The 72089-nt window shown below is 42.3% G+C and overlaps 2 protein-coding genes across 2 annotated transcripts in view; one reads left to right on the top strand and one right to left on the bottom strand.

Annotated features, from left to right (window-relative positions):
* Positions 1–17196: 17196 nt before the first annotated feature.
* On the top strand, positions 17197–50763 carry LOC308173783 (E3 ubiquitin-protein ligase NEURL1-like; the record flags this gene model as incomplete). The annotated part of the gene is made up of 6 exons (XM_080548836.1): positions 17197–17230; positions 26268–26515; positions 27004–27325; positions 42592–43356; positions 50006–50200; positions 50522–50763. The coding sequence occupies 6 exons, from the start codon at positions 17197–17199 to the stop codon at positions 50761–50763; spliced, it is 1806 nt and encodes a 601-aa protein (XP_080404962.1).
* Positions 50764–61541: 10778 nt separating this feature from the next.
* The window catches only part of LOC308173769 (SH3 and PX domain-containing protein 2A-like), a gene marked incomplete at both ends in the record, with an annotated part of 58111 nt that continues 47563 nt past the window's right edge, over positions 61542–72089 (bottom strand). The window contains 7 exons of the mRNA XM_080548820.1: positions 61542–63545; positions 63910–64029; positions 64445–64494; positions 65041–65402; positions 65692–65809; positions 68451–68534; positions 70877–70990. Coding sequence (XP_080404946.1) covers positions 61542–63545; positions 63910–64029; positions 64445–64494; positions 65041–65402; positions 65692–65809; positions 68451–68534; positions 70877–70990 — 2852 coding nt within the window. The remainder of the gene's footprint in view (positions 63546–63909; positions 64030–64444; positions 64495–65040; positions 65403–65691; positions 65810–68450; positions 68535–70876; positions 70991–72089) is intronic.

Genomic DNA, 72089 nt, shown 5'->3' with positions numbered 1-72089 from the left:
TGCGTTTGACTGGATCAAAGCACCGGCGTTTCTTCATCAGCTCAGCACTGAAGTCAGGATAGATGGAGATGCGCGATCCGTTGTGTTCCAGTTTATTCTTCTCCCTGGCAAGGCGTAGGATTTTCACCTTGTCCTGGAAGTTCAGCATCTTGACCAGGATTGCCCTGGGTTTGTCACTGCCGCTCTGACGAACAGTGGGCGAACGGTGTGCCCTCTCAATGATCGGCGGAGTGGAGAAATTCTCTTGATCCAGGAGTTGCGGGATCAATCGGGACATGAAACCGATCATATCCCCACTTTCGGCGGACTCCTGGACTCCAATGAAACGGAGATTGGAGCGTCGGCTCCGGTTCTCCAGGTCGTCGACCTTGTCTATCAGGTAGGAGTTTACTTTCTCGAGTTGTTGAATCCGAGTAACTGCATCTATAACATTTTCCTCATTGGCCCCGACGCGCTGCTCCAACAGTTCAACTTGCTCTCCCAAAGTTGTCAGGGAGTTCTCTATCTTGACAAGACTACTTTGAATGGGGTCAACTTTTGAATCAAAGTGCGCCAGCATGGCCGTCTTAGACTGTTGAATGGCGTCCCACAAAGTTTGTAGTGAGATCTTAGCATTATCCATTGTAGCAGAGGCAACAAACTCAACTAGGCAACCAAATCAAATAGGCGGCAAACTAAAAAATAGACTTAAGTCATAAATGAACGGATCAAAATAAAGGAGCTACTATATTCGCAGTAGGCAGACTTGAGCTCGAGACGCGTTCACTCACGATGCGGCCATCTTGTCCCGTTGCCCCAGTGCAGGTCCCTGTGCTCGAAGCGCAGCTCCTGTTCGGCCACGGCCATGGCAGCGGTCACCTGGTGGAGGATAGCCAGAGCCACATACAGATTGACAGCTTCCCAGGGGCAACACTCCAACACGCAGAATTCCTAATAGAAGAGGCAACAGTCAACACAGATGTGGAGACAGTCATCCTGTCCTTCGGGATCAACAACAGAAATCAAACTGAAAAAACTGCAGTGAAGGCCTTGACAGCAGCACGGAAAAAGGCAGAGGAGAAATTCAGAAAAGCACAAATCTACGTTGCAGAAATCAACTTTCCCCAAAACCTGAGCAGGAAAGAAAAGATACTGTTGGAAGCGCTGAATAACCACATCGTGTCACGAGGCAACCACATCCCGAAAATACCGGACGAGGACTTCGAGACCGGGAAAACTAACAACGAGCACCACCCAAACATCCATTGGACGCCGCTGACAGCAGGTAATATCCTAAAAACACTGGCTGACATATTTAAACTAGGTAACCCCACAAGACCAATCGGGATAGAGGGGTATAAGAACACTATTAATCTATCAAACACATTCCAACCAACGGAAGCCCAACTAAGCCTCGAGGTCTATCCTTTATTCCAACCCTAGACATCTATAAACAACAGAGCAACAAAATTAATATAGACATGAAAGACTACCATAGGAGATTAAAACTAGCGGCCCACTTCGGGGAGGACAGGGATGAACCAAAACCAACATTTACACCAAAATCTCACTGGGAACCACCGATTGCAAAGGTCGCACCAGAAATAAAAAGAATTATTAGGGAAGATCAAACCATCCTGAATAATCTCCCCAGACAGAGCAAGGAAAAAAACAACTTAACAGGAGAACAGGTATTAGCACTCAGGCAACTAACCAAAAACAACGACTTAGTGATAAAACCGGCAGATAAAGGAAGCTCCATAGTATTAATGGACATACATCAATACTTAATTGAGGCAGAAAGACAACTTAATAATCAAGAACACTATCAAATACTAACCCACCCTATTTACCTACAAACAGCAGTAGAAATCAAAGAAATAGTAAATAGACTAGAAGAAAAACGGTACATTAACACCAAACAGAGCAGATACCTTATCGGAGAGGACACGCCCAGGGCTAGAATATTTTACCTATTACCAAAAATACACAAACCACCCGATACGTGGACAGTCCCCTACGAAATACCAGCAGGACGCCCAATAGTGTCGGACGTCAACAGCGAATCACATAGGTCAGCGGAATACATAGAATCCGCTCTCAGTAAAACACAATAGTTACATTAAGGACACTTATGATTTTGTGGAAAAAATCAAAGCCATGATAATCCCTGAGAACACAATATTATTCACTATTGACGTAGACAGTCTGTACACCAACATAGAAACAGGGGCAGGACTTAGAGCAGTTAAAAAATGTTTTAACAAATATCCAGATGCAGATAGACCGGAGAGAGAGAAATATTGGAATTACTACACATTAACCTGACCAAAAATGACTTTGAATTCAACAACAGGTATTACCTACAGACAAAAGGAACAGCCATGGGGAAAACGTTTGCACCGGCCTATGCCAACATCTACATGGCAGAATGGGAGGAAACAGTACTGGCAAAGTGCCAGTTTAAACCTCTACATTATGTAAGATATTTAGACGATATCTGGGGTACATGGACACACAGCTTAGAACAATTCCAATACTTCATAAACATTCTCAACACACACCACACTTCCATCACAGTAAAATACACGACACATAATGAAACAATAGACTTTCTGGACACCACAACATACAAAGGCACAGACTTTAAAACACAGAAGACACTAGACATTAAAGTATTCTTTAAAGATACAGACACACACGCACTGTTACATAAGAAGAATTTTTCACCCAAAACACACATTCAAGGGAATAGTTAAATCTCAATTACTAAGGTTCCACAGAATATGCACACAAAAAGAGGAATTTGAGATAGCAACAAAAACACTCTTTCATTCTCTCAGAAACAGAGGATACGGCAGATCCTGTTTAAGACAAATACGCAAAACCTTCTTAGACAGAAAAGAGAGGGACACCAGGCCAACCATTCCTCTGATAACCTAGTACTCAACACTGAGCCAGATAGCCAATGCCAAAATTAAACACAACTTTGAGACAAGGAAGGAGGGCACCTTAGATAATTATAAAATAATCTCAGCATATCGGAGGAACAAAAACCTACAGGACTACTGAGTGCACAGCAAACTTAAAAATACAGGGGGAAATAAGCCCAAACGACCAGAATACTTTAAGCCAAGAACCATGATCAAAAATAGGAGAACGAAACAATGGTTCCCAATTAAACAACAGATTCTAAACAAAACAACAAACTGTGTTTATCTAATCACCTGTAAAACATGTGGAATCCAATACAAAGGGGAAACCAGGAACTCCATTCAGACTAGAATTGCACAACACCAGTATAACATCAGGAACAACAAAGAGAAAAACACATGGGTCGTCAAACACTTCACACTACATGGCCTAGAGGCACTGGAAGTCACAGGCCTACAACACAATCAATACTGGACTACCAAACAAAGGAGATGGCAGGAAGGCCAATGGATCACTAAACTGACCACTCATTACCCACTAGGGCTCAATGAAAGGAACACGAATAGGGGCCAATTAGCCAGTAACGTTTAAAAAAAAAAACATTAACCCTACCCCCCTAACCCTAACCCAACACTAATCTCCTTCCTTTCCTTGTCTCTCCTCTCCTCTCCTCCCCGGTCCCCTCCTGACCCAACCTTTACTCTTCTCCCTAACCCTAACCCTAACCCTAAATGTGGCCTAACTTATTAATGCAAGTGCAATTCAAAATGGAATAATCCCGAGAGAAGCCCCGACAGGCGCACATAACAGAGAACGAGCTACCCCAATGTCACGTCGGAATTCGACGTTTTGCAGAATGAGTGTTTCTGGTTTCGCCAACCAATCAGGTAATAATGCATTTATTTTATAAGGCGCCTTTCATGGCACTCAAGGTCGCCGTACAACAACAAATCTAAAAACAGCCACAAAATTCAAAACACAAAATACATAGAAATATACAGTATAAAACATAGCCAGCAGCAGAGCAGCACGGGAAAAGTAAATCAACACGGGTATGCCTGCGTAAACAGGTGGGTTTTGAGGTGGGTTTTGAATGAGATGATAGAATCAATGTAGCGGTATTGTCCTGCCTTCCCTTACCATCCTAGGTTTCGCAAATTCGCGGACGGGTATGGGCCTGTTGCAGCGTGTCCTCCTCTCCAAGCCTGGGGATAGTTGGTCGCACGAATTGGTGAGAATGGCTCTCGGGAACCGGTAGCGGCTCGTTAGCCATTCATCGTCGTGGGCAAAAAAGTCCGCCCGGTCCCTAAACACTCTCCCTACGAAACACATGGTTTGCCAAGTCCTCCAATAAAGCAAGCACAGCCATGGTTGAGTGTCAATATTGTTTGCTTACTGTAGTAGAGTGTATATATAGGAAAGTCTTTAATGTGCAACACCTGAGGAATCACAATTAATTTATCACGCCTTTATCACTTTATCACGCCTCAATTTAGAGTGATTACACCATACAATAGCCTAATGATGGCATATAAAGGAAGACTGAAATACAATTATAAACATCAGTTCCCTTTAAATATTGAATTTAACTCATTTTCTCGGCTGGTAACAACATCGTTAATTTTATTACGAGCAAACTTTGCATGAATTACAGTAGGCAACGTGTTCCAGTGCGGCTCACATGGCTGTAATAACTCTGCATAACCAGTAGGTAATGTGCGTACGCAAGGTCAATACTCGACGTAGAGCTACGATCATTTCCACGGTCAAATTGACTCACGTTGAAATTGTATAAATCACTACGTTGACGTGGTTTTCTACGTACGACACGGGTAAGATCAAAATTGATCTGAGTACTTTCTATAAATGAGGCCCCTGTTCTTTTACCAACTGCTAAGACAACAATAAATTAAGCTAGTTACTTTAGCTAGCTAAAGATATTGGCCCCCAAATCATTTTACAACTTAAAATGGTTAAATATTGAGGATTTAAAATCCCCACTGCCGGCCGGTGCGAAATGCATTCTTTGATGCAGTATGCATACTCCAGTGTAAACGGTCGGCTGGTATTGGCATACGTATTATGAATTTAGTAGGCAGTATGCAGTATACTCATTGAGTATACTAGTATGCCATTTCGAACACAGCCCCAGTTCCAGTCTTTTAGGGTACAAGTCGCTTCTTGCTACCTGTCCTATCTGGCAGCTTGGGCAGAAACGTCCAGGGTTCAGAGGTGTCAAAAGTATTCACATTCATTACTCAAGTAGAAGTATAGATACTATGGTTTAAAAAGACTTCTGTAGAAGTTGAAGTATCAACTCAAGCTTTTTACTCAAGTAAAAGTATAAAAGTACTGGTTTCAAAACTACTTAAAGTATAAAAGTAAAAGTAATGTAAGGGGGAAAAAATGCCATTAAGGACAAAAGCTTAGGCCACGCCACAGGGGCCTATAGTGCACTACCCCACCTCCCCCCCAAAAAACATTTTTCTAAAGGCCATAATGACTTATGTTCTTATTAAAATGTTAATGTTGAAAAATTTGGGATGCACTTATTTCAGACGCATTTATGCCCATTGAAAATGAACACATTTTAGTACAATGCAAATACATTAAAGAACCATATATGTGTACTACTGAGCATTAACATGTGAACACGGAAGATATGATGACTAGTTGCCTAAGTATTGTAATGGTGCAAAAAGTCAAACGTCAAAAGTCAAAAGTCAATAGCCTTTATTGGAACTGTGAGGGCAAAACCATACCAACCATAACAAAGTAGTGATTCAATATTTCCTGAAAAAACACACACATACACACAATCTACATCAGCATCAGAGTTACCAATAAGCTTTGTTCAGCCGCAAAAGCAGCAGGTTCTCAAAGTTCTTTGAGCCAATGCATGCTCTTTTTGGCCTGAAGATCAGCCCTGCGACACTAAACAGTCTTTCACAGGCTGCTGAGGCAGGGAGTCCCGTATTAAGTTTGAGTGATAGCTGGCACACAGCTGGGAAGGTCTTCAGTACCTCTACTGTGTCTCCTGGGCACCCCAGGTACGCATCCAACTGCTGGGACGTTTCAAGAGGGCCGGTCTTCTTCAAGGAGGAAAAGAAGTCCTCTTCCTCAGACGATTGGGAGCCCTCACTGAAGTGTTTCTCGTCCTGACAGTCCAAGTGGCTTCTGATATAGTGAAGGCCTGTGGAATAAAAAACAAAAATCATGACAATTTAGACTATATGGCAGTATTGTAACTGTGTATTGGATAGTGTTGTGTGTGTGTGTCATTAAATGTAATTTCAAACAAATTTCACTGTCTTCATAGAAATTACACATATTAAGCGGAAGTGAGACACTTACCAAGTTTGAGGATATTTTCGTCACTTGTCCAACAGGTCTTAAATTTGGGAACTAGAATGGCTGCGGCTATCAGTTCTGGATCTGCAAGCATCTCTCCGAAGCGTTTCTCAAGGCCTGAAAGAAGTGCAGCAATCAAAGGCTCACAGAACTTGGAGGCGACTTGAAGGTGCTGTAGCTTGGTCCTTAGCAGAGTTATGGTGGGGACCAACCATCCCATCTGCACACTGGTTTCTCCCTGAAGAACATCCAGTGCCTTTGCAACTGGGCTCATTGTCTTCGCATATTCTGCAAGAAATGCAAGTTCCACTGGAGTAAACCTGTACAAAGAAGAAGAGAAAAACACAACATGGAACATTACGTCTACTTGATGTAGCACCTTCAACTGGAGGAACTGATCATTAAAAAGGAAAAATATTGTCATCTGAGACTTTTAGAAATGAAGTTGTGTTGCTACAAATCACATTCATAGTAAATATGGGGACTGCATATTGGCATAGTGCATACGTGTTCTACAGTATTCCAAGTATAAAACTGTGACTTAATCTATTGTTAATCACTTCATTAACTGTAAGGCAGAAAAACAAGCACTTACTTGGGTGTATCTAGTTCACTGCAGACAGCTGCAAGGGCTCCCTCGCCTTGTTCTCGTGTTATTCTCACTATTCTTTCTACGGCTGAGAAGAGTGAATTCCACCTTGTAGCAACAGGCCTTACGAGTTGGAGTTTGCAGTGGTCTTCAATTACTTCAGATGCGGTGGTTGATCTTGAACTTTTATTCCACAGGCTAGAGCATTTGGCAAATGTGGACCTTGACACGCGCTTGTACAGTGGGTTGACCTCTGCTTTTGAAGCATCAACTGTGGACACTAAATTGAGGAGGTGGCAGGCGCAGCGATGGTGCTTGGGTAGCTGGTATTCTAAGTAGTCATCTTCTTCCAACAGGGCTCCGGCATCAACAAATTCAACACCCTCAAGGCTTTCCTCTTCTTCATCGTTATCATCATTTTGGCCACAATCATCCTCTTCTCCATCACCCTCTCCTACAGGTTCAGCATTGTTGTTCTCGTCAGTCTGCCCATAAACTCTGAAGGCTTTCAGGAAGTTTGATCCGTTGTCAGTTGTAGTGCGAACAATCTTCTCTCTGACATTGAATTCTGTGTGAATATCATTTAGGGCACCAGCCAGGGCAGAAAAGGTATGTGACCCTTTAAGTTGCTTGCATGCCAGGGCAGCACAGGATCTCTGCATGGTCTGGGGGTTAAACCAGTGCGCAGTGACACCAATGAAACCGCGACGGTGTGCCGTCCAGCAGTCTGTTGTTGTTGCTATGAACTCAATTTCACTAAGGGCAGCTTTCAGTTTTCTTTTCATTTCAACAGAGGCCTTTGTGACTTTGTTAACAACAGTATTACGCGTCATGACATTTGTATTTGGCTGAAGATGTTGCACTTAAGCTCAATGAAGCCCTGTTGCTGAACAATGTGTGGTGGGTGCAAGCCTTGGACAATGAATTTGAGGACTACTTCATCCACACTTGCCTGGGACACTCTTCGAGCCTCCCACAGCTTGGTTTGTTTGGAGGGTGGGGTCAAAGAACCTTCAGTGGATGACTTCCTTTTGAGGGCTGTTGAAGAAAGTTGCGTGTACCTCTCTAGACGAGTGGGGTGTTTCTTCTGTGGAGAAAATGAATGCACAGGCACAGATTGAGATTCATATTATTTCTCTCAAACCACAAGCTGAGACTATCTAGGACTTCCGCTGTATTAAATGTCACACTGGAAGTTCATGAATGGAGGTCAGACTACAAGTTAGGGAGCAGTTTCACTGGTCTATGCAATTATGTTGAGCAGACCAGAATATTGCCACTTAAAGCTGTTTTAGGACCACAAGCAGCTGCTGGCATGACTGAAAAGTAACATTATTGTTAATGGCACACACCGCGCACATTTCTTCTCCCGTGGGAACATAATTAACTCTTTACAGCAACAAACACGGTAAAACTCCGACCTCAACACATGAAGGATTACAAATGAAACATTGAATCATAGCCTACTGCTAGCAAGCAAACCATGGCATGTTCTTAGCCATAGCAAACATTGCAAATTTACCATTAGTACGTTACTAGGTTACTACAAAATGTCGACTGATAATAACAAACTTTCAGCTTACCTCAATATGCTTTTTCAAATTAGACGGTGAGTTTTTGAAGGCCATTAGCTCGTGGTACTTGGGTGCGCAGAGCTTGCAGCGCATTCGAAAGGAGTTGTTTTTGCATCCAACCATTTCAAAAAATTCTTCCAGGTACGGCCAGGGATGGAGAAGGGTTGGCTGATCTTCCTGGCTATCAACCTGGTTGATGCTGGTGCTTGGTTGGGACATTTCGCTGTTATTTTGAGTCTCTGGCACGGTCACGGACATCTTTGGCTACATACATCTGCTTTCCTTGCTGGAGTGTGATTTGTGTCATGTGCAGCAGATGGAATGCATCTCGTACAAACCAATAGGGTGTCGGAATGGTATAATGTTTATACTTCTTGTCACAGCTCCGCCCCTGGCTCATCAGACGTCGATCAGTGAACGATTAAGACTTCATTGTCTAGCCTAACCCTATAATAGGGTTAGGCTAGGGTATCGGATAACGTCAAGAGTAGCAGGAACGAGCATATGAACCAACCATTAAATGGCTACGATCTGGCGATGACTGGAAGCAGGAGCAGAGCTTAAGTAGGAGCCAGTCGCGGTCTTATGCGTCCACACCTGGCACCACTGATTGATGGCTGATGAGCCAGGGGCGCTCTTAATCGTCCACTGATCGACGTCTGATGATCCAGGGGCACTCTTAATCGTTCACTGATCGACGTCTGATGAGCCAGGGGCGGAGCTGTGACACTTCTCATCCAACCACAATCAAATTCACTCTATCCGGATGGCGCGACTTATCTGGATAGTTTTTTTTTGTGTGTGTTTTTTTTAACGATGAAAAGCTGTAATGAAAACAAGCTGAAATGCAATAGGAGTAACGAGGCTATTTTTAAAATGTAAGGAGTAGAAAGTACAGATAATTGCGTGAAAATGTAAGGAGTAGAAGTAAAAAGTCGGCTGAAAAATAATTACTCCAGTAAAGTATAGATACCCAAAATGTCTACTTAAGTAAGGTAACAAAGTATTTGTACTTCGTTACTTGACACCTCTGCCAGGGTTTAATGGTACACTGTGGATAGTCATTTGTGCACTCTCACATGCACTTACTCCAACTCTCAACATATCTCTTCTAAAGTGATCTGATTGGCTTAGAGCACATCACTCAAACAAAACAGACCGATTCCACAGTATTTCACTAAAAATAAAATTAAACAAGAAAATGACAAAAATGCATAGGCTACTTTAACATTCAAGTTTAAAGTAAATTTGACTTCATTTCCCTATTGTATTTAATTCACTTCCTCCTCAGCTGAATGGTTGTAGCTGCTGTATGCAGGAGGTTGTGTTGGTACCATCTGGCTTGTTGCATCAGATGGATGGACTACAGTACTGTAGATTGAGTGGTAGGGAACATCTGTAGGGAACATAATTGCACTGAATGTTATCTCTGACCACGTTTCTGGCAGTCACATGCTTGGACAGGTTCTCTTAAGAAAATCGACCAAATTCGTCATCAATTTCAAACTGTTGTTCCTCCTATTTTTATCCTAATTTTGTACAACTTAACGATATGAATTGCAGCAGCAGAATGAACACACACTGCATGCTGAAACTGAATTCTCTCAAGAAGATGTGGAAAAAGCCACACCTTTGTAACAAATAGGGTTTGATGTGATCTTTGGAAATATACACATTGAAGGGAAACAGACACAAATATCACTAATATCTGTCATGAATTGTATTAGATTCTCAACTAATATTGCGGCAGGGAATCGAGTAAATTTGAAATGGGCACTCAATCAAAACATTTGTTTAAGATATAACTCAGAGAGAGTCTTCTTCTTTGAGAGAGAATGTTTATATTCATGCTGCTTTTAATGACACTTTGTTCCATTTAAATCACAGACAAAGGTTCAAGGACTATGGGAATATGGGAATTATGGGAACATTTCAAAGGAATATGGATTTCATACAAAGCCATATGGTACACAGACTGCTATGTAAGTGCCGGCAAAGTATCCAATGAACTTGAAGTGTAATATGTAGCCCTTGAATTGCTTTGACTCTCTCATAAAATGAACACAAACGAATATAATGTCTCAGGGCAGACTGTTAACTGTATGTTTCCTCGTTATCACTTTGACACTGCCTAATCTCAAAGATGCAGACATTTAGACGCTAGACCAAGACGTTAAATCTATGGACTATATTTCAGTGCCGTCTTAGCAGTGGTGCTTAAGGGGTGTGTCTGAAATATTATTGCTACATTCAAAGTCTTTTTTTTTCAGAGTACATGATGGCACTTGACCTGCTTGTTGTCATAAACACGGCTCTATTTACTCCACCCACGTGAGCGCAGACGAGACAGCACTACAGTGCAGCAGTATTTTCAGCACAGCACAAATTGCCAATATGAATGCATTTGAACTCCTGTTTTGTGCCGGCTGAAATGTATTTTATTTGTGCATGATTTGAGTGTGATAATAATAATAATAATAATAAAATACATGAAAACAAAAATAAACTTTTTATGGCCACAGTTCTATCGTTATTCCCTGCATCTTATATATCTGTGAATCTCAGTAATTGTCCAGATACACACACTTGATTCACTGGTTAAAACCAGCACACTTCGGTCTCCAGGGGGGTATTCCATCAAAGTCGCTAAAGGAAAAATCCAGGCTTATTTTGAGTCTCGCCTGGATTGTCCTTTTAACGACGTTAATGGAATACCCCCCAGGACTAAATTGTAGACTTCTGCTGTGGTATAGTTCCAATTTGACAGAAGTTTTAACCGAAAAGTCATTCTTGTTTTTTCTGACTTGGGCTTCGATCTTAATTGTTAGGGTAGGGTAATTGTTGAGTGTCTCTCTGCTATTTACATTTTCAAACTTGTTCATCCAAGTGACAGGCATATTTGTGTTTGTGTTGTGATGAGCTGCTATACTGTATGTCGTTAAAGTGTACAGCAGACCCAAACATTGAAGTGCATAGCTTCCCAAGTGCTGACAGACACTTTGTGAAACCTCATGAAACCTTAGGTGGCTGTGGTGCCGAACCCCGGCTGGCCACATGTCGAAGTGTCCTTGGGCAAAACACTGAACCCCAAATTGCTCCCGATGACCAGGCCGGCGCCTTCCATGGTAGCTTGCCACTATTGGTGTGTGAATGGGTGAATGAGAGGCCATTGTGAAGCGCTTTGGAATAAGACGCTATATAAGTCAGTCCATTACCTCATGGCTGGACATATTGTTAGTGCCCTAACCTAACCCCAGAGTCCTCACTCTTTCACAGTGTCATTAGTGACTCAAGCCTTCAGAGCAAAACGAAAAAATCTAAACCATATGCTGCTTGTGTTACAGTACAGAACCTCCTAGCTCCTAATGAGAGCCATGTCGGAAAACAATGTTTTATGACAGAGACATTTACAAAAGTCACAGAACATCTGTCTACAGAGCATAATACTGTAGCAACTTATGAAAACAGTGTACACCCATGCAAGGTAGTCACCAGTGCGGTGTGTTCCAAGTGTTACTGCTCCGATTGAAAGGGATGTGTTGATATGATCACACATTTTCGCTCCAGCCATGCTAAGGAAGAACATACCAAACATTCTTAGAAAAAACCTCCCCTGCTTGTCACCTGAACCACTTTGTAGTGCCATGTAGACTATAGTAAAATCCTATGCAAATGAATTGCACTGTCATTGACAATATGCGTAGTATTGCTGTGGTTACTGTGCATAGACACATAATTGCAATAGTGCAAAGTGTTTGAATGTGTTTCCGCACATACCCTTGTTAGTCTGTACATTGCTTTCTATTCCGTCCGCTAAATGACTGAAATGAAGCTGTAAAAAAGTAAGTGTTTTGAAAAGGTAGGGCCCCAGCCTAAGTATGGATTTCAATTCTGAGAATGTTGTATTTACTGTGCAGACGACTAACCCAGTTACTACAGTATCTTGCAATGTTGACTATCAAATACCCTGTTGCTTGTATTCACTCTAAATATTTTGACATCGCAACCGAGATATGCCCTCAAGTCTTGGATCTCAGTTACCTTACAAGGAATGTCTCCATATCCTTGCCCAAAAGATAGAGTAAGGGAGCAATTGTAAGGCACCCTGGTCAACTAGAATTCATTTGGAGGCATTTGCTTGTATCCAAGCAGACAAGATGTTTCTGTACACTTCAGAATACATTCTGCTTCAGCAAGCAGAAACTTAATTAAGACAAGTTAGGCAGTTCTTGTGGCAGCTATACTTGCCCAAACTATATCACCCTCTCCACCATGTTTCATAGATGAGCTGGTATGCTGTAAATCTAGTTTTTTAGGGGGGGGGGTTTCTCCTCCTGCAATCACTCTATAAACTGTTGATTTTCTCAAGTCTAATGTTTTGGCTATGTATCTGATTGATCTTTCTGATATTTCAGCCTTATAATGGTTTCTTTGACATTTATTGACATCTCTTTGGTTGTCATGTTGACAGACACCAATAGCAAAGGCAAATGCAAAGTCTAGAATCAATGCTAGACGGACTTCCTATGCCCGTGCAAATGATGATGACGGAACACACCTGACTCACAAACACCTGTCAAGCTGATTTGCCAATACTTTTGCAAATGTATAAAAAGCGTTGTAATTTATAAATGGTGAAACCAATCTGAAAAAAGAAAACACTGAATTAAAGCTGGGAATCTCTACTTTAACTTCGTAGCAATTGTTTGAGAAGATAACATTCTTCCTTTTTTCAATACTTATGGAGGGCACTGTATCTTAAAGTGGGGTGCAAAAATGTGGGCACCCCTAGTCAAAATGCCAATTACAATATCTAAGTGAAATGAAGCAAACCTAACCTCTAAATGGTACAAAGTTAAACATGACACATTTCATCACATTTTAAAGCAAGATCAATTTTTATTTTTCCAGTTTCAAAATAATAAAACAAAGAAAAAGGCCTTGCAAAAGTTTAGGAACCCTGTCAGGTAGTACTTTGTAACTCCTCCTCGGGCAACTATAACAGCTTGCAAACGCTTCCTGTAGCCACCTAAGTCTTTCAATTCTTGTTTTGGGAATTTTTCCCCATTCTTCCTGGCAGAACACCTCTAGCTCAGAAATATTCTTCAGCCTTCTTGCATGCATGGCATGTTTGAGATCACTCTACACATCTTCAATAATATTCAAGTCTGGGGACTGCACACGGTTGGAGGCTTAGATTAAATCTACACTGAGCTAATAAATCTATTACTCTAGGACCCTTGGTAACAGAGACAGTCTATAGCGCCAAAAAGGCTTAATGTGTTTCGACAACTGTAAATGTAATGAGATGTGTGAAAGCTCAATGAGTGAAATGATGTACTTGTCGTTCAGAAAGAAAAAAACACAAAGAAACAAACTTGACTTGAGAAGATACATTATTTTAGAAGCTGCATCTCAATGATTGAAGAATAGAATGGAGACCGTTGACACAGCACTGTACAGTAACTGTCAACCACAATGTACCTGAGGATATTGTGCTGTGTGATAAAACTGCACATTTTAGAGTGGCCTTTTATTGTGATCTGTGCAATAATCATTCTGTCTAGTCAGCATCTGGATATGCCACACCTGTCAGCTGGATGGATTATCTCAGCAAGGAGAAGTGCTCACTAACACAGATTTAAACTAATTTGTGAACACAATTTGAGAGAAATAGGGCTTTTGTGTACATAGAAAAAGTCTTAGGTCATTGATTTCAACCCTTGAAAAATTGGAGCAAAAACTTGCGCTTGTTGCGCTTATATTTTTGTTCAGTGTATGTTACGGTACATGTGGGGAAAATATGGTTAGGGTTAGGTGCTAGGGTGCTACGGTTAAGGTTAGGGTTAGGGTTCGACATGCCAGCATGTACCAAGTCGACGTAGCACCTAACCCTAACCCTAGTTTTCCCACATGTACCGTATTCCCACATGTACCGTAACATATATATGATACATACTGTATATATTATTAATATTAATCATATATATATATATATATATAAAATACATATATATTATTAATATTAATTATTTTATTAATTATATTATATTATATTATAAGTCTGGCTCCCACAGTGTATGCTTAGAAACAGACAAATGTAATTGTTGACCCCTGGTCTAAACCCGTGGCTGAATGGTGTTTTTGTTCACTGCAAAAGCCAGAACAGGCCCTCCTGAACAGGCGCAGGGCTCTCTCAAACAACACTGTCAAGACATCCATGGGAGGCCCCTCGCCAACACACTCCAGCTTGGCAGCTGCTGCCTCTCTCTGGTCAACAAATAGTCTACTGTAAGTGAAGGTGACAGTCATTCAGTCAGTCACTGCTGGCAGGAAAGATATTACCTCAAATCTATCAGAAAGATGCAACCTCAACTTTTTGGATCCCTTTTTGCAACTATCCCTTTTTGCATCCTTTGTAATGTTGGTGATGCACACTAATTCTTCTTCTTTTAAAGAAACCTTTGTTCTGCAGCTCATGTATAGTATAATTCAACATATTTGTGTTTGCTCTTGGATAGCATATGTGGAATGTCATATAACCCATGCCATGTTTGTACCATTTCTATTTAATTAGCTATCTCTGTGGCTGTATTGAAATAAAATACTTGTTATGGACTGATGTAGCAAACGCACTCTGATAATAAGCGTGTGCTGTGCTTACAGATCACCATAACCTCACGCATTAGCCATCTTGTTTACCATCCCTTCTCCTGACATTAGACAATGCCCACTCAGATATTATAAGCCAAGTGATCAGGTGGCATGTCACAGTGCATTAACAATGACTGCAATAGCCATCGGGGGGTCTTCTCTGCACGCAACCATCCTCCAAGAGCTCTGTTTGTTTTCCATTTTTCCCTTCCAATGCATGAGCCAAGAGGATGTGTTTTGACATTTTCTTATCAATATAAAATCCATCTGACAAATGTTTTGCACATGCTAAAGACTCTGACAACGCAACTTTTGTTAGCGACTTCCATTTTGGAATTTTGCTTGGAAAAAGGTAGCCTATGTCATGACACCATTGATAGCAACTGTAAAGCCTGAGAGTAAACTTTTCTGAAGAAAATATTGACATTGTTGTCAATAAGTATGTCATTTACTTACTTCACATAACTTCATTACTTATATCCCAGCAGGGGCAAGCTAAGCTACAGTATATCTCAGGCACTGCATTATGTAGATGCTGAGGTGACAGTAGTACAATTCAGAGAGGTGCCCTAGCTAGCATCCCTAACAAGTGTCTCCTTTGCTCTACCAAGGAGACACAAATAACTTACAGAAAAACTCTATTTTATTTGAGAACAATTGTTACCAGTCATTTATTTTCTTGAGAGAGACATGGAGGTATATTAAAAACACCAACTATTTCAATTTGTTTTTCACTAATTAAGTCAAATGTGTTATGGACATGCACTGCAGCCCTATTAATGTCTATCCTTGTATCCTTTATGCTTTATAAATGAGGCCCCTGGTCTCCACAACTCTCTCAACAGCTCTGCTTCTGTTTTGGCTTGCTGGCCCAATTTTCCTCCACTCCTCTCTAGCTCCCCCCAAGCCAGCGTGTCTCTGTAATGGGCGATGGGCATCATAGCTGCTCCTCTGTCAAGCCTGTCAAAATGCATCATCATTAATTTTCACACGAGTCTCTCATAAGCAGCAGAATAGAATAGCAACATCTAAAATGTCAGCACCATTTTGAGACATTACCTGGACCAATCAGTGATGCAGTGAAAGTCCAACCAAGAACAGGGTTTTGTGTGTAAACTTAAAATCTACTGAATCATCATGGAAACGTGAAAAGCACATTTTTCACATGGTGTAAATATTATAATAATTAAATGAGTTGGAGAAAAGTGGTGAGACAAGAAGAAATAGTTGGAATTTGAAGTTCAAGTGCATATAGTGAAATTTCTATAACGTTTTGTTTTGGGGATACATCTCACTACACCACTACGTGTCAAAAAAAGTAATTAACTACGGAAAACACTACTTAGATTTGAATTTACAGTAGTTTAACAACCACCACCAAGCAACTGCAAAATGTAGCAGTACTACTCCCCAACACTGATGGTACACTCTATTGATAGACAATGGTCTATTGGTCTCTTGAATTTATTACATATATATACATATAATATACATAATTAATATAATAATAATTAATATACATAAGATTTAATAAAGAAGCCTACAATGACCTAAATTACAGACATTAATGTATAGGTTGTGTCTATATTTGACTTGAAAAACATCTGGCCTACATTTCTGACAGAACTCAATAAATACAAAATAATTAAATAATAAAATTGCCAATAAATAGAACATACTAGTGTACCTGTGTTTGGGGGTGTAGTAGTCATATTCTGTGTAGTTTAGATGTAGGCTACTGTAGATGAAGTGTAGTTCATCATGAGTGTTTGTCAAACACCTCCAGTCCTTCAAAGGGAGAGAGGGTAACATGTTACTTTCCTTTGCGGTATTGATAGTGTTAATGTTTTCTGTTGAAGCTCCACCTCCACTTCCACCTTTTATGTTAATTCCAATGTAATCTTGCGGTGCAGAGACTGTATCTGCCGCTGTCCAATGTGAACGAGCCTGGCCTGGACACACTCCAAGTCATCCGTGCGGTGTTGGGACCTCTACCAATGGAGAGATCGCAAACGTGAGCGTTCCGTTATGTGGAGAAATAAGAAGCGCATGTTTCTGTGAACATTAAGATCTGACTAAAACAGAGAAGATCAGGAGCCCACCTTGCATTTCACCATGGGAGGTCAGATCACGAGAAATACTTTGTACGGTAAGGATCAGTTATTAAGAAGGAGGGGGAGGTATTCGATTATCGATTGGATTATGTTTTGCAATAAATCGTGACGTTAGAATTATAAGGTTCTATCTCCATTTTTGTCAAAATTGAGTTTTTTTACATACTCTGATCCATTAGGTGTTTATTAATGCCTGTGTGGTGTTATTTTTTAAATGTTGACATTTTTGAGTTAGTAATTCATTTAATACAAAGGTTCCATCTCACAGAACATAATGGAATGGTAAAAACTTTCACGCTCAATATCTCTGAACTGCCCTAAACGGAGATAGAACCGTATAATTCTGAGCTCACGATATGCTCAATAATTCGTTTCTGATAGAAACGGAGAGAAAATGGAATATTGAGCATTATGATTTAGTTGTCATTGCTATAGACCAGTCTTTCCAGCTAATGCACACATTGTAATACAGACATTTTCTTTTGTGAGAGAATGGTTTTCAAGAGATCTGATCAAGAAAGAAAGTGCCTGCAGGCGATGTGCACAATTGATTTAGAGATTAATTAGGCATAGCCCATTATTATAACATTGCATTACTTTAAAACATTGCAATAATCTATTACAGTTTAAGTCAAATCTGGTCAATTGATTGAACTTTATAGCTGTATTCTGTCCGTTTAGATGATTGATTGGTTTGATTTTGTTCCAAGATACTTGATATTTAGTTAGGAAATATGCCCTAGTACACTTATGTGTGAATACTCTGTAACACTGTACAGTACATTCAATTGATTTCATGCTTGTGTTTTATAACAATGCATTATACCTAGCATGTTGTTTATAATTAAATGATGTCATGGTCCTCTGTATACTTTTATTTACTACTGCAGGGCCAAAATAATGTGACTGAATGCTTTGTCCATCTTCATTGCCTCACTATCTTCCACCATCTCACTATCTACCACTTCTATCTTAAACTATCTTTAATAAAGGTAGTTGAAGATAGAAGTGGTAGATAGTGAGATAGTAAAGACAGTTGAAGATAGAAGTGGTAGATGGTGAGATAGTGGAAGATAGTGAGGCAATTGCTAAAAAGGAATAAACTGTGTTGATGCATGATGAGATAGGATAATAGTTACCCTCCCTTGTGTTTCCTCAGAGGCGTGTCTGTCCTTACCTCTGCTTTACCTCTCCTTGTCTGCTGTGTCCAAAACTCCACAAAACAAACTGCTTTGGCAAAGTGGGTTTAGCAGTAGTAATTAATCAATTGCTTGGATTCTAGAATAAATACATCTGGATGTCTTCTACTCTGAGTCTAGCTCCACGGAGTGCATAGTCTTGTCATCATAATTGTGTTATTGTCAGGTTACCTCATAAACTATTAGAAATATGACAGCCATATGTTGCCAATTGTGCAGAGATTATCCTTCGCATACTGAATGTGTGGGTTTATGGTTGTTTAACTGACCCTACTGTTTGACTGACATTGAACATACTAGCCTAATATTTGGACATTGAATGTAATAACCTCTGAATAGGGGCAATGTGGGGGCAATGGAGTACACTGTATGGATAATTAGTGAATAATGTATGGATAATTAAAGCTGCACTTTGCCGTTTTCCCTCCATTGTGGTTGGACGATAATATGAAGGTGCCAGACGCGTTGCCTCCCACGAAATGTATGCTCCTGGCATACTGGTGGCGTATTGTCTTCCATGTTCTATAGATGGATAGGTGCGGGACACGCACATGCGTGAAATCATTATTTGTCTTCTGAATCTGAGTTAGTTTCTAACTTATAGAGGCTTGCTAATGTTAGCTGTCTGCACTAGATCTAGATATTTATTTAGATATTTAATGTACAGCGCAATTTCCATCTTCAACCCAATTTCCACCCAAACTTGTGATTTGTCGGTATAGTGTCTATCTGTAGAGGACCCTCCCCAGAAGATCTTTTCCTCCCTTTTCTGAGTTCTCAAAAGCTGCCATTATTTTCAGACATAGCGCATTAGCTGATATGGATGGCTCAAGATGGATGTAGAACATACATCATTTGGGGTGAAAAAAAACATAACATAAACATAACATAAACATAACGTAACATAAACACTGAGCAAATCCTAAATGTTATGACCAGCAAGGGAAAAGGTCAAACTTGTTTTAGGACGGCGCTTAGAGCCACTTTCATCTGTATGTAGGATCCCAGAGATTACATACTGTATTGTGACAACCAAGCAAACACACATGCCCTGGTCCTTTCTGGATGCTGCCTTTGGGTACGTTTGTCTCCTGTTAGAGGGCCTCAGAGTCTTGATATTAATGTCCAAACATTAGAGGCCTCTGTCCTGATATTAATGTCCAAACATTAGAGGCCTCTGTCCTGATATTTATGTCAAGCCCGGGAAGAGAGAGGCAGAGGAGCCAGGCAGGAGGCCAGGTGAGATTTGGCTTTTGTTTCTGTCTCTGTTCTGTTTGTCCTGACCATGACGATGCTGCTGGCGCTCTGAGCAATTAGTGCCCCTGCCCTCACACACACTTATGACATACACACACACACCGTTCTTTAACCTGCCTGTCTGACAATTGTCGTGCCTCTCTTTATCATGGTTGAGCTCGACTCCTGGGGACGGCAGCTGGAAATGAGCCATGTAGGCTAAAGCTGTATGAACGAATAAACTAAACTAAACTAAAGACAAGCCTAGCCTAGAAACACACAGAACAGGCAAGGGAGTACTTTAGGGGGGCTCTTTATAGAGGGTACAATGTACTGTACTTTATGAACAGTTAATGTTTAGTGTATTGAGAAAGGAAAATGAATTACAGTAGACTTTGTCAATAATAACTATTGGAGGTGGTACTGTAGCTACAGTAAGTGTACATTTGGTATTTGTGAGGTCTTTTTACATTTCTTTTCACCTCAAGCAATATTATTATGTTTTACCTTCTGGCATGTTCTACCATAAAGCACATGATCTAAGTCATTGGTTGAGCACAATACAGTTTTGTGTTTCCATGTAGACATCACGCATAATGTGACATCATGAATACAACATGGTCCCTGGGTTCGTTATGACTTCATGTGTGTGTTGTTGTACATAGAGAACCATTCAACATTGTTCTGATGTAGACCAACAGTGCAGAACTCAGGACACCAGTGTATTCTTAAGCAAATACAGTACGCTTATTTTTCTCATGCCAATCCACTTGGCAATTGCAAGGCAATTGTATTTGTATAACACATTTCATACAACAGGGGCAATTCAAATGCTTTACATACAGCATTAAAAATACATCAAGAGGAGAATAATAACAGATTCAAAAATAAAAGTAAAATGTTAAGACTATATATATGTATATATACTGTATATATAGATAGATAGATAGATAGATAGATAGATAGATAGATAGATAGATAGATAAACATTTAATATGATGATTAATAAGATAATAGAAATTAATAAAAAAAGACATGGATGGAAGTGAAAGAATGGATGGAAACATGAAGGTTTTTAGCTTAGATTTAAATATTTGTAGGGTTTGGGCCTGTTTGATTTCTTCAGGGAGTTTGTTCCAGGAGCAAAGTGACGAAAAGCTGCTCTACCGTGTTTTGTTTTCACTGTTGGAACGATTAGCTGATTAGTGTCAGCTGACCTTAGGGGTCAGCACTCTAAACGTGCTATTGACAATAGGGAAACCAACCCTGTAGTGCTTGACAAAATCAGTTTGCAGTTTGCAATTGATCAAAATGTCCACAATATTTACCACCATGGATGGATATCTGAGTGTGCGCTTGCTGCTCACTGCACAATAACTTCTATATTCACATGATGCCTGTGGTCTCAGGCTGGGGTCTCCTGGGTACCCTGAAAAGCTTTTAACCCCCAGAGGCTCCTAGCTGATGAGCAGTAATAACTTTCAGTTATTTTCCTAAGGGTATGTCGTGACGTTAGAATTATAAGGTTCTATCTCCATTTTTGTCAAAATTGAGTTTTTTTTACATAATCTGATCCATTAGATTTTTATTAATGCCTGTTTTGTTTTTTTGATTGAAAACTTTATTAGAAGATTTGCAGAAGTAGGTACATGAAAGTACATATTACATACAAGGTCAACTAACAGGATAAAAACCCAAGAAAGCCACTGGCTTATTTCAATTGGGGTCCTTGATTCTCAATTCATCGTTACATGTAAGACAGACAAAAAAGCTAGTACTATCTACAAGATAATACAGACAACTAACTATTACTATCTACAAGATAAACACACATCCATCATGGGAAGAACAATACAACGAAACATAAGGTATGTACAGCGGGTACATACACCACAGGTGGGGACATACACCACAGGTGGGGGCGGGGGACAAAACACAAAGTATGTACAGTGGGTAGTTCGGGTCTTTTAATCTGATTTTTGATTTAGAGGGTCCAGTTACGGATTGCAGCCTCCTGTAAATGTTTTTTGAGAGTGGTTTTGAAGGTGGGCAGTGATTTGCACTCCTTTAAGATTATAGGGAGGGCGTTATGTGTGGTGTTATTTTTAAAATGTTGACATTTTTGAGTTAGTAATTCATAAAATACAAAGGTTCCATCTCACAAAACATAATGGAATGTAAAAACGTTGACGCTCAATATCTCTGAACTGCCCTAAACGGAGATAGAACCTTCTCATTCTAAACGGAGATAGAACCTTCTCATTCTAAACGGAGATAGAACCTTATCATTCTAAACGGAGATAGAACCTTCTCATTCTAAACGGAGATAGAACCGTATCATTCTAAACGGAGATAGAACCTCATCATTCTAAATGGAGATAGAACCTTATCATTCTAAACGGAGATAGAAACTTATCATTCTAAGCTCACGAATTGTGTCTAGATTTTGAACTGCTCACTCCTTCAGGTGTTGAAGCTCAGACGTTTGACTGTCTTCAGTGGAGTATACTGTAGCAATGTAGTCGAGTGTTCTGTAGGCCTAATTGATATGCATTTATACTAATATGACATTTTAGCTGAATGTATTTAATAAAATGATACTGAAAGTTATACTGTAAATTAGTAGTCATTATTTTTAATTGACTGGTGTGAAGAAGTTATTGTTTTGGTTTGATCTCACAGACATTCTTCCATGACACATTGTCCTTGGGGTTGTTATAAGGCCTTGACAAAAAGGGAGTAACTGTTGATTTAGTGCTCATGCGGTGGCTTTGAGCCGACTCACCCCGTTTCAGCATCGTATGATAAGCCAGATGGGAGTATATTTTTATTGAAATAAGAATTGATGAGAAAGATTTACTGTATAGGAGGTAGAGGTTTGTCACCCTTGATGCACTTTGCATTTTCCTTTTATAGTCAACTGAACATAAATTGCGAGTAAGATATTCCCGAGTACATATGTCTTTTTAAAAAGGGTTCATTGTTCTGAACATGTTCATTCATTTTCACGTTTGTTCAGTCAAATATGAATTTATTTGACAAACAATAGACTTCATGGTTTTGGGGAAAAAAGGCCAGTCTTATTTGTCACTTCATTTTACCAACACTGCCACATGCTCAAAACATTTTTAACCATAGAAATCTGATTGTGTTATTATAGTCACTGTATAATGAGTAGTACTGGTAAGACACCTGCTTATTCCCCATTCATAAAGACAGTCATTCATACTGTACAGTTCTGCCTCCATGCAGTCTAATAAACATGAGACACATCTAGAGGCTTAAGCCCAATGCACACGGCGTGCGATTATGTCGCACCGCCGAATTCGATTCCATTGTTTTGAATGCATCTCAATGAGACAATGCACACGGTGTGCGATGCGATATTGTCGCACAACAACATTCGATTCTCCATTCACATTCATTCATTCGCCGTGTGCATTGGCCTTTAGGGTTTCTAAAGATAGTATAACTCCCTGTGTTGAGCCACATACATCACAACAAGGCACTTTATTTATTTTGAAATCTCCCTAATGAATTATTCAGATGTACTATACCTCCTTATCAAAACATTATGTATACTACTTAATACGTTCTTCCACTGTTAGGGCTTTCACACCGGCAGTTCCGAACGCCGGTTCGCGTTCGCGTTCGGAAACCCCTAATATACAAACTGTCATACTTGGGAATGATGAGGGACAAAAGCTCCCTCTTCACGTTTGAAGGTCTGTAAGGCACAACGCAATGGGACACTACTATTGATTATAAATAGAGTGATTCAAACAAGGAGAAGTTGGGGAGCTTGGTGGCATAATGTCACCGCTGGCCCAACCAATCAAAATGTTCCGACACAGAACTACGTTTCAACGTGGTTGAGAATCACAACACAAACTCGCTAGTCAATCCAAAATGCTGTAATGCGATTCGGTGAGTAATCCCCACTGGTATGCATTGTGTCGTTAAAATCCTGAACGGGGGAAGAAGCATTTCCTACCATAAAGATTTGTCATTGTCTAAGGGAGCAGACCATAATATTCTCAGACCACCACCCGGCCTCCCTCCTATTTGGGGCAAGGCCATCCGGCTTGAGCATGGTTGCCTTCGCCCAGAACAGGTAAACATTTCTGCTAAGGGGACACTGATGATGGAGGCACAGTAGTCTTTTAGCCATGTGTGGAGATGTGGACCTCTCTCAAGACCCCTCTGGTGGGTGGGGAAGGGCCCCGGCATGTTTCTGCATCTCTCAGTGTCCAGCAGTGCGTTCAAAAGAGCTTTAACCCTAGAACAGCCATGGGTGGGGACCAGGGGACCAAGTGAGTAAAACAAAAATGTATACCGTTGCACTCGATCACATTTCAGGACACCTCCTTTCATGACTTTTCCTAGATATGTGCGTTCTACCTCAGGATAAGCTAGTATAAAGCTGTTTTGCAGCAACAATGTAACAAACAACACTATCAAAAATAGTTTAGAAAGACAATGACAGAAATGGGCAGTAGAGCAATAAGACTGTACATTAGAGTATGTCAAACTAATGTAGATTACATTGCCAGTTGTGTGTGTGTGTTTGCGTATGTGTGTGAGTGTGTTTGTGCGTGTGATGGCGGCGGGGGGGGGGGGGGGGGGGGGAGGGAGGGAGTGGAAGTCCCAGAGTCAATGAGAGGCCCTAGAGTGGAACAGGTCCAGGACAGATGGCAGGGGATGATGGCCATCTCTGACCATACAGGTGATTGTTTCAGGGGGGGGGGGGGGGGGGGGGGGGCAGGTTGGTTGGAAGGGTGGACTGGGTGGAGGTGCTGCAACACCTGTAACAGAAAAAGTCTGTCACAGATAAAGTCTGTCACATTTAAGTCTGTTAAAATTAGAAGAATGAAAGAGACAATTGTATCTTCTCCTGTCTGATGAATTAACTGAGGAACATGATAACAGAGTTCATCAGTGGCCTAATTCACAATTCACAACAATGTAATTGGCGATCAAAGATAAGTAATCTACTGTATCATTACTAAAGATTAGTTTAATTTGTTCTGAAATGTTCCCGTCAGAAAGGTTGTGCTGCGCCCCTCTTACATTATTTGGGAGTATTTTCCAATTCTCTGGATAAATATTCTTATTCCTAGGATTAAATCTTCAATCTAAATATAGATTTTCAGGAAAATATGAATCCTTAGTAATAATAATAATAATGTATTCATTTTATTTATAAAAGCACTTTACATATAACATCTCAGAGTGCTACAATTAAAAACAGGAAGATAAAACAATAAACATTTTCAATTAAAAGGCTAAAAAAAGGCTCTATTAAAAAGGTGGGTTTTAAGGCCTCGTTTAAAAGCATCCACAGACTGTGGTGCCCTTAGGTGGTCAGGGAGAGCATTCCACAGCCTGGGAGCAGCCGAGCAGAAGGCACGATCTCCCATGGTGCGGAGCTTGGTCCTGGGGGTCTTGAGGAGGTTGGTGGCAGTAGAACGGAGGGTGCGTGAGGAGGTCTGAGGGGTATGGAGGAGTTCCTTGAGGTAGGGGGGGGCAGTTCCATGGATGAGGAGGGAGAGGAGGGAGACCTTGAATTAAATTCTGAGGGAGACGGGGAGCCAGTGAAGTGTTTTGAGGATGGGGGTGATGTGATCATATTTGCGCACCCTCATCAGGATCCTAGCAGCGCTGTTCTGGATGTATTGAAGTTTCTGAAGGCAGCTGCTAGGAATCCCGATGAGGAGTGCGTTGCAGTAGTCCAGTCTGGAGGAGACAAAGGCGTGGATGAGCTTCTCTGCATCTGCCAGAGTGAGTGCAGGACGGAGTTTGGCAATGTTCCTTAAGTGAAAAAAAGCTGTTTTGGATATATGTTTGATGTGGGTCTTGTAGGTGAGGTGAGGGTCCATTTTGACACCCAGGTTGGTAACAGATGAGGAGAGGGGAATGTTCTGGCCAGAGAAGGTGATGCTGGTGATGGTGGCTTCAGTCTTGGAGCTGTTGAGTTGTAGGAAGTTGAGCTTCATCCACGCCTCTATCTCCTCCAGGCAGGTGGTTAGTGTGGATAGTGGCAGGGGTGCAGAGGAGGTGGGGTTGACTCTGAGGTAGAGCTGTGTGTCATCCGCATAGCAATAGAATGACATTCCATGCCTGTGGATGACACAGCCAAGGGGGAGCATGTATAGTGTGAACAGGGTGGGGCCCAGCACCGAGCCTTGGGGGACACCGCAGGTGACGTTGTGGGTGTGGGATTTCGCCTTTCCCAGGGTGACGTGCTCAGTTCTGCCAGTGAGGTATGAGGTGAACCAGTTGTGGACAGTGTCAGAGAGGCCAATGGTGGAGTGCAGACGGTGAAGGAGGATGTTGTGGTCCACGGTGTCAAAAGCTGCTGTTAAATCCAGGAGAATGAGGAGGGATGGGGAGCCAGTATCTGCTGTCATCAGGAGGTCGTTGGTGACCCTGACCAGAGCCGTTTCCGTGCCTATGTAGAGAGGTTTAGTTAGGTGATGGTGTGTATCTGCTGATGCATTATATTGTTGATCTGGTGGTTGCTTCTTGTCTTGTCCATATTACACAAAAAAACGACAGTTCCTCACACAAACAACTCAGCTCCTTATATCATGCATTCAATAGATCAAATTCCCCCTTTGTACTTCCTTCTAATCAGATTCCTTGGGTGGACCTTTCCCGACAACATCCCACCGCTGCCACCACAAGCCGAAGCGCTGCCTGCCCATCCAACAGTGTGGTGGGGGAGGCCTGGCCTCCTTCCCCCTGCTCTTCCACCCCAGTGCCAAGGGATCCCAGATCGTCATGGACTCGGCCCAGAGGACAGTCAAGAGGCAGGCCAGCTTCTGCAACGCCATCACCTTCAGCAACCGGCCCGTCGCTCTGTATGAGCAGGTCCGCCTCAAGGTAGGCTACTGCTATTCAGTAGACCAGGATCATGAGTGAGGCCTTCAGTGACTCTCCTTTTCCTATTCGTCTCTCTCTCTCTCTGTTATTCCCCTGCTCCTGTGTGGGCCAAAGCAGCTTAGCCAAAGTTTCCACTTCACCTATCAGTCCATCTATGACTTGAGAGTGAGAGTGCAGGGCCAAGCATTACCATGTGGCCATACTGTTATCTTACTAGTGAGTATTTGTTTTTCATGAGAATCAAGAATAGCCAGTCTGCCCATGATAAACAGTCTATTTTTGTTGTTGTTGTTGTTGTTGTTTACCATATTGTTTCCAGCATGGTCAACACAATGTCTAGGGAAAAAAGTCCCTTCATCATGATTTCAATGAATGCTTTTTTCACAAGCAGGTGTAATTGTACAGAGTAAATACAGATGTGTATTATTAGGTTATCTCCAGACAAAATATAATAATGGATCAAACCCGACCCACTCTTACTGTTCCAGATCACTAAGAAGCAGTGCTGCTGGAGCGGGGCCCTGCGTCTGGGCTTCACGTCCAAAGACCCGTCCAGGATCTACCCAGACGACCTCCCCAAGTACGCCTGCCCGGACCTGGTCTCCCAGAGTGGCTTCTGGGCCAAGGCCCTGCCTGAGGAGCTGTCCGACGAGGGCAACGTCATCGCCTTCTGGGTGGACAAGAAGGGCCGTGTGTTCTACCGCATCAACGACTCCAGCCCCATGCTGTTCTTCAGCGAGGTCCACGTCTCCGAACCCCTCTGGGCTCTCATCGACGTCTACGGCCTGACGCGGGGGATCCAGCTCCTGGGTGAGTTTAGCTGGGGGGTCCCCGGGCCGGCTGTGGAGCCTCATGGAGGTTTATTCTTGCGGGGCGGCTGTGGCTCGGGAGGTAGAGCCAGCCGGCGTCTAATGATCGCAAGGTTGACAGTTCGCTGGTTTGATCCCCGGCTGGCCACGTGTCAAGGGGATCCTTGGGCAAGACACTGAACCCCAAATTGCTCCCAATGAGCGGGCCGGCCGGCGCCTTGCGTGGTAGCTTGCCGCCATTGGTGTGTGAATGTGTGTGTGAATGGGTGAATGAGAGGCCATTGTAAAGCGCTTCAGAATAAGGCGCTATATAAGTGCAGTCCATTTAGCATTTTTTGTGATATAGTGTGTCTGGAGATGCTCATGTCAGTAGGGCTGAATGGTTTTATTGTAAATACAGTAAATTAACAAAAAAGGAATTTGTAAATGATGCATTACCTTCTCTAAGGGTTTTTCATACAGTCATACAGTAAACAGAGTTTTCATTTAATTACCTGAATTGATGGTTGTGGGTTGGTTCTGTGTGTCTGGTGTTGTAGCACTGGCAGACTCGGGGGGGTGGGGGGCAGTGGGGGCGACCACCCCTCCTGGTGCCCCCACGGTTGAAAAACGTCTCTCTTAAGTGCCCTTTTGAGTGGCGAAAATTAGAGGATGTGCCCTATTGGCTAACCTTCCAATGGTCTAAACTTGACCATGTGCACTGATGGGTCCCATGTTGTGCAGTAGGTGCCCTTTTTTTATTTTCGCCCCTGCCCTTCAAACAGCCTGAGTCCGCCACTGTGTTGTAGTGTAGGTGATTGTGATGTTACATTTGTACTCCTGCTCTAGTTTTTCCCACACCCCACACCAAAATAGTCCAATGGAAAAATGATGGCGAGAGATAAGAACATTTGCCCAGTTTCACTGTTGTTAGTACCAAAGAAAGGATAATCACTGGGGAATTCCACAGCGTCTGGAAAACAAAGCACCTATTCTGAAAACCCTCCTGTTTGATGAGCCAATTAACAAAACATTTTCCCGCCCAGTCTTTCAAAATAGATTTCCCTAAATATTTTTTAAATGATCTGGGAGTTTTTGGAGGAAACAAACAAACATTATACGGTATATTCTATTCTTTTGTTGGTTTGCATCGTTTCACTTGGTTTTATGGGCATGCTCATCAGGTGACAAAGAAATGAAGAGAAGTGCAGTGCCAGACATTATGGAAGTGAAAATTAGACATTAGTGTCATCTTGAGTAGTATTTTTCTCTTCCTACTGTATGTATTCTGGTGTCAGAGTCAACTCATTGTTGCCAAAGATTTGATTTGTCTCCCGTGGGAAAATTAAAACAAAAATGTGAGTTAAAAGCCAGTTAAAAGAAGCAAAAACTGTCCAGGTTCCTCAGCACTTCCATCTGCAGGGTGCTATTTCCCAGAATCCTCCTCCCTCTCTCCAAGGACTGCTAGCTGTCATCACTGTTAATAAAAGTAGAAGAGGCTTCCATATTGTGTAGATAGTGCCATTTAACCTTATCTTTGGCGGAGCTAGCAGACAGGGAGTGGTGTACTATCTGTTGGTGGGCTGTGTGGTATCCAGCGCTTAAGTGCAACTCTCTAGAGTTCAGTGGCCTCGCGGCGAGCTGAGATGACACATGGACACCAAGCTTGTGTTCTTCGACAGACAGACAGACAGACACAGGGAGATGATGTCAGGAAAATGGCACGCCTGAAGCCGTTTTCCCAGACGTGACAACAACCAATGGAATTGGTCATTACATCGGTCATTATGTTTGTATGTGACCATGGTGGTTACCATTGGATTTGTCTAGGCTTTATAATGACACATACTACATAATACATACATAAGACACACATGGTCCCATGCTACCAGACTGAGATACACAGTGTGAATATGGCCTGGCCTTAACCGTATGTCAATGCCATTGTTCATTTCAAATCGACACTAATATTCTCATAGGTTTTTCTGTAGACTCAGCTAATTCTCAATTTTGAATGTCCTTGTAGATTCTCCCGTACTGTACGGATAGGTCACAGTAACTCTCCTAGTTTTCCCATTTCTTTACTCTACCCTGGTGCTCAATAGGAAGTCTTCCCCCGCATAGGAATAGAATTCATAGAACAGACACTGTCCCTCAGTACAGTACATGGTAATTTGAATTAATTAATTTGAATGGAAATGTCCATTCTATCAATTAATTGAACTCATTCTATACTAAGGCGCTCAGTCGGCCGAAGGGTCGCTCCACTATCAGGCCCCCTTCTAAGAGCGTCACTAGTCAAGAGCACAGGATGGTATATCTCAAAGCCCAAGAATTGCCCCGGACGGGCAGTTGGCCGCAGTTCAAGAAGCACTTAATCCCTGAAATATGGAGCGGCCACATCAAAGACTGCCCCAGTGAACTGGCACATGTGCTGCAGTTTCCTTTGACGGGGGGATGGTGGGGGCGTATGTGTGTGTGTGTGGGGGGGGGGGGCACATTTTTATACTTAATGATGCTTACACTAGCGTCTGACATGAACACTCGGCCAGCTGATAAACAGAAAAATGTCACCTGTTGTGGGTATCACACGGTCACTTCCCCTCACATCTTTCAGGGAGGGTTTTACCGGCCAATGGCAGAGCTGCTTTTGGACCAGGCAACCAATGGGGGAGGTTTTAATAACAAAAGTTTGTTTGTTTTTTGGTCTGGATGGTTTAAAGAGATGTCCTTGATTTGGTTGTTGAAGTAAATATGGAAAACGAAGTCAAAACATTTAAATAAATGTCAACGTTGTTGAAAATCATTGACACATTTTGCTAGTCAGCCAGAACATTGCAATGCAATGGATTCAGTGAGTAATCCCCACTGCTACCTAGTTAGTGTCGAGTAGTGGGTCATTGATTTTCAACAACATTGACATTTTATTGACATTTTTCAGAATAAAAGTCCAGACATTTGGTCGGTGGCTGACTTGTTCCCCCCCTTTCACCAGCTGCTGTCACATATGCGATGAAATCTTCAAACCCAAATATCACTCTCTGTCAGAGTCCACCAGGAACACACATGGAGTCTGTGTGTAACGGCTACTCACGTCCTCTCTGTGAAGACTCACTAGCTGGTCTGCTCTGTCTTGCCCTTCATGTTTGATGGATTGATTTGAAAAGTGACCCTGATCACATGTCAGAGCAGATCAGTGTAACTACTCTAGTTATTCTGCGCCATCCCGCAGGACACTGCTGCTCTGTGCTAAAAATGAATCCCCCCCCCCCTCATACAGTACCAGTCAAAAGTTTGGACTCACCTTCTCATTCGATGGTTTTACTTTATTTATATATTATTTTCTACATTGTAGATTAATACCGAAGACATGAAAACTATGAAAGCACACATATCAAATGTTGTAGTAAACAAAAAGGTGTTTAACAAACCAGTATATGTTTTATATTTTAGATTCTTCAAAGTAGCCACCTTTTGCTTTTGTAGTGGTTTTCTCCCACGTATTCTCGAGAAGAATACCAAGCTGATTGAGAGAATGCCAAGAGTGCAAAGCTGTCATCAAAGCTAAAGGTGGCTACTTTGAAGAATTCAGTATACTTGTAAATACAGTATACAGCAAAAGGGGGCAATTTCACATAATTAAACATCATTTCCCTACTTGGACATGTGTTAATATCTTATCCACGAAACTGTAAACTACAATTTCATCCAAATGTCATTGGAACTGCATTAGCAAGTATAGCCTTGTATGATTCCATGCTATATTTAACCATTGTTTGTATTGCCAATAATGGCCCTCAGGTACTGTAGCCTGTCTCCCTCCTGTCTCACTCAGATCTCTATGATCTTTCTGGATCAGCTTTGTGTCCTCTCTAAGCTGGTCTCAGGGGAGTGTAGCGTAGCATGGCAGCTAGCCACCCATGCGAGGAGTCAAAGGTGATCAAGAGACTGCTTGAAAGTTGAGATGGTGTTGCATGTCCAGCAATGATGCCCCTGCAATTTAAGAAAGATCACTTACATCACCATGCTGTCTTCCTACTCATGTAGATGTCAATCCAGAAAGAGTACTGTATCCTTGGTTGTTGTATGGTATCAACACATGTGTGATGTCTCTGTAGCTCTGTGAGACTACTGTATCAAAAGGCCTTTGGAAAGACTGAGAATAGGTCTGATTATACTGAACATTATGTAACATAAAGAATGTTTTTGTTCAGCATTATTATTCCCAGTTGATTGCAAGCAAGAGTATACATAACCCTGTGTTTTTGGAGGGAAACCAAGAGAGAGCATATCCTGGAGAAACGGTCCACGATGGCCAAGTAGTTGTTTTCAAGAGTTGCTTTACTTATCAGATACTATATTGTATTAAGAGCTGTTGCTCTGAATACAGTGCTGTTGTCCAACTTTCCTTAGTATTGTAAGGAATATATAATAATTCCCTTTATTTTTTATTTAATATATAATATTTCCCTTTATTTTGCTTTGAATGTTTTACATTTTCAGTGATCTTTGCTTTTTAGCATATTGTAGATGTTCAAGAGTAACAATCAAGGTACTTAAAATGACACGTTCTTTCAGGCTCAAGATAACCTTGTTATTTAGATTTGTAATATCCCGGCTGAGAAGCACTTCATGGGAACTGTCCCCCTTATGCGATGAATCAGAGAGTTGTTGTAATAAAAGCACCCTGGAGATAACGATTCAGATCGTATTGCCCACTCCTTTTCTTGGGCTGCAAATGTTGAGAAATCACACAGCTTTATTCAACTCACCAGCAAATGTGATGGATGAGGGACGTTTGGAGCTGAGAGTCTGTTTACTTCAGTCAGATGAGTCACTCTATCACTGACATGGTGGTGGTGATCCGTGAAGCTATAGTTAGCTAGTACCTTCTTACACTCAGTCCCTGGAGTTAGTGGAGAGGAATACAAAATGGTCTCCAGATTGAAGAGAAACAGTGAAGAATTGATAAAAAACACTATAGAATTGGTTAAAAAAAAAAAAACGACTGGATGGGATTCAAATAAAGACATACTTGTGTTACCCATTACAACTTCAGACAGTTATGGAAATGGTAAAGCGGACTGTACATACAAGTGGTCACATGACCAATTAACAACATAAGTTAACAAGTTAGTCGTTACGTCTGACTCCAAAATATATTTATGGTTAATACTGATTGATAATGATTTGCTCATCCTTATGTGACAGATACTAGATTCTCGAAAATCTGCTATTATAATGCTGGAACACATTGTCCAATATCTGATGTGATGACTCTAGTCGATGTGTTGCTATGCATGGAACATTTATAATACATAATTAGACATTAATGGTGAGCTCTATGTACCTATGCTGTCCTCCTGGAACCTCTCTGTCTCCTCTACCCCACTGTAGAGTTTCTCTACTGTAAACTGTTTTCTCTACAGAAAAAATAAACTATGAAATTCTTCATTCTTCTACCATTTTGACTGCCAATGGCCACTGGCCCGAGCATAGATTACTTTTGCTCGATGACTGATGGATATATGATTCACTTACATCAAATACATTTGTCTACGGACAGTAAGTTATTTTTGGATAAAGCTGTCTTCTAAATGTCACCAATTTTAAATGTATAACACTGTATGGGTCAAGGACCAACGCACATGTAGGCTTAACCCAAAAAACTCAAAGACAATCTTGCTGTCCTTGTCCTTAAATACCATCCCAACATCGACAGGAGAGGCCTATACTACATGTGACAGTGTCTGGTGAAAAAGTCCTCAAGTAGGGCAAGGTCCGTTTAGTTTCAAAATAGTTGAAGAAGATATGCATATTTGGATGTTGGTACACCTCAAACGGAGAATGGGAGAAACTCGATCTGAATCAAAACACACACAAAACAGCTGCTAGTAGCTGGCAGACAATACAGTGAATCCAATTAACAAATTATAAGTATTTAGTGATCCTAAAACTGTTGTTATATTGAGTGGGCTCTTAAACACTGAAACTTTCATAATATGAAAAAAAAACATTTATTTTATTTTTTGATCATTTCACGACTTGAGAATTGTCGACATGGTCTAACAGGTCCAATATCTTCATGACGTCTACTAGGCGTGCTCATTTAACTGTAAATAGGTGCTCCAGGCTAAGACAGGAGGCATTGATCATCATTTATAATGGAAGATCAGACAATCACTACCTTTGTATCAGTCCTATTTAAATACATTTAAATCACATGGTTGGCTCCACTAAATCAATCTACAACAGGGAAGCCTACTCATATTGGAGATTTAGAGTTAGCTTTAGTCACCTTATTACCTTATCAAGATATGGGTAACAGAACAGTTACATAAAAACATTGTAAATGAGGATGGCAAGTTTGGACTTAGAATCCAAATCAAATGGAATAAAACATTTTTTATTTTATATTTATATTTTTTATTCCACGACATATTATACATATAGACAGTGTTTAGTGGATTATGTATATATGAATTATTGTATTATTATATTATATATGAATGAACAGTATTAGAGCTTTCCCAGTATGGGTCCTTTTTTATGCAGTTTGAGTTTTATCGAATTCTTGTGCTTCACCACCTGTTGGCACTGGCGGATTCAGGGGGGGGGGGCGGGGGGGGCGACCGCCATGGTTGAAAAACGTCTCGCTTAAGTGCCCTTTTGAGTGCCCGAAAATGAGAGGACATGCCCTATTGGTGCCCCTCCAGTGGTCTAAACTTGACCATGTGCACTGATGGGGTCCCATGTTGTGCAGTAGGTGCCCTTTTTTTCTTTTCGCCCCTGCCCTTCAAACAGTCTGAGTCCGCCGCTGCCTGTACACCACTTTTCACTTGCTTTTGACTCAACCATTCAATCTAAAACTATTTGAAACGTTTGTCTGCAACCTAATTCTGTCGTTTTTTCTCTACATATTCTGACATCTTGATATACTGAATAGGATTTGTACAGCAGAAACGTTTTAGGGCTGGCTAGAGACCCTATTGTATATTACTTTCCTTTTCATGGTGTCTATTTCTGCCAGCATTCACACAGAACTCCTTTTTTTCTGGCCATAGATGTTATCTAGGGCTGCACATGGTCTCGATCCACAAATATAAATAGTTTTCAATCAGCAGAGATCAGATATGTGCTATCTGGCCATAGCAGCAGCCAGGCAGGTCGGCAGGGAGGCCAGGGCTGGGGTTGGGCTGAGGTTCAAGGGCAAACCAGGTGAACTTAGTTTGTGTAACCACTGATTATTGTAAAGCAGTGATGGCAAATAGCATTCCGTTACACATTTTTGAAATTAATAATCATTTCGTTGTAATTGTAATGACTATGAAGGTAACAAATATTTCCTTTACACTGTTTTGGTCCTTCAAAAGCACTTTCTAAAAAGGGAGTGTTGTACCCAACGCAATCATGTACAATCACAATCACAATACAGTCATGTTGGAACTCACCAGGGGGGTATTCCATCAACATCACTAAAGGAAAATCCAGGCTTATTCTGAAAAATCTTGTGAGACTTATCCCAAAATAAGCCTGGATTTTTCCTTTAGCAATGTTGATGGAATACCCCCCAGAGTGTTCAAGGGGAGAGGACTCGATGTCTCTGGTGGCTGCCTCTTTCGAGCGTGTGTGCATGCAGAAACACAACGGCCAATGTCCGACACTGCAAGTCAATTTCAGAGGGTTATATTATTACTTGGGATGAGGATTTTCTTCGAGTTTGGATCTTCAAACTGAATTCGGCTGCAATGGCCAGAGGTGGCCGACAGACAGACAGACTGACACCCTGGTCCTTTCAGTATGGGCATATTCCGGTGTTTAATTCTGTTGCAGCCAGGTTGTGTACAGAATTGTTGAGTTTTTTTGTCCAATTGAAATATTCTAGAGTTCCATAGAACATGACTGTAGGTTCGTTCCCCTTCCTTATTTCTCTTTCTATCTCTCTTTCTCACTGTAGTAACTCTCGTTGTCTGGGCTTGCTGATCATACTAATACATCATGAAGCACAAATACACTATATGGACAAAAGTATTGGGACACAAATATTGCCTGGGGATGTTTTCAATGTTTGGGCTAGGCCCCTTAGTTCCCGTGAAGGGACATTTTCTAGAGAATTGTATACTTCCAACTTGGCAACAGTTTGGGGAAGGCCCTTTCCAGTGTCAGCATGACAATGTCCTCATACACAAAGTGAGGTCCATAATTACATGTTTTGCCAAGTTTGGTCTGGGAGAACTTGACTGGCCTGCACACAGAGCTCTGACTTCAAACCCATTGAAAATCTCTGGGATGAATTGGAACGCCGACTGTGAGCCAGTCCTTCTCACCCAACATCAGTGCCTGACCTCATTAATGCTCTCTGAATGGGAGCAAACCATATTCTAACCATATTCTAAAATCTAGTAGTAAGTCTTCCCAGAAGAGTCGAAGCTGTTATGGCAGCAACGGTGGGACCAACTCCATAGTAATGGCAATGTGAATGTGAATGAGAAGTTCAACAAGCACATTTGGGTGTGATGTTCGGGTGTCCCAATACTTTTGTCCATATAGTGTAGGATTTCATAAGAATATGAATATGGGTCCTGCTCCAAGTTTCCCAATTTTGCAAAAGATAAATTGTTCTTAGGTCTCTATAAGTCATGGTGTCTGTTTTAGAAGTAATATTGTTGCCTTTTTTGGATATATTAATCTTATCCACACAAGTTTGAGGAGTTGGAGAGTGTTTTGTGTACAGTATGTGTATGTGTTAAATAGCCCAGGACATATAATCCTTTATTATGCAAAAATGGCTTAACTGTGAAGGATAGAAGAGCCCTCAACAAGCCCTCTTCAGCATCATGACATCACCATCTCAATTATATTCATCATTTTGGGACCTCTGCTGCAATCTCTCTCTCTTAAGTTCCCCAAAGCCATAAAGTCATAATAGAAGTTGTAATGGAACCTGTCCGGTTTATATCTGGGGGACTCCACTAGAGAAGGAAGCCTTAGGAACTAAAGCTCTAATCACTTTCAGATGGCCACAGACCAACGAAAGAGCTGTGCTTGTGCCTAGGGTCCGCTGGGGGTTTACATTTACATCTTTAGGATTTAGCAGACGCCTTTGTCCAAAGCGTCTTACAACAATACATTTGACTAAGTGAATCATCAGTCATAGCAGGAACCAGTCATAGCAGGAAAAAGTAGTCTATGCTTAGGCCAGCGGGCCATTGGCAGTCATCGTGCTAGGATTTTGTTTTATTTAATTTTTTTAGTCGGCCTAGTTCAAGTTTATTTCGAACAGCAGTCCAAGTACATTGGAATACAAATGATTTCAAAAATAAAGAATAAAAAAAATTATAATAATAAAAAAAATCCACATGGTTAAGCTGTCCGAAAGGGAATAGGAGGAAGCAAAGCTTACATTATATTATTTTATGACAGGGGCAGCAGTACAGGGAGGTAGTAGATGTCTCAGGAGGGTTTACCCCGGATGTCCTTGACCATAACAATAAGACGAGACTGTATTAGAAAAAAAAATTGTGATCTGACAGAATCCCCCCAGAGAAGAATCCTCTCGGTTAGGGTGTTCACACATGTCATTTTGCTTTTACTTTAGATTAAAAGAAATATGTCCATCACATAGACAATGGTCCAAACCCCATGGTTCTATCATGTAAAGAAAATACTCTAGTTCCAGATTCACCACAATGATTCCACAGATGACATGTTTACATTTCAGAACTAGTGAGTCATGTTGATGTGCATGTTGATATATGACTGGGCATAGGATTAAACTTAAAAGTTCATTTTGCATTCTGAAAAAAATCTCGTATTAGACCACAGTATGATCCCAATGCTAATTGTTCTTGCATATTTTGCTATATGATGTATTGTCATGTCTTCCCTGGTCAAATTATACAAAAGGTGTATGTATGTAAATGGTCATGAGATGTTTACTGACTTTTAAAGCAGCTCAAACATTTAACACTAGAACAGCCACGGGTAGGGTCGAGTAAAACAAATGATTTGAACCTTTGCACTCGATCAAATTTCAGGACCCTCCTTTCATGACTTTCCTAGATATGTGTTCTACCACCCAGTATCCTTACATTTTCAAAATCACATCAGGATATGCTAGTATAAAGCTATTTTGCTGTTTGTCTGTGTAGGAGGCAGGCTCGTTTACATGAGGCGCCAACTAGTGGTCTTTGTGTGTAAGTAGCAGCTTCCCATTCTAAGCTTCCCGAGGCTGTGCTAAGAGTAGGTGAAATAGGCATGGCTGTCCTAGTGTTAAAGCAGCTCAAACATTTAACATTCTGAAGTGTAGGCTTGTGTCCCCTCTGTAAGCATGTGTCCCCCTCAGTGACTCCCATCTTCTTTCCACAATGGGGGTCCAATTAGCACAAACATTTGGCAGTGGACCAGAGAATTCAAATTCGGTCTCTAAAAAAACGCTGCATCTCAGAGTTCATTCAAATATAGATTCCCACTACACATGACCTAACACCTCTCCAAACACACACACACACACACACACACACACACACACACACACACACGCACACACACACAAACACACACACGCACACACACACACGCACACACACACACACACACACGCACACGCGCACACACACTCACTCGTGCTACTATCTCAGCTAGAACATCACTCCTTAAAAGCTCATTTATGCGGATTCTCCCCAGAGCCCTCTCCCTTTTTCCCCCTGATAGGCAAAAGCCCCTGTTTTTCCTTTTTGGGACAGACAAAGCTGTGCCTCCCCCCCCCCTCCACCCCCCTCTCACACCCCCCCCCCTCCCCTCCTCTCCCAGCCCCTCTTTCTTTGTCATGACAGATGACTTCACTTACTCACCCTGATCAGAGCCTAGGCCCTCTAGCTAGGCATACTTACTGAAAATCCCATACACACACACACACACACACACACACACACACACACACACACACACACACTCCGGGGAACACTGATCTTGTATAAAGGTTACAGCCACACTCTCACTAAAACCCAAAGAGCCCTCTAAATCCAGCCCTGCTATGCCAAGGAATGAATCAGATGCTCTATGGCCTCTCACACCTGCATGCCAGTGTCTGAAATGTGGTTGTATAACTTAGACTAAAAGGCAAAGGATACCTGCAAAGATTACTAGGGACTAAACGACTGTAAAGGATTCATCATAAAACACCTGCAGTGGAATGTACTGTACAGTGTGTCGTTCCACATATTGCATTTTTGGGTACTGCCGAAAATACGCTATGCAATTGGATTAGGTTATGACCCGTCTTCTTTTGACAGAGAGAGAGCGAGGTTATTTGAATTGGCTGAGGAGTATACCGTGGGAGAGTGTTAATAATCGGAACATCTTGAATAGATCCATCAGAACAGTCCTCTATTTCGGTGTCAGCAGGTGTTGTCTTTGCAATGAGAGGGAAATAGCCATCAGTGGCACCATTTATTTGTATAGCACTTTTTTATTTTCGTAAGACAATTTGTTGTTGGATCTAAGATGCCCCAAAAGCTAGTGAGGAATAAACTCCTCTGAGAAATCATTACAGTAACATTGCAAATCATCCCCTCCCTGGTACTCTTGCAACCCACCCCATATCCACAGACTTGATTAGACTAGCGTTCCTGTAGCCTAGCGTTCCTGTATTCCCCCTACTTTCTGTTGAAAAACCCTTATAGCCACATCACAATATAATGGGAGGAAAGTTTACCTAGGGAGTGTTTATTGACTGGAAGAGGATGCCACTTCTCACACCAAAAATATCCATACCAACGTTTCAAATTCCAGCTCTTCACCACAGCTGGTTTAACTAGCTTATACTCAGTCTCTCAGTCTCTCAGTCTCTGTCGAATTCACTCTGTATCTCAGGAGTTTTTACATCCCCCAGGCGAACAGGTGTGTATTAAATGCTAATAGGGCAGTTCACGAAAAATGGCTGCAATCATATACTTAATCACTTCAATTGTTTTCCAACGTTACCAAAATCGACCCTAGCCATAGTAAAAACGTAAATGACTTTGATGACTTTCATGTTCTTTTCTTCTTTTTAGATACACTTTTTAAGACAAGATAATCACCGTTATTCCTCATAATACACCCCATTATGAATATGTTGGAGCATGGCCAAATGAACCGGTAAAAAAACATTAAAGTGGCATTCGTTCGTTAGTTAGAGAGACTACAGTGAATGTCATGTCAGTGAATGCCTTGCTTAATTCTCTGGCAACAATAGCTTCACACAAGCTTCCAGAGGACAAAAGATGCAAGCCAGCACCTGTCTATGTGTGATTGACATTTTAATGAGTCAGCCAGTGAAACACAAGGCACTCCATGTGAGAGAGGAACCAAGCTCTAAACCCCCAGTTATCTCAGGCTTAGTGTCAGCTGTAATACAAAAAATTTAATAAAAGCTTTAGTCTCATTCCAAGACAAAAAAAGGTTGTTTGTTCCATGGTGTATGTGTGCCCATTGGAATCATTTTAAAGTCATATATCAAACAGTGTGAATGGGTTTTGAGCATGGTTATCAAGCCAAAAGGAGAGAGACTGATTTATGACTGGGGTTTGCTGCTAGGGATGTAGACTGTGCTTTGAGGGTCTATTGTGTAAACAGTGTCCGTTGCTCTCTTGCATGCAAACATGTAGGCGAAAGCACACATGCGCATACAGTACTGTACAGACAGACAGACACACATGCACACACACACACACAGCTCCCTAGCTAGTTCCGACTTCATGATTAGGTCCTCCCCCTGGTGTCTCATCTTATTGTATCTTCATCTCCTTTGTAATCAAAGTTTAGAGGGATTCGGGCTCTTCGAGGCATCCTGACTTGCACCAGATAAACTCTCATGACATTTTTTGTCTTAGAAGGATCCTATATATGTATAGTAGAAGTGTAGGCGTACATGTTGCAACACGACTTAATGTCATCAAGTTTTTTTTGCATTACCTGTATTACCTTTTTCAACATATTTTACAAGACTTCCTGGTCGAAGACCGCAGCAGGACACTGAATATGTGAACTACAGTGACACGCCTCTTTACACCCAATCATTTGTTACACAATTGGCTCCCTTGACGAGAGATAAGGCTGCTAATTATAAGGTCCTCCTGGTCTCTTTATGGTCACCCTTGACTGAGGAAGTAATTAGGGTCAAGCAGTTTATCTGTGGGAAGGGCCGGAGATGTGCTGCGTGTGTGTGATAAAGAGGGGTGATGTGTGGTGGCAAGATTCTACTCTCTCTCTCTCTCTCTCTCTCTCTCTCTCTCTCTCTCTCTCTCTCTCTCTCTCTCTCTCTCTCTCTCTCTCTCTCTCTCTCTCTCTCTCTCTCTCACACACACACACACACGTATCTCTGTTACGTCCGTAGTGTGTTTGTGTGTGTGTTCTGTTTGTTTCCTGTGTTTCTCTCAGGTGATTGTCCTTCCTCCTGCTTACTGCAGGATTCTCCCATCTCCTCCGGTTCTTGCCCCCCCGGTTTTATTTAATTGTTATCCCCATATCCCTAGACCATATATGGGGTCGTAACAGGTGATGTGTGGTGGCAAGATTCTACTCTCTCTCTCTCTCTCTCTCTCTCTCTCTCTCTCTCTCTCTCTCTCTCTCTCTCTCTCTCTCTCTCTCTCTCTCTCTCTCTCTCTCTCTCTCTCTCTCTCTCTCTCTCTCTCTCTCACACACACACACACACGTATCTCCGTCTCTCTTTCTCTCTCCGACACGGAGGCCGAAGGGAGAATAAAGGAGTGTGCCCCTCCCCTCCTCCCCTCCTTCCACCCCTCTCACATGTCCAATGGAGATAATTTTAGCCCATGTTTAGAGGGGCCTAGTTCATTTAGGCAGTCTGTCCCTTCCCTAAGCATGCTATAATGCATCCATTTGGACCAGCCCCGTGGGCCTAGACTTGGTTATAGGCAGGTTTGTTTTCTCTATGCAATGCGGTGGGGGAGAGGCTGTTTCCATGTGCATGTCACACAGCAGAGAGAAGGAAAGGTGACACTGTTGGCGTTTCAGAATGGCTATCCCTCTCTGTAGCATGGAAGGCCAGTCTCATGTTTTGAATAGCCACAGTGGACATTCGTTCTGGTACATAGGGTTAAGTCACTGTTATTGTGACTACTGTGTGTTATGTCAAGTGACATAATTAGTGTGCTTACATGTGCTTTGTTTTGAATACAATGGTATGATGGTATGGTAGCATAATTAGACACCCTAAATGCAAAATAGTGATATTTCTAGGGGTAAAAGCTGGTCAAAATAGTGCAAAAAGACAAAATTCCTCTTCCTTGTGAGAATGAACAATAAACAAATCTTTGCCTTGTTCTAAAGTATAGTATCACTGAAGATCAGCGACAGGTCAGCTGTACGAAAACCTGAATGCCTTATTATTGTAGTATCCTAATGCAGCACAATTGAAATGATTGTGTGTGCGGTCTAGTGGCGGGGGTTTCTCTAGCAGTGGGAAAAACTGTAGTGCTCATGGCACAGTTGAGCTTCATGCTCTTTGTAATGGGTTCAGCTGAATAGCTCACTCTGTAAATCGTGACGTTAGAATTATTCAAAGGTAGAAGGTTCTATCTCCATTTTTGTCAAAATTTAGTTTTTTACATAATCTGATCCATTAGGTGTTTATTAATGCCTGTGTGGTGTTATTTTTAAAATGTTGACATTTTTGAGTTAGTAATTAATAAAATACAAAGGTTCCATCTCACAGAACATAATGGAATGTAAAAACGTTGACGCTCAATATCTCTGAACTACCCTAAATGGAGATAGAACCTTATGATTCTAAGCTCACGAAATGTTACAGCATCCGCACATTCAAAACTGTGCAAAAATAATAATAATGCGCGAGCGATCATTAGCAAATGAATGCAGTGGTATATCACTTGATTAGCCAAATGCTCAACACCTGTGTCACCTAGTGGAATTCCGAATTGTAGTCCTAGGTTTAGTGGACTACAAAAGCCACATACACAAGTGTTTACTGAGACAGGGAAACACAAAAAAAGACTTATATTTACAATATATATGCATAACAGAACAAAAAACAATAGAGAAATTCTACAACATGCAGACATCAGGGCGTAGCGGTCATATAATCAATACACATTGTTTTTTGCACAGTTTTGAGTGCGGATTATGCTTTTTTTCATTCCAAATGTGTCTATAAAACACAAAGCTATGCACATACACGTTGACCATTTATTGGACTTTATTGGATAAATCTGTTTGATCACATGAATAACATGTCGGTATTTGTGTTTGTCTCTGTCCCCAAAGACAGTGAGATGGTGCCTCTGGACGGCCTGCGTCCTCGCTCCTTAACAGCTGCCTCCCTACACCACCGTGACCCTGACGACCCCCACCTCTCCATCAGCCTCTGTGACCTCAGCCTCCAGCACCAGCGGCAGCAGGAGGAGGAAGACGACGAGGAGGAGGAGGAGGAGGAGGAAGGGGAACGACTGCACTCCGCTCTCAGCTCCTCCACCTCCTCCTCCTGCCCCGTCGGCCCCCAGAACTCTCTCAACTCAGCCCAGTGCTCTCTGCTGCCCGCCGCCCTGCTAGACGGCGACGGCGACCTCCACTTCCACTCCCTCCGCGGGGTCCACATCAAGATCCTGGACGGACAGACGGTGGAGAGGTCGTCGGACCACCGCGGCGAGGAGAGGACTCTGGTCTTCACCAGCCGCCCGCTGCGCTGCGGAGAGACGGTGTTCGTCAAAGTGACCAAGGCCGCCACTTCATCACACCACGGCTCAGGCTCACTCTCCTACGGAGTGACGTCGTGCGATCCGGCCAGTCTGCGGCCCAGCGACCTACCCTGCGACCCCGAGGCCTTGGTGGACCGCAAGGAGTTCTGGGCGGTGTGCAGGGCGGCGGCCTTGCAGAGCGGGGACATCCTGGGGTTTGGGATTAACGCGGAGGGAGAGGTCTTGTTGAGCCAGAACGGCTCCAGTGCGGGGATGCAGGTGTGTGTGGACAACTCCAGACCTCTCTGGATGTTCTTCGGTCTGCACGGAGCCGTCACACAACTCAGGATCTTGGGTGAGTTCCACTGCACTGCACTGCACTGTGTCACTGACACCGTTACAATGTATTCCTGACATCTTATGATAGTGCCATTTAAGTGACAACCAACTCCCCGCTAAAATGTTAGATTGAATTTGAAATTATTTTTGATTGAACAATTTGTATTTACTTAGTGGTATGGTGATTTGAGGTGTCTTAATTGTCACAGCGGTTGTCAAATGTGCCCCAGACCAGACAGTTATTCTTGACATTCATAGGCATTATAAGGGGTATTATGGTGCGTTCTTCAACTAGCTTACACATTACACCTCATTAAATGGAAGCAATTAATCATTGTTTTTCAGGAAAACAGCAAGACTTTTAAAAGACTTCTAAGATGTCTTTTCAAATGAGTTTCCATTAAGAAATAACTGCAGTGTCTGATCCTTGAATGACCCGTGGAAGTTTGACTCCTACATGGTGGCCAAGGCCAAGTCATGAAATAGTTTTCCTCTCCCTCAGTTTGGAGCTGCTCTCTGTCTCTGAGCTTTTATCAACTCATATGATATATCTCTCCTGGCATTTTACATTCACCATTTACATTTTGCAAATGAAGGCAAATGTTCCATATTTTGTTCCATCTAGGTTTCTATGCAGTCACTTGTTTTTCTTTGTTTATTTCGATGGAAATCAAATATTCAACAGATGTGGAAATGTACTAATGGATCACACACACACACACACACACACACACACACACACACACACACATAGCCAAGTCTCAATCCTTTAAGTCCTCTCAGGTGCAAGTCCAACAGATCATAGCCAGTCTGTAGTCTGTACACTACATGACAAGTCTGTCTGGGTGAGGAAGGGGGAAAAAAACAAGTCTTGATTGAATCCAGCTCCCACTGTTTGGCATTGAGACGCCAGAACCATATATCTGAGGCTGGGGCTGGGGCTGAGGGTTGGAGCTGGAGGGCTGGAGGGCTGGAGGGCCATGGCTGGGGTTGGTGCCAGTACCATATACTATCTGGGGCAGGGCCTGTGGGCTGGTATGATGAATGACTAGAATGATAACATGCCATCAATACTAGCTGAGAGGGAAAGACAAGGGTGCTGTTGGAAATGGGGAATTAATGACAAGCGGAGAGGTGGATATAGCCTGTATTTCAATTCCCTTTGGCTTTCCCCGTTATTCTTTTGCAAGGGATTGAAAGGTTTGGAATTCAGCCTGCTGTTCATATGCTGCACGCAGGAATTAGGAACGTCTTGATGTGATTGGAAATGCTTTAAGAAAGGACTTTGAAGATGTTGATTTTAACAATGCAGGAGAAATGACAAAACCCTGTTTTTGCCTCACTGTAAAGTGAGCTTGTTTGAATTAGAGTGCTGCACTAGACTATCAGACCTTGAGTTCTCTGATGGAAGTCTATTTTCTTGATGGAGCCTCAGCCTGATAGAAAATGCAGCTTGTAAGCACAGATGTGTGTGAGTGTTCTGTTTTTTTTTTAACAATGCCCATGGAGGCTGATTATTTGTCATCGGGCCTTGAACATCCTGTTCCCTCTGTTTGCCTTTGTTTTCTCACCAAAATCCAAACCAACATTTCTCACTGTTAATGAGAAGGATTGTGTCTCAATCTAGTTTGACGAGACTCCAAACTAAAATGTGAAAATGGTGTTTTAACTCTGAAAACGACAGTTCAAGGTCATTCAAGCCTTCGGTTTTGATTTGGTTATCATCCAATACATATTTGGATAATTACCTTTTGGGAATGTGACTGGACTAATCTGGGCAAATAGGGCACTGACTCCTTTCTTCCTTCCACTCCTCTCCTCCCCTTATCTCCTCTACTCACTCCCTCCCATCTCCACCTCTTCTCCCTCCTCTCCTCTTCTCCCTCCTCTCCTCTTCTCCCTCCTCTCCCCCCTCCCCTCCTCCCCTGCCCTCCGTTCCTCTCCGTTCCTGTCTCCTTTCTTCCTGACCATGTTGTGTGACCCCCCTGATCTCTCCTCCCCCCCTTGCCTCATCTCTCCCTTCCTTCCCCTCCCTCCCCTCCTCCTCTTCAGGGCTGAGTAGGAGGTTATTTCGGTGCTTGCGTGGGCTTAGAGTAGGCTCAGGCTCAGCCAGCATCATCCATCAGGGGAAAGCTCCCCTGGCTGCTTATGAAGAACCTCCATATGCATTATTAAAATGTAATTGCAGAAAGGCCTCAGACGACGCTGGGTTTTTTCCACCCACACCATATTCTCCTAAGAACGATTCCTCTCCTCACCTCTCTTTGCCTTCTGTCTCTCCCTCTTCTTCTCACTCCCCCCCCCCCCCTCCCCTGGAGCCTCTAATGGGGGTGTGATTGCTCCTTGTTACCCTCTCCAGCTGTGTGCGACGTTTCTCTCTCTCCACCCACACAGTTGCTGGCAAATGTTGCTGTGGAAACCTACAGCCTCTTCCTAGGATGTCTTTGTTCTGTGTGATCAGGTGTTATCATCAGGGTTGTGAAATTGTGCAGATGGGAGTCACACACACACACACACACACACACAAAACATGGTCATTTAGGCTTTGTTGTCGTATGCATATCTTAGTTTGACTATTTTGTCTCAGTGTTTTTAAGTTTAGTTCCCAACGCACCACCGCAAGTGTGTGTGCGAGCGTGCGTTGCATCCATGCATGCTTCAGTGTGTGCATCTGCATGGGTGCGTACCCTGTGTGATTGTGTGTTTTACACACACGTCACGTATTGAAGCGGCTGCACCACTTTAAAAAGTTTCCATTGTGGTGTGGTGTGCACTTTCCAAATGATGAGTACGTGGTGAAAGCCACTGTGCATACTAGGCTACATGACCACAGTGGATTTATCTGCATTCACACACACACACACACACACACACAAGCACGCGCGCACACACGCACACACACACACACAGACCTCACAGGTGGTCTTCATACTCCAACACATTCAGATGCTGGCCATTCCAGAAAAGGTTTTATGAATAGATATTAAGGGTATTTTATCTCTTATTGGAGGTGACCAAGATGGTCACTAACAGCTGCCCAGTATGGGTCATGTAAAAGGGGTGTCCGCGGTAGTTGTATGATGTAGGCTACTGTTACAAACAAACATATCTAGTAAATCTAGTGATAAATCTAATACATTACATACATACATACCGAAAATGTCCAGTACGTGTCCTTCGGTTCGCTTCGCTTCGCGTGTGTACCAAATGAAGTCATCTCAGCCAGTACGCATGCGCACACACGCCACAGATAGATTGTAATAAGTAATTTAGCAGTCATTATGGCGAACGCAGATCAACTTCCAGCATCCCTTAAATCTCCTATTTGGGAAAATTATGGTTTCTCTGTTACCTACAATGAAGATGGACAAAGACAGTTGGATCAGACCAAAGCTATATGCCAGCATTCTTCAACTGCGATTGGGAATGCAGCTGGCTGTACAATCGAACTTGCTCACTCATTGAGTCGGAGAATATGAACATCACAGGTACAAGAAAAAAAATGCTCCCCATGGCATTAGAGAGGCATAGCAGCCTCTCGCTAACAATTCAGACCGGGCCAAAGCAATAACAAAGGCCATAGGTGTTTTTATAGCAGTTTGTTCAGTAAACCACTGTTTAATAATATATATAATAATTATTATTATTTAATCATAATATATAAAATAGTATATATTAGTGTTGTTCCGATACCATTTTTTTATCCCGATACCGATACCGATACCTGACCGTGCAGTACTTGCCGATACCGAGTACCGATCCGATACCACGGCGTTTGAAAAAACAAAACAAAAAAACATGTTTTTTGAGCCGCATACTCACCTCGATGTAAAATTATTGCTAACACTTAGTCTGGCACTGCTCAAAACCTTTGTAAAACAGGAAAAAATACCAACAGAGAGTGAATACTATAGAACTTTTTTTTATTGTCTACCTGGTATGGTGACAAGAAAATCAACCCCTTATAAAACCTGAAATGTGGCTCTCACAGATGCCAATCAGTGCAATATCCATTTAAGATATAAAACAGTCGTAGTAGTAGTGCAACAGAAAGTGAACATTTACAAACAAAATAACTTCAGTACTTAAAAAAAAAAAAAAAAAAAAGCGGATTTTTTTTTTGTTAGTACTCGCCGATACCGATACCAGCATTTTTGTGCGTATCGGTGGCCATGCCGATACTAGTATCGGTATCGGAACAACACTAGTATATATATACTGTATATGTTTTGGGAATTTTTACTCCGCTGTACCGAAAACGTACCAAACCGTGACTTCAAAACCGCGGTACGTACCGAACCAAAATAGTTGTGTACCGTTCACCCCTAGTATGTTGTGTATGCACTGTATGTGTATGTAGTCTACTGTACACTTCTTTGTCTCTGTAATATGTGTGTCAACCAGTGTGTGCAGTCATTGATACCTGACATTTAGATTGTGACCTAATTATGAACACCATTATTTACAGTAATCAATGCTAACACAAAGTTATAGAGCCATTTTTGAACACCAACATTGATATTATCTTGCTCATTCCCCCCCCCCCCCCCCCCCCTGTGATTTCCCAATATTTCAAGCCAGTCTCTGAACACAACCTGGGCACCATATGAACCCATGTTTGCAGATGCAAACAAGGGTTGTTTATGTAGATTGAAACTGAGACTCCGCCGGTTAGGGTGGTCTGACTCCGACATGAGAGAGACTGGACCTCAAAGGGAGCAGAGGGGAGGAACATTAAGGCTCTATTCCAATTAGGTCCTGTTCAGTTGTGTGCACCAGATTGTATACATTCTTGTCATAGCGATAGGGTTTATAAGAATGTTTTCTAACAATTTTCCCAGGTTTCTATGAGTGAGGCCACAGCTGTTTGTAGTTATTGTAATATTATGGAGGGAAAGGCAGGGAACTTTGGCATTATTTTCATTTGGCATTGGGATAGAGGTATGTGGAAAAAAGTTTGATATTAAGGTTAGTATGTGTACCACTGCATACATCATTATATCACTGACATATAAGAGATTTATTGTGTCATGCAATTGGCAGTGTAAAGGCTCTGTGACAACTGATAATGTAATAACACTGGATAATGCAATAACATTTGCCTTTATAATGTAAATATTTACATTGATAATGTAATAAACGTTTTTGTACATAACTTTATTACATTGTCCCGTGGTTATTACATTATCTGGTGAGTAAAAGCTTGTTGGATGAATAATGTAATAACTTACCAAAATCATTGTCTTTACATTTTTGCTTACGGCCCCATAATAGCTTGAGGCAGCTCTGGTATTACTTGTGGGTTGCCAGTAAAAGTAATAATTTCAAGGTTCATGCCATGCTAATACGTACACAGAGACTGAGACAGACCTTGTCCAAAAACTGTGCTGGTGGAAAGCCAGTGGGAAGTACAGAAAGACTGTGTAAGGTAGAGAGATGAAAGGGATATGGAAAGTTAGATATTTACCCTTTCTTTTTACTGTTTTCCCCTGCTTTTATATTCATTCTATGCATGTATATGTTTTTTTATGTTTTTTATTCACTTTATGTTCTTATTCGTGTTGTAAAGCACAGGTGCATTTCTTGTATGAAAGATGCTATATAAATAAAGCTTTACTAACTTACTAATAGTGCCTAGTTTTCCAAACCCTGAAAACAGTGACCTACACCAGTCTTATCCAGTCTACACCCCTGGTTCTAGAGAGAAACAGTAAACTCCATCAGTCTTATCCAGTCCACAACCCTGGTTCTACAGAGAAACAACTGAGTTCACACATGAACTACGGAAAATGAAAAGAGCTGGGCGTGTCCTAGAACGCCGATTCAGAGACTGCAGGCTCGCTGTCCATAAACTGGCTTTCTGTGAACATCAAAGTCCCTTAAAGACGCTCAGTCACAGTTCTACTCCAACCTAATCAATAAAAACACTCAATAACAAATCAATAAAAAGGGATTCTAGGCAGCTTTTTCCCCACCATAAACCATCTCCTGAAGCCACAACCATCTCCCGCTACAGAGGAGCGATGGAACAGCTTCATTGACTTTTTCAGATCCAAGGTCAACAACATTCGCTCTCTGATGCCCAGCTCCTCCTCTCTTGTCTCCCTCTGCTTACCAACCCCTCACCTGGGAGTTTCCCATCCATCCCATGTTTCACAGAGGTTCAGCAGAGCCACAATGAGGAAATCCTTCGAGGAATGAAATCATGCACTTGCGTCCCTGGACCCCATTCCCACTGCTCTGCTCAAGTCATACTGTACATCCCCATTCTCAGCCCATGCATTTGATTGGTTATTATTAGGTTTAAGGAAGTTTTAAGGCCACGGTTAAGATAAGGGCTACATTTGGAATCTTATCGTGATTATATGGTACTTTTGACCTATGGAGGAATTTGGGTTAGCTAACTAGACAGGGGCACACCTTCCCACACCCATGAGAAAAATAGCTGTAGGTCTGTGGACTGTGTGGTCCAATGAGATAAGAAATCTATGTATGCAGTACAGTACATCACATGCTCTTGACTCACTAACAGACACCCACACACACTTGCTGTAGACAAACGTATAATCTGCAGTCAGCTAGCCCTGTTTGTATGTGTGTGTGTGTGTGTGTGTGTGTGTGTGTCTGAAATGAGTGTTTTGTGACTGTGTTTCTTCTCCCCCTAGGCTCGTCTCTGCAGGCGGACCCTCGGTGGCCCTCCCCCTCCCCCAGCTCCCCGTCCTGCACCCCTAACCTACTCACACTACTGTACGGCGGAAGCTCAGAGCCCAACCTCAACACCAACCTCAACACTAACCTGAACATCAGTCTCAACACCAGTCTGAACACCAGCTATCACGCAGCCTACAGCAGCTCGACAGGTTTGTCTCCTCTCTCTCCCTCTCCCTCTCCCTCCCCCTCTTTCTTTCTCTCTCTCTCTCTCTCTCTCACTCTCTCTCTCTCCCTCTCCCTCCCCCTCTCCCTCTTTCATTCTCTCTCTCTCTGTCTCTCTCTTTCTATCTCTCTCTCTCTCCATCCCTCTGGCTTTGAGCAGCTATCAAGTTTCGCCATCTCTACCCATACCCTCTACCCACTCGACCCTTTCATACATTTAGTGCTAGAAATGGGTACTCATACATACAGTATACTGCATTGCCTACATCCTTTTCCATATTGATTACTGATTCTGCTGTGTCTGATAGGTACAACCCCAAGCTCCCCTTTCTCCAGCCACCCAGAATCCCCCACCTTCCCCTCCTCATGCTCCTGGAGTGACGAATGTACCATCTGCTACGAGAACACGGTGGACACGGTGCTGTACGCCTGCGGTCACATGTGTCTCTGCTACCCCTGCGGACTCAAACTCAAGAAGATGGCCAACGCCTGCTGCCCCATCTGCAGGAGGACAATCAAAGACATTATAAAGACCTATCGCAGCACGTAAAAACTCAGGCTCGGCTTGTCTATCTGTCTCGTCGAATTCTCAGCTAGCTAGGAGCTAGGTTTGTTAAAAGACTATCGAATACGTTTTAAAGACCTACAGCAGCATGCAGGCTTGGCCTGCCCAATCTGTTTCTTTCGTTCATCATAGGGCGTTTGTCAACTACTATGAATGACATCATAAAGATTGACCGCCCGCGACATTAACATTTGAGCTTGCCTGACCTTCTCACCCATGGCTCTTGTCTGCCCAGGAGATTGTCTTATTTTCAGGGGGGACCATCGAGGACATACTGTAGAGACACTGGCTCTAGACAGAACTGGCCTCAAGGATTGTATTATGGCCCAGCTCTGAAATCATCAGATCAGACCATTAAATCCATCACAAAGACACTGTGGGTGCAGGTAGGTCTGTTCTTCTCCAGTACCCTGCTGCAGGACCAGCTACTGTAACTGTATGCAGCCTCCTCATCCACCATGGAGGTGGTGTTATCTAAAGGGGATCTAGTTCACATGCTGCAGAACATGAATTGTCCACCTACTGCTAATAGCATCACTGCTAGGCCGTCCAGAGTCATTAAGGAAGCAGGGGGAAGCGTCCATGGTTTTATCAGCAGACCAGAAGTTTTATCACCAGACCAGAAGCACCTCAACACTCAGAGTGTAGCACATAGAAATCGTGACGTTAGAATTATAAGGTTCTATCTCCACATGAGTTTTTTACATAATCTGATCCATTAGGTGTTTATTAATGCCTGTGTGGTGTTATTTTTAAAATGTTGACATTTTTGAGTTAGTAATTCATAAAATACAAAGGTTCCATCTCACAAAACATAATGGAATGTAAAAACTTTGACCCTCAATATCTCTGAACTGCACTAAACGGAGAACCAACACGCAGACTAGGAGAATTTGTGTGAAAATCTATACAAAACATTTCTATTTCTGGCACTCTGGAATGTTTCTGCCCAGTTGAATAAGCCACTCTGGACTCAATGACTCATGAATGAAGAGTCAGACATTTGTTTGTTAGGTTGTTTGAAAAGGGAATAAAGAGGAAGTGATAATGCTGGTGGATAGGGCTGAATATAGAACGCCCTCATAAGTCATCAGGGTTGTTGTAATGGGAGAAAGAGTGATGTCTGTGACTGACGAGGAGAATATTCAGATAATGGTTAATATATCATTGTCATAATAACATAAATGTATTGTTTGTCTTGTTACAAATTGCAACTGATTACCAACAGTCAACTACTAATAACTGTGTTGTGCTCACTGGGCTTTTGCCTTATGAATACCCCTCTACAAGCCTTCCCTAAGTCCTACAGATACTGTAAGTTAACACTAGAGCAGCCATGGGTGTGAGTAAAAAAATGTATACCGTTGCAAATTTCTGGACCCTCCTTTCATGACTTTTCCTAGATGTGTGCGTTCTACCACCAAGTATCCTTACATTTTCAATCCCATCAGGATAAGCTAGTATATAGCTATTTTGCAGTTTTTCTGTGTAGGAGGCAGGCTAATTTACAAGACGGCGCCAACTAGTGGTCTTTGTGTGTAGGTAGCAGCTTCCCATTCTAAAGACTATGGTGTCCTTTGACCCGGGGGGGGGGGGGGGCGCTAAGAGTATGTGAAGCCGGCACGGCTGACCTAGTGTTAAATCAGGTGGAGAGCATGTGTGAATGGTGTCGCCATAGAAGGTTACACAGTCGAGGAGGTTGTAAATCGATGTGGAGAGAGAGAGAGAGGATGTTCTATATACTGTACTGAGGAAGACAAAGACCAGCCGAGAGGCACCCTGATTGCTCCGCACAACATTCAATGCAAAGAAGCTGTTCGCTCTGACACACCAGAGCTTATTGTAAATCAAACCTGTCTGGGGGCTCGTAAACGTGGTGTCTGTTTTGTAGCTTCCTGACACACTTCGTGACGTTAGAATTCTAAGGTTCTATCTTGGAGATAGGCCTATTTTTGTCAAAATTGAGTTTTTTTACATAATCTGATCCATTAGGTGATTATTAATGCCTGTGTGGTGTTCTTTTTAAAATGTTGACATTTTTGAGTTAGTCATTCATAAAATACAAAGGTTCCATCTCACAAAATATACCGTAATGGAATGTAAAAACTTTGACACTCAATATCTCTGAACTACCCTAAACGGAGATAGAACCTTATTATTCTAAGCTCACGACTTCTCACCGACCATGCCTGGTTGGTTATGTAACGGGGTCATGGGAAAGAAGCACCCAAATAAAGTAGGACAGCATTGTTGTGAACATTTTTTCATTAAGGTGGATTAAACACAACTTATTTCTTTGCTTAGTTATTGTCATTTGTCAAATGATGTCCAACAATATTGGTATAGTAAAGGAAATTAGTAAAGAGAAAACCCTTGTGCAGTGTGATCTAGATAGCTTGGTATTGTTGGAAAGAATGTGAGCTTTAGTCCTGCATTACTAAAGTGCAGATTATTGTTTTTTAGTTCATGTTTAAGAGGACATTTTCATATAATACAGAATATTACAGGTGATCACAGGGAAAAACAACCTTTCAAAAGTTATTTTTAATATCTTGAATAGTGTTTTGGTTCATGGTGTCAAAATTGGTCATTTCATCATTATATTGTCAGGAACTGATTGAAAGAACTACATTAGTTTGACAATTACAGTATACTGTATAAGAGTATGTATTCGTGTGTGCCTTTTAGAGTTCTGACATTTGCCATTTACAGCGCTGTGGATATATACTGCATATTCCAATTACCTGTAGTCTCATGGGTTTGATCTCAGAAGCTTATTGTAAAGGCTTTGGACTAAACACCTATCTATCGATGCAAAACGAGGGTGTTTAATTTTACAGCCAACATTTTAGTGTGCTTAATGTCACTGGATGAAGTTATGCAGTGCTGTTGATATAAACTGTCTAAATATCTCCAGACCCCTCGGTCACTGTGTTGTTTAATACTGGAATTGTATTACTCAAGAAGTGGTCCACCTTCACTTTTCTACTGGTTCGGTTCTTCTGACCAAATGAGTCCACGCAGAGACAAGAAATGCTGAGACATTTTGACAGAGAAAAGGAATGATGATCATGATGATTATTATGGGGATAATAATAATTTGCTGTACAATAATGATCATTATTTATTTGATTATGATGAATTATCACTGTGTTTTTGATGTCGGATGAAATGTATCGAGGTTTTGTTCATGATGTGATTTTTACCACTGAGGTAAAAAAATCTAATTAAAAAAGGAGAAAAGACATCATGCCCCTCCTTCGGGGTTTAAAGGAAGTCTCCCCAGGATTTCCCCCATCGCCTCTTTGTAAATGACTTTCTATCTGTCACTGAAAGACATTATTATTATCGTATTATGTACAGTGAACAGAAGGGGATAAGCAGTAAATAACATCATATGAACACCCATGTTCACTGGCGGACTCGGGGGGGGGGGGGGGGGCGGGGGGGGGGCAGGGTGCCCTGGTGCCTCCACGGTTGAAAAACGTCTCTCTTAAGTGCCCTTTTGAGTGGCGGAAATGAGAGGATGTGCCCTATTGGTGCCCCTCCAGTGGTCTAAACTTAACCATGTGCCCCCACAGTTGAAAAACGTTGCACTAAAGTGCCCTTTTGAGTGGCAGAATTAGAGGATGTGCCCTATTGGCTGCCCTTCCAATGGTCTAAACTTGACCATGTGCACTGATGGGGTCCCATGTTGTGCAGTAGGTGCCCTTTTTTTCTTTTCGCCCCCCCTGCCCTTCAAACAGCCCGAGTCCGCCACTGCCCAATGTTATTCCTTTATTAGTTGTAGTTCTTCTCTCAGTTTGAGTTCACAGGACTTGTCATTGCATCCCTCCATCCTTTAAATGTGTACTTGTTTCCTACAGTATAAGCCTAAACATAACATGGGACCAAATATAAGACAGGACATGTTGTTGTGCTTTTAAAAACTTAATTCAGGTCATTATCTTCTTTTGGATTTGTTATAATTTGTCCAAAAACGGCCATCAGTGGTATGTGATTTCTGAATTGCAAAATGATGTTCACTGTGTGAGTCATATGGATGTGACTTTCAATAAAGTTTTAAGAGGTGTTTAAAACGATATATACTCTGCCTGGAACTACTTTCTTCTTAAATAAGAAGAAGAAGAAGAAAGAAAGAATTTTGTAGCAAAACGCTATATATCCACCATTTCCAAAAGATTTACTTTATCTTCTATCAAATTCTATCAAATCAATTATTGCTGTCATGACATAAAAATCATTTTTGATACATTTAAAAGGATAATAATTGTAATATGATCATTTGATAGCATATAAATCATATTATTGTAGTTGTATTCTTGATTTAGATGATCGATATCCAAAACATTTAGCAAATGGATATAGCATTTTGGAATGAAAATATATACTTACCTACGCTGTCATAAGCTTGTAATAATATACAACATAAGCCATCATAACTACTTATGTCAGTTTATGACAACTGACTAGTGATGGTTATTACTGTTGCAGTGATTTAGGTTGGCTGTCCAGCAAGTAGACAAACTAGATACTATTAGATTAGATTAGATAAGATTAGATTACATTAGATTACATTTCTAGGAAAGTGTGGAGGAAAAGGTGGCAGTGAGGGGCAGGAGAGTGGGCATTACCCAGCGAAGCCTCAGGCCTCGCAGAGTGGTGATTTCAAAGGGAGTGTAGAACCAAAAGAAGACAAAATCACTTGACCATTACTTATGCAAGGCACTGTATTTCACATACGCAATACTCAACAGGCTCACTCTACACAGTAGTATTCATCTTTGCATGGGAAAAACAAATCTAGGGTGCTATAGTAAACAGCTATAATTCACACAGAGACTGTTTAGAGCAGAAGCATGTAGACCTGGCCAGGGCGAACATCATCTGTTATTTACTACCTAGCTAACCAGCTAGGCTGTGGCTGGAGAACGTGAAGTGTTTTATACTGCAGGCCAATACGCACTGATCATTGCTCATGGCCAACATTTCTCAGAAGTCGGGGGAGACACACAGCCATGGTGTGTAAAAATGGCACTAATACATGTCTCACTGATATGTACACACAGACTTTCCACTCAGACCTCTCAGTGAACCTCAGCTATGTTCAAACTGCTGAATAAAAGGCTTCAAGATATTTGAAGTGTATTCTTGACATCTCTTGTTATGTTAACAGTTGTTGTTGTTGAAGGACAAGGGGTTGAGTGGACATTATAATATCCTTTTGAATTGGTTTACTTTCAAATCATAACAAACAGTCACGCAGGTAGAGTGCCTGTGGTTCAGTGAAGAAGTTCTAGAGTTGGAAGGACCCCTTCCAAGGAGGTATGTAGGAGTACAGTAGTGTACACAAGTATATGTCTATTGATGTACAGTATCTACACTATATGGACAAAAGTATGTGGACACAATTATCGTCTGGGGCTGTTTTCATGGTTTGGGCTAGGCCCCTTAGTTCCAGTGAAGGGAATTCTTAGTGCTACAGCATACATTCTAGACAACTGTATGCTTCCAACTTTGTGGCAACAGTTTGGGGAAGGCCCTTTCCAGTTTCAGCATGACAATGCCCCCCATACACAATGGGAGGTCCATAATGGTTTGCCGAGTTTGGTCTGGGAGAACTTGACTGGCCTGCACACAGAGCTCTGACCTCAACCCCATCTAACACCTTTGGGATGAATTGGAACGCCGACTGCGAGCCAGTCCATCTCGCCCAACACGACCTCATTAATGCTCTTGTGGCTGAATGGGAGCAAATCCCTGTTATTCTAAAATCTAGTAGAAAGTCTTTCCAGAAGAGTGGAAGCTCTATAAGCTAAGTTATAGCAGCAAAGGTGGGACCAACTCCATATTAATGCCCATTGTTTTGGAATAAGAAGTTCAACACATATGGGTGTGATGTTCGGTTGTCCCAATACTACTTGTATTTGTAAGTCTTTATTCTAGGGAGTTTGCACACACACACACACACACACACAAAAAAATCGTTCTTCTATCACGACGACTGCTGGTGGACTGGTGGAATGATCATTCACTTGCTTCGTCAAATGTATTGATTGTAAAGTCGCTTTGAAATATATATATATATGGCTAAATGCCAAAAATGTAATGTAATAGCAATAATGTTGACAACTGAATGTTAGTCTCTGTGGTAGTCACATGTTCTACTGTATATTATTACACAGCATGGGGTACAGTAGAACATAACCTGGGTGTATTTCTGACAGGGTGAGTCATGATGAGTCATGTACTTTCATGCAATACTAAAACAGACGCAGGAGATCCATAGCCATGAAACATTTATTGTCAACAGAGGAAAAACATTATTGTTATTATTAGCACCACGTATACAGAGTTTGAGTTTAAATCACAAGTCATTAACCCTCAAACTACCAACAGGGGACTGGATAGACCCCAGGTGGTACTTTGTGGGTGTAAAATAAATAAATATATATGTCATAAAACAAATTTTCAAGTGATTTTAAAGATTTGGGGCATGTGAAATCTTGGGCCCTATTTAGGGCTTGTTTTTCTCCCATTGGTTCTTATGTTCTAAACTATTAACATGTGTTAATTGTAAAACTTTTTGAGGGCAAAACAAATCATTTTCTGTTGTTATACAAAAAGAAAAAATACTTGTGACTTTTTTACATTTACCTATTGGAATATTTGAACACACATACACACATATTTGTATTAACAAAACCATCGAAGATAACACAATAGTCAGACTTACGTCTTGTTCTCTGAAACGTGTGGTTTCACTACCTAAAGATATGGCTGGTCTTCATACTTCATACAACTCAGGACAAAGAAACAATGATCTGACCTTGGATGATTTTTGTATTTATAGGAGGGTTTGAGATCCTTTCATTTTCATTTGCAATGGCTGTTAACTCTCATTATCTCTTCTCTCCTTCCTCACCTACATTGGCTGTGCATTATACATTGTCTCTTCATACTATAGCACAACCTTTTCCTCATAATGCCACACCCAGTTACACATACATCCATCACATACACTCATATCATTGACTCGTCATACAGTATACTCAGACACTCTATATCTAACTCTTGGAAAAATGTGTACATTTCACTATGGATTCAGCTGTGGCCACACACACACACACACACACACACACACACACACACACACACCACACATTTAACAAATTAGACAGACAGACAGACAGACAGCGATACATCACTGCTAAACTGGGAGTCTAGTCTGAGGTTCCCAGTGGAAGTCTTGTCCCAAGGGAAGAACATATTTCACATGTTCAACTCGCAGAAAACGCAGAAAAGCCTCAGAGTTGTAAATATTGTCATGTTTTAGACGAGATCTCGCTACATCAGCATTCCACACTGTCTGACATACAGTATGTACCTCCAATGGGAACACACACGACTGCGTAGACCAGTCAAGCAAAATGAGTTTATGGCCATTCTCTACTGTGAGAATGTCAATCCTAATGTGCAGGGTCATGCTTAAGCTTCAACTGAATGAAGTAATTTAATTTAATTTCTGCAAAATGAATGAAACCACATGTAAGAATGACATTACCTCAGTTATTGGATAGAAAGGCAGAAATAGTGACAGAAAGACAAATAGTAAACACAATTTGACAAAGATTACCTCTACTAGTTGGATGTTGTTGACTATTCACCATGAAAAAAGGAGAGAAGAGACTGGTCTTGATTCTGAATATCAGAAGAGCGTCAATGTCTGTGATATTAATAAATTCAATTTTAATATGCTTTAAAATATACCGTATTAAACAACTGTAAGACTACAATGGTAAAGCATAAATGTTGTTCCATTCTTGACACTTGAATCAATGAAGAAAGGTTTATAATAGCTTCTTGTCTAAATAGATAGTTGTATTGCACATGCATTGTATACCATTCCTCATTCCATTACATGCATTACAATGTGCTCATCCTCTGATTTCTACCTCCACCAGCCTCCACTGGCTCACTACCGTCAACTTAATGAACATGAATAAGAACAGTGATGCTGCAGTAACACACCTGCATCACAAGAGGGCGGTCTTGACCAGATTCTAGTAGAAATCTCTCTTGGCTGCCATACATTGTAGCACAGTAAAGCCTGGTACACGCATAAAGATTTTCTAAATCTTAACAGATTTTTTATCTGAGAGAGACCCCACACATGAAGATAAAAAATCATGGATTGAACAGTTTTGATCGTATTGTGTGTGGCGTGCTGCCGTGCTCCGATATTCCCAATACAGCACACCACATACTGTACATAAAGATCTGTCCTACGACATTCTAGACTAGAGTCTTGTCCCCCAAGCCAGAAATCCCGCGTGATCAGGGTAGTAGTACCTATACAAGGCAGCCATGTGCGACAGGGCAGATAAAGTGCCAAAGAACGAAAAGAAGACAGTCAGCTTGCTTCTTGATTGGCTACATTCCATTCCACGTCACAATCGGACTTGTGAGTTGTCAGCTTCGGCCACACACACAAGAGGACTTTTGATCGTAAATATTGAACACGTTTAATATTTACGATCGTCTGCCCCAACCATTTTCCGAGCAGATTGTCGGGAGATTGACTCTTAACACACCTCACACCACAGGATAATCTTGTAGGATAATCTTTAGAGCCATCCGATAATCGGGCGTTTGCTGTCCTTGGGCGGAAGGGGGGAAATCGGGTCAAAATCGGCCAGATTATCTTTATGTGTGTACCAGGCTTAAGACATATTTAATCTTTACCATGAATAAACACTTGAAGGCATCTTGTATCAATATTGAGATGCCCTGTATGTGATACAGCAGAAATAATAATGAGTCATTTTCTACTATAAGACTGCACCTTTGAAAGGAATTAAGCATTTATTCAGAAAGAATAGGCACTTGATTCATCATTATTGTTCACAAATGATCACATAAGATTTTCTATACCAGTCATCATAAATACGTTTTCTGCGATGTAGCAGGTCCTAGAGCTAATGTAAAATATACTGTCCAGCAGACATTTTAAAGGCCATGTGTTAACAATGTTGACAGATGCAGCGACCACTCCATTAGAAACACATTTCAGCAATCTTGAATACCAACCATAAGAAATCCAGTAAAGATGAAGTGGGAATTTTATGCTAAGGTAAACTACTTTACAAATGTCATGTAAAATGACCTACGGATTAAAATGCCAACATTGAATTCAGTTCTCAGTACCAGAGGGAAAATGGTATTCCTCTTAAGAATGAATGTTTAGGGAAGTTCAAGTGAAGTTGAGATGAGATGGTTTTCAAGGTCATTGCACATCCTCTGCCTGTCATCTAGTTTCCTGTCATAAATTCCCTCATCTGCTATCAAAACAAGGGACAAATCGTGAGCTTAGAATTATAAGGTTCTATCTCCGTTTAGGGTAGTTCAGAGATATTGAGCGTCAAAGTTTTTACATTCCATTATGTTTTATGAGATGGAACCTTTGTATTTTATGACTAACTCAAAAATGTCAACATTTAAAAAATAACACCACACAGGCATGAATAAACACCTAATGGATCAGATTATGTAAAAAACTAAATTTTGACCAAAAATGGAGATAGAACCTTATAATTCTAACGTCACAAAGGGACAAGGAAGTGCTTCTCCATCTCATTTCTAAAAGAATCCAACCTTTTTACAACATGGACACAGTGACATGTTGAGTGCACATCATGAAAACGTTCTGCAAACTTATTCAAAAGCACTAAACAAATTCCTACCGTCTGGTATTAACCTTTTATTTGCTTCTAAATAAATATAATTGGTGATTGAAGCCAGAGGGAAAATGTAACAAGTGATATGACATTTCCAAATGTAACAAAAAGAGGCAAGAGATTCAAGAGAGTATAACAATAGCCCAATCACTAGTCCTTCAAATACACGCTTACCGTTTTAACCAGAACAGAATTCTACAAGGTGGGAGATACATTACATGTTAAAGACATGAGAGTCAGAACAAACTGTAGGGTCATTAGAGAAATCATTCAGAACGATGACAATAATACATTTCAAATGACTTATTGTAACAAGCTGACTGACAACACATATCATTATTTACCAGACAAGTTGATGTAAAAATACAAAAAAGGTTTTATGAAACAAGGTAAAATATTAAGCTTTAGATCAAGACTTAATAACATGCAAAATACATTACGCAGATGACATTTGACAAGTTATAAGAAGCTCTCTTTTTCAACATACAAAGCATTAAAGGAAAATGTAGGCCTTTTGTATAACAGGTCCAAGGCATTGTCGCATAGCAACATTTTAAACATGCAAAAAGCCTTAAAAGGAGATAATCATATGAAACTTCAAAGAGTAAAATATTTGGACTGGTTAACTTTTATTTTGAAGTCTAACAGTGTAAATGTTAAATGGCCATAAGCAGTAATATACTGTAGCACCACTCATTGGTACTCATCAAGTCCCAGAATTGATTCCAACAAACATTCAGGTTTCAGGTTTCAGGTTGTTGTATCAAATGAAACATAATTTGCTGAATTCTTCATTTGCATTTACTGGTATAGGACCCTTTTGCTGCTTTTGTAATCACACATGATCAAAAGCATCAGTTCATGATAAAACATCCTTTATGAAAAGCACACATTGATGTATTACCTTTCTTTCCTCTTCATTTCTTTCTTTCTTTTTATAAAAAAAAAGAAAAGTGTCCCCTTTCAATTCACACTCTTCCCGTTCTCTCTGATCATTGGTCAATGCACTGAACATCAAACACTGCGCTAGTTCTTTCTCTCTAAGTAATTGGAGGGAACCCAGCCTTTCCTGGGTCTTCCACTGTCCAGCACCTGGCAGTACCACCATCCGTTGGGATTCCTCTCAAGAACCTCCAGACTCGTCCCCTCTGGGAACCCCATGGTCTCCTCGTCGCCATGGTAATCTGCTATGGAAACATACAACTCTCTGAGGTTGTTGTGAATGATGTGGGGTTTCTCAATGGGTTTGGGTTTCGTTGTGGAAACGGGAAGAACTCTCCTCTGAACAGAACCGCGGCCTAGGGACTCTGTGCTGCCCGTAACGTACCTGTTGCTATCGGACATCGGTGCGTTACTATTTGGCGCCGGGGCTCGTGGTGGCGTGCCGAAGGAAGCGTTGCGGCGCACAGAGGGACAGGAGCGCGGGTGGTCTGCGGAGTTGAGGGACTCGTTCCTCCGCAGGGATCCGACCAGACTTGGTGCGTCCATGATGGGTGCCGATATGAAGACGGACTGAGGTCGGACCACCTGCTGCTGTTTAGGACAATTCTTCTGCTTCAGAGAGCCGTTGAAAAGGCCCAAGGGTTTGGAGAGGCCCCCCGGGGGCTTGGAGGGGATGGGCGGGGTGATCCTGCTCTTCAGGTTCTGGTTGATGTTGTTCAGGGCCTGGACCCTCTGTTCGTTCTTCTCCAGGCTGTTCGACTTGCTCAGGCTGCCCGCTTTAGTCGGGGTCCCGTCGGACTCGGACCCGGCCGCGTCGTCCCTGCCGGCGTTCTGCCTGACGGGCTCCAGGTAGAAGGTGGGCGCCCAGCCCTCCGTTTGGCCCCAGCGCACATACCACCAGCCGCTCTCCTGCTTCTCCAGAACCTCCACCTCCACGCCCGCAGGGAAGCTCAGCTCGGAGTCCTGCAGCCTCTCGTAGGCGTCGGTGGTGCGGTAGAGACTGCAGCCCTCTAGGTCCTCGGAATCCCCCCCACGGCTGCCTTTAGAGTAGACGGAGGAAAGGTCGGAGGTGCTGTGGGAGGAGGCCGAGTCCTCCGAGGAGATGATGGAAGCGGTCTCCGAATCCTCCCCTCCTCTGGAAGAGGTCTTGGTGCCGTTCTTCAGCTGCCCCGTCGGCCTCAGTTGTCTCCTCAGAGTGCTGATGTCCATCTTCTCCGCGCTGGAGGCTTTAGCCAGCTGGGGCTTCGGCCTGACTATGGGTTTCGGTTTGGTGGAGGACTTATTGGAGTCCGTCCTGTCCGCGTCTTTATCCTTCTTGGATAGTCTAGACTGCTTTGAGATGTCTGAGGTGGACTCTGCGAAGGGGCTGGATGGCCCTACCTCTGCCTTGGTTGGAGACGGGCTCACGTTAAGGAGCAGCTGGGGCTTCTTCACCGATCTCTTTCCCCTCGACGTGGCGGGTGAGTTTTCAGCCCTGGGGGTTTCCACCTGGGCATTTGTCTTAGGGGAGTCCGAGTCTCCGCTGGACTGTGTATCGGGAGTCCCTCTGTAAGACCCTCTGAAGCCGTCGTTCTCGTAAATACACTCTTCCTCTCCCTCCCCCTCCTCCTCCTCCTGAGCTAGGTCTTCCGAGGACTCGACTCGGCCCGATTTGAAGGAGGCGCTGTGGAGAGAGAAGGCGGGTGAGGGCTTGGAGGGCGGATGAGAGGTCTTCTCCCAGGAGCATCCGAACTCATTCTTCCCATCCACAGAGGAGCCGTCACCCCTCAGGAACTCAAACTCGGACTCCAGGTCTAGGTCTCCGATGGCGGGAATGTCGTATTCCGGCTCCTCGTACACGGGCTTCCCAGGTGACCCGGGAGGGCTCGGACCCGGGGCCTCGGACCCGGGGCTGCTGGGGGGCGCGGCCTCCTCCGAGTCCTGCTTCTTGACTGGCGGGGCCGGAGGCGGGACTTTGGGGCGGCTCAGAGTGCTGGTTCGACGGTTGAGGTTGGGCTTCTTTCGTTTGTCGATGTAGGAGCAGGGAGCCCAGCCCTCCTTCTCCCCGATCTGGACGTACCACCAGCCTCCTGAGTTCTTCTCAATGACCTAAAGGAGAGGCCAGAGAGATAGAGAGAAACAGAAAGACATCATGAGTCTCAGGTTGGAATATTTATTCAATAATGACCATTAGCCCAAAACAAAACGGAGAATTGTTACAAACAAAATTCTGAATGTACTGCACCTGGAGCAAGGTGTGCAAACTTTGATCAAATATTGTTATTACTAATAACACTGAAATGAGTTCGTAATAACATTGCATTAACTTGCTGTTACAAAGAGCAGTTTGTGTCACACGTGGAATAAGGACATATACTCAACTCCATTACTTAGCAATTACAAACAAAAGCGAGTAACAATGTTACTACACTCTAAGAGCAGCTTTAATGTTAAGTATTGAAAAAAAGCTTACATCAGCTTTCTGTCCTCCATTAAAACTGATCCCATCTGATATGCAGGACTGGAACTCTGCAATGGTGTAGTACTCAGCTTCAACTGTAGGGGGCTCTGGTGGTAAGGGCATGTGAAGTCCCTGGGAGGAAACACTATCATGAATACTGTAGAACTGATACTGTTACAAAACCCAACAAACACATATTTCGTGAGTTTAGAATGATAAGGTTCTATCTCCGTTTAGAATGATAAGGTTCTATCTCCGTTTAGAATGAGAAGGTTCTATCTCCGTTTAGGGCAGTTCAGAGATATTGAACTTCAACGTTTTTACATTCCATTATGTTCTGTGAGATGGAACCTTTGTATTTTATGAATTACTAACTACAAAATGTCAACATTTTAAAAATAACACCACACAGGCATTAATAAACACCTAATGGATCAGATTATGTAAAAAACTCAATTTTGACAAAAATGGAGATAGAACCTTATAATTCTAACGTCACGATTTATCGTCTAGTTGAACTCAGACTAAGGACTCATTGGACACTGACCAGAGTTGCGTCTCTTCGAGGAGGAGGTTTTTGCCTGAGGATGGGGGAGCCTAAATATAAGAGAATGACGACAATTATATTGGACAACAATGATACAGCACATTTTTGCAATTCAATCAAATAGATATGTGAAGGGCCTAACATATTGTTATAATGATAAATTCCAAAAATATACACCTTACAAACCTCCATCTGTGCCGTAACACTAAACCAGCCATGGGTGAGTTAATTTAACCCTAACCCTAACCGTAAATGTATACCTACCTTTGCACTCGCTAACATTTCAGGACCCTTCTTTCATGACTTTTCCTAGATATGTGCGTTCTACTACTCAGTATCCTTACATTTTCTAAATCACATCAGGATAAGGATAAGCTAGTATGAAGCTATTTCGAAAAATGTCTAGTGTAGGAGGCAGGCTAATTTACCAGAGGCGCCATTTTAGTGGTCCTTCTAAAGACTATGGTCATTTGACCCCCTGAGGTGACGCTAAGAGTAGGTGAAGGCACGGCTGTCCTAGTGTTAATGAACCATTGTATTCATTGTAACCATTGTACTCATCAAATCAAATGACCTCACATAGTGACAACTCTTACCAATCTCAACTCTATGGGGAGCGACGCGTGCTATGGCTGGAGAGGGGGGCTCTGCTTTGCCCTTTCCCTCCGGTAGGGGGGCGCCTGAGCTGTAGTCGGTGCAGGGGATGGGGAGGCTAATCTGCCTCTTGATCATGGGACTCTCCTTGGGGCTCATGGGGCTCTCCTCAGACTGGGGCTGTCCGTCCGCCTGTCCGTCCTTCTCACTCAGAGCCTTCTTGTTGAGGAGGTTGCTGATCTCCATGATGTTGCCGATAATCTCCACCGGCCCCGTCACCGCTGTCTTCTTCATACGGGGGGAGAGGTCATCCTTCACCTTCTTCAGGTAGGAGGCCGGAGCCCATCCCTCCTTGTTTTGGTACCTGGGAGGGAGGGAGAGAGAGGAAGAGAGAGAGAGAGAGCGAGAGAGAGAGGAAGAGAGAGAGGAAGAGAGGAAGAGGGAGAGAGAGAGAGAGAGAGCTGTGTAGTAATACCAATGTCTGGTCTAAATTTCATGTGAGTATCTGCAATGGTTGAATTAACCATGTTGAATTAAAAAAGATATTGATTTGTTGAATACTCATTTCCCCCCACTGTATAATGCTTATTCAGCCGTAAGATGAGTTTGTTCTGTTAGTATCACATTGACGTCAGAGCTACCAGGGTCCTTACCTAATGAACCACCAGCCCTCTAGGTTCTTCTGGATGACCTCGACGATGGCCCCTTTCTCAAAGGCGATCTCGTCCTTACCTTCGCTGGTGTAGGGTTGTACCGTGACATACTTCTCCTCTGAGGGGTGTGGAAAAACAAGAGCGTTCAGATTAAATATTACCACACCACAAAACAATACAATAACAAGACGTTATTCATAGTTATAGGCCTAGATATTGTTCATATTCACATGCAACTTCAAGGAAAGAGAAAACAAGGAAAGGAAATATCCACACAGCTTTGTAGTTTATTAGATCTCTCTGTGTGTCTTTGCCTGAAGTGATTCCCACAAGGTTACAGTATGGTTTTGCTAATGCACCAAAGGCCACAAAATCAAGTCATAATATAATCACGTTGTTCACTTCCTAAAAACCTGCATCAACTGAAAATGACCTTAATTTGATATCATGAATGTTTATAACAAGGTATAGCCTACATACAGTGCCAGTCCTGTATGGGAGAAGATAGAGTAAATTCAACTGTCGTACTCCTCAAATTAAACCACATTGGGGAAAAATCGAACCCTAACCGTAACCCTAACCCTAAGACATAGAATGTGACTGGTGATTTTATGGAAGTCAAACCCTGAGATCTCACCACATGAGAACAGAGACACCATCTTGATTAGTGACTTCCCAGAAGGCCAGAGGGCACACTCAGTGTTAGTATGTCCTGTTATTACAGAGCAGACATCTCATCACACCATAAAACACATTCATGGGGAGGAGGAGGAGGAGGAGGGGGGGGAGACTGAGTCCTGCCTACCATAGTATAGATAGAGAGGTGTAGAGGTGTCCTGTCTGCATGCCATTTGAATACTTCAGGAATTATCGGATTCTAATCTCTTTCCTCAGCCCTTACTGTGAGGGGATATACAGTAGGCTATACCGCTGAATAGTCAGACATTCCCGTTACTTGCAAATACTATAAATAGGCCAATGCACTGTACAACCATGTGTTCATAGAATAGAAAATGACATTTCCTGAATCCCCTAACCCCTCCCTCTCCTACCAAAGGCCTCAGGGACTTCCAGTCTCTCTATTTGTAAGTGCTTCTAGAAGAGTCCGTGCAGCAGCAAACCTGTTCCTTATGCTTCCCTCTCCACTTCCCTGAGCCCAAACTCAACAGCGGGGGAAACTCTGAATCTGATATTATGTTAACCGCAACATGCATCGCCTGCATAACTTTTTAGAAACTATTTTCCTGCAGTCAGCGTTTATTTCTCCTCGTTTTTTGATCACAGCAAGATTTAGGATTGAGTTCCTGCAGTGGAAAAAGTGTTTTTTTTTCTAATCCAAAGGACGTTCGTTTAGTGAACAGTTTTGCCAAGCACAAATCTTGGGCTCCCTGACTCAAATAGCCCTATCCAGTGGCGGACTCAGGCTGTTTGAAGGGCAGGGGGGGCGAAAAGAAAAAAAGGGCACCTACTGCACAACATGGGACCCCATCAGTGCACATGGTCAAGTTTAGACCATTGGAAGGGCAGCCAATAGGGCACATCCTCTAATTTCACCACTCAAAAGGGCACTTTAGTGCAACGTTTTTCAACGGTGGGGGCCCATGGTCAAGTTTAGACCATTGGAAGGGCAGCCAATAGGGCACGTCCTCTCATTTTGCCACTCAAAAGGGCATTTTTGCCACTCAAAAAGGCACTTAAGAGAGACGTTTTTCAACCGTGGGGGCACCAGGAGGGGCAGTCGCCCCCCCTGAGTCCGCCAGTGTCCCTGACTCAAATAGCCCTATCCCCACTCCACTGTCAGAGGTCCAACTGCATCCTCAGTCAAAAAGAACAGGAGAGAGGAACGTGGTAAAAGCACAAACACTTCACTTCTCAGTCTCTTCTCTAACTAAGAGATGAATAATGAATGAATGAATGAATGAATGGACTTTATTGTCATTGCTACAGTACAGGTACCAAACAACGAAATTTAGGACGTGGCCAATAACATGCTTTATTGGCCACGTCCATCAGCAGACCTGGTTGCTCTCAACACCGCAGCTCCATACATGTCTGGATTTTCAGCACACTCTTTAGAAAAGTACATACATGTACATTTTTCATTTGCTCATAAAAAGCCCCAAAAAGTGGGAAAATATTGCATGTGGCCTACCAACGTCTATTACTCCACGGGTAACTCTTTCTGTAATTCATAAAAGATTGCTATGGCATGTCATTGTTTATCATAATAAACCACTTAAATGGTTCACAATATAAAACTGCAATAAATGTTCAAATGAAATGTTTTGGAGACTGATTTGACTAAGACTCAATGATGTGTGGATAATGGGAAAACAACAAAAGAAAAACATTTTTGTTGCTGTTGTCAACGTCAAGCCTAGTGATGACAGAACTCCCATTTAAAACATTTGGAAATCTGTCTTTGCACTGAGAGGAAAAACCTTTTAGTAAATGTTGGTTAGTGGTTACTGACTGTCGGTCAAGTGGATGGCATTTCACTGGGAGGATGGCACAGTAAAAAGACAATGTAGGCATTAGGAGCAGAAGGGTATTCCATAAACGTCACTACAGGACAAATCCAGGCTTATTTGGATTAGGGTTAGGGCCTGAATAAGCCTGGGAATTTCCTTTAGCAACGTTTATGGAATACCCCCCATGGACAAGGTAAGGTAAGAGACGAGAGGGGGCAGGAGAGGGGAACAGGCAGGAGGATAGAGGTCTGAGAGATGGATGGAGGAGCCGGGCCCGTCTCTGTTCACCTCGGCTCTGCTGCCTGCTGACCACTCCCCCCAGGGTCCACCTCCGGTCCAGCCTCTTCAGATGGGCCTTACGCCTCTTAGTGACTGATGGACACGACATGGAGACCAGACAGATACAAGCAAACATACACACACACACACACACACACACCACAGACACACACACACACAAACACAAACACGGGAATATGAAAGGCAAGCACAACAAACATCACAAACAACATGGCTCCAACTCAACTGACTGTTATTAGTTGGTTAGATGGATTACATACAAACAACAACAACAACAACACATGGTCATGGAGGATGGTGTGGTGATGATTGATGAATGAATGTTACACAGGAAACGTAATAAAACAAGGCCATATTCTCTGTGGCTTGTAATTGTCAGCATTGGTTTTCCCCATCCTGGAAAACCAGGAGCATCTGGGACACACAAGGCAGCTTTAGGGAATGCCATCCCAATTAAGAGACCAGCTGAATTCCTCTGGCACGACTTCTGTGCCACAAACAGGTCTTAAACAATTGTTCAGGCTTTTATTAGTTGGAACCCGGGAGATGGGAATGATTAAGACCTATGGAGTGATCTTTTGTCAAGTGCCAGCAAGTGAGAGCTTACTGTACATAAAAGTTCCACCGCCTAAAATCAAGAACACCCATCCCACTCTAAGACATGGTGATATAGAACTCTGGAAGCAGGATGACAAAACTGAAACCAGAAAGTTAAACGTTTTTTAAAGACCCTCTATTTGAAAATATATCACAATTGGCCCACTATTGTCCCCTTACCTCCGCAGAGAATGATATACTGTATTGTAGGCCTACAGGCAATGACTCATCAAATATAATAGCTATCATACAAAACTATGAAGTATGAAATACGACCATCCCAAGGAGTTAAACTGCCCTGTGCCAGTCGATGACGTGACGATACTCCACAGTGAGGAGTCGAGGTTGAAGTGTCTACAGTACGTATTCAGCTTTGAAGAAAATATCAACCATTATTACACTACAGAGACAAACTGAGCTGAGCTGTACTGGGCTGTACTGGGCTGTAGGCATTTAGGCATGTAGACATGGTCAAGATGATCTACTGAAGTTCAAACCAAGCATCAGAATGGGAAAGAAAGGTGATTTAAGTGACTTTGAACGTGCCAGGGGGGGAGTATGGGTCCCATTGTTTGCGAGCAGAAATGCAGCACAGTAAATGCTGTGTTGGCCAGAGTGCCAACAAATCTGAATGTTTGGAACAATGAGGTGCAACTAGGCTAAATAATTTCTGTGATTAACAGTTTTACACTCTCCAAACTACAGTACATGAAAGAACCCCTGCAGGTATGGTTGCAAGTTTTTCCAAAGGTATAAGTAATAAAGAAAATAATATTTAAACTCTGTTTATGTCTGAGTGTAAGAGAGTGAAGTGTGTCATGGCAATGCGTTAAAAGGCAAACATCTGACAGTGTCTGGACAGTGACAGGCTTGGACTGCAGCTCGATGACTCGCACCGACTATGTCACTAGGGAAGGAAAAATACATGACTACACGATTGAATCCCATCTTCATGTCAGGATAACCTTAGGCCTACGGTATGTTGACTGTCTTGTTAAGGTTAGTTTCTTTCAATGTTTTTGGATCTAATAATGCTAGAAGTAGAGAAGCACACTCTACAGAGCAACATTCATCAAACTCTCCAAGTCTGCTACTCTAAATGAAATGACATGTTTTTACCTCAGGGCTAGAATCATTAACATTCGACGATGATTACTCTAGCCGAGAGTGACGCTAATAGAACAACCACCCGGTTCAATCCTCACTGTCAACCAGAACACAAATCTCTTTCATTACCAGTAGTTCACTTAGCACTTTCCAAAACTTCCAAGAAGGAGTCACCTCTTCTAGTACTGCATGACATGGCATCTCTAACTACACAGTGCTTGTAGTGTAGGCTGAAGTACAGTACGTCACTCAGGGGCACCTTAGCCCAGCGTTGTGGCTCCTGCCCTGGCACCCCTCCACCTAGGTGTTTACCCAGGGCTGAATCTGGGGCTTGTTCAGGGGGCAGCAGCACAGGGGCAGGAGCACAGAGGGGGTTGTTCATACCACTGGGGCGTCAGACCGTAGCCTCTCTCACCGTGGAGGGTCTAGGGTGGGCCTCCAGAGATGGAAGGGAGGGAGGTGTGTGTGTGTGTGTGTGTGTGCGCGTGTGCGTGTGTGTGCGTGTGCGTGTGTGTGTGTGCGTGTGTGCGCGTGCATGCGTGTGTGTGTGTGTGTGTGTGTGTGTGCTTGTGTGCGCGTGCATGCGTGCGTGTGTGTGTGTGTGTGTGTGTGCGTGTGTGCGCGTGCATGCGTGTGTGTGTGTGCGTGCGTGCGTGTGTGTGCGTGTGTGTGCGCGTGCGTGTGTGTGTGCGTTGCCACGGACGTCTCACCTTCCCCAGACCGGGAGGCGCCCAGCTCCAGGTCGTCCCGTGTTCCGCTGTGGGAGTTCAGGTAGGTGGCGGGGACCCAGCCCTGCTCCTCCGCTGTGCTGACGAACCACCAGCCTGGAGGAGCAACAGAGAGCAGGGTTAGTAGAGGTACGGTAACGTGATGTTAGAATTATAAGGTTCTATCAAAATTGAGTTTTTTACATAATCTGATCCATTAGGTGTTTATTAATTCCTCTGTGGTGTTAATTTTAAAATGTTGACATTTTTGAGTTAGTAATTAATAAAATACAAAGGTTCCATCTCACAAAACATAATAGAATGTAAAAACTTTGACGCTCAATATCTCTGAATTACCCTAAACGGAGATAGAACCTTATCATTCTAAGCTCACGGTAAGACAAAGTCAGGTTATGTATAGCATGTTATACAACAGTTAGTTCCGACCAAGTCATTTGATTGGACAAGAGGCATTCCATGAGTGCTGATATACAGTATAACAGCACTGGGACCTTTAACTATATGTATCACTCCGCCGCACAGATGTTCTACTAAATGACCGTTAATTAGACGACATGTTTGTGTTGAGGTTACTAGGCAACAGTCCATTTGAAGTTCAGTTGCGGTTCAGCCTGCGGCCTCGTAACTATGACCGAATCACAGCCGTGCTGATCAGTATAACAGCACAACCTCGAGTGTGATATTGCTTAAGTAAGGTGAGGTGAGGTAAGGTTATGTATGTTGTGGTATGGTATGGTAAGGGTATGCTATGATAAAGGAAATCATGGTACTGTGTATTATAGGGCTATATGTATGGTATGGGCAGGTGTGGTGTGGTGTGGTGAAATGTGGTTTGGTCTGGCATGGTAGTAAGGTTGTAGTAGAAGGAAGGGAAGGGAAGGGAAAGGAAGAAAAGGGAAGAAAAAAGGGAAGGGAAGGAAAATCCTGATTGGAAATATTGAGTAACTCCTCAATGTTAGACAAGGCCTGAAGTGACAACGGGATGAACTTGAGTAGAGTATAGAAGAATGTGTTAGAGACTGTTCGATGTGACTAGCACAGAATATTTCAGTATGCGTTATATTCTAAACAGATATTATTCCAAGGAGTGTTTTTCATCCATTTCAAGAATAAAGTTGTTTCTTTTTTAACAGGCTCTGATTAGAACCAGTTTCTTGGATGACTGGGAGGGCAGGGAGACACATGGACTTGTGTT

Source organism: Nansenia antarctica (assembly GCF_963989245.1).
Source record: "Nansenia antarctica genome assembly, chromosome: 19".
Taxonomy (NCBI): domain Eukaryota; kingdom Metazoa; phylum Chordata; class Actinopteri; order Argentiniformes; family Microstomatidae; genus Nansenia; species Nansenia antarctica.
Note: the sequence above shows the minus strand (reverse complement) of the source record. Positions and strands in the feature narration are given on the sequence as shown.